The sequence below is a fragment of the Neolamprologus brichardi genome, chromosome 4, assembly GCF_056152115.1.
Source record: "Neolamprologus brichardi isolate AB-2024 chromosome 4, ASM5615211v1, whole genome shotgun sequence".
Lineage (NCBI taxonomy): Eukaryota > Metazoa > Chordata > Actinopteri > Cichliformes > Cichlidae > Neolamprologus > Neolamprologus brichardi.
The window spans coordinates 5,222,604-5,284,897 of NC_142107.1; the positions used below are offsets into that span (position 1 = coordinate 5,222,604).

Here is a 62,294-nt window from a genome sequence, read left to right on the forward strand (position 1 = left end):
ACACGTCACCCTTCTTTTTGAAAATGAGTACCAGTACACCTTCATTCCTCAGACATCCTCTAAATGCCCAGGATTGTCTTAGAAATTCCATTCTGGTGAAAAAGTCCATTGCCCTGTCCTTCCCCTCCTTTCCCCGTGTTTGCATGGTCCTGGGTTCGCCAGGATTCCCTGTATTAGCTCTGTGATATACCGGTGAGCAGGGTGTTTCCTGCCTCTGGGCCTGTGACAGCTTTTCCTGAATTGGAAAAGCTGTTAAGAAAATGTGTGGATGTACAGGCTCACTGGCTGGTGACTGCAGTTTCATGTTTAGGGTTCAGCTAATCTTTAAAAAAAAAAAATTGAAACTAGTTCTGCAGCACTAACAGCAATGATGTAAATAGGAAGGAGGTGAGGAACCAAGAACTGAGGAAACAAGTATGGCTTAGGAAGCAGGGCCTGTGACATCATCGCCACAGGTTGGTGGCAGGGGACAGCCGTGCACCGACACACAGTGCTGGACTGCAAGCTGATTGGTTGGACTCAGATAAATGAAGGCAGAGAAAGGAGAGATGAGAGAGGAGTGCTTCTGCACTCGGTCCTCTTTCTTCCTTCAGCCTCTCGCTCTGTTCCTTTCTCTCCAGCCTGCTCTGCTCAGAGGAGGGATTTGCCCTATCTTCCCTGGCTTAGCATACCATTGTGAAAGCAGTGGGAGGATGGAGAGATGCAGAAAGAAAAAAGAGGGGGAGAGGATGAAAGGGAAACAGCTGCTGCCTTTAAACTGATGTTCTTCTTATCGTGATATAATACAGGATATGTTCAGTGACTCAGCCATCAAAGAGCTGCTTGGAAACAATTATATCCTCTGCTTTATGTGCGTGTGTGATTATGCATATTTAAATTGTAGGCATATGTTTTATTTAAATTTGAATTTGTTTATAGTGTCTGTGTACGGAAATCTATTTCAACTAGAAGAAAAGGAAGCATTAGATGCAATCATCTGCACCACGACACAAAATTATAGTTAGATACAGTGAATCATCAAAGTATCACAATCAGTACTTTTATTGTTGCTGGAACGTCAGCAGGTCCTAATTTTTCTGTCTGACATACATTATATAGGTTCTTGTCACATGTATAATTATGCGTCTGGTCTATAGTAACCATATGGCCGGTCTGTTTATAGGCTGAGATGAAAAGCTGATTGGTGGTTAAGTGAGCACTAATGAGACTGAGTGTGCCACCAGCCCTTGTTGACAGTTTAAACACCACTTCTGCGAATTTGAAAAGTACCATGGGGTTTTCATCTCATTGTATTATTTCAGATTATTCCTTTCTGGCCTGGTTGTTTAAGTTAAAGCCTTAGAGCAGTGGTGTCAAACATAAGGTCAGAGTCGGCCTTGCAAAGACCCACCAGACAGCTTTGGAAAATGTGAATGAGTGCTTATAGATTTTAAGCTTTCATAAGTTTTACAGCTTTTCCTATCAATAATGATTCCCCCCCCCCATACTACACTAAAGTAATGAAGTTTCACTGGTCCATCCAACGTAAGATCAATGTGAGCTCTGTGTGGCCCCTGATGTAAAATGAGTTTGACATCCCTGCCTTAGAAGATCCCGCTGGTTTAAGCCAGGAAAGCTGTTTGTTGTTGCTTCCAGCCTTTCCTTTATGGAAAACTGTGGTAGATTTCCAAAAGAGATATCTGGCTGAAACCCCTTAAACAATAAATACAGGAGATACTTCAGGTAGGGGTATCCAATGCCTTGATGATACTAATCAAAGCCAAGCGAAGGCTAGATTTTCTTTGGTTCAAATGTATTAAAATGAATAACACTGGTTTTTGTGATGCCCAACTTGCCTCTTTTGTCTACAGTCCAAATAAATGTAATTACATGTAAACTGTCCTTTTGTGTCATTTTGCTGCAAAAGTACAATGTAAAATGTTACATTTAATAAAATGTGGTCAAATGAAATTCATATATTTATAGTACATATTCAGTTTATACCAAGCATATTTTCCTCATTGGTTAATTATTTGAATAAATAAACCTTTTATCTTATATATTGCAGTTGGATTGTATTCAAACTAATGCTCCATGTTTATCGGTGTAGAGGGTTTGATGAGTTTAATAAAATAAAAGGGTCTGAGGATGAAGAATCCTTTTTTGATAGTATAAGTTGTCTTGAAACTGGAAATGCCTTAACCTCAACCCAACAACAACTGTTGCATGGAGTTGGCCACTCACCTGGGCTTATAAACGCAACGCGCAAGTCTAAACTAAGCTCAGGTTTCATGACAAAAACACTGCATTGTTAAAAATAATGGATGTGATGAAAAACTGCAAATTACTTGTTTACATAGGAAGGTATGAGTCTTTCTAAGCTATCTGTAATTTTTAATTGCGGGGGATAAGCCCAATGAGGAGTCTCTAAATTGTTCAGCTTTAGCTGGTAAACAGTCCAGAACCTGAAGATTTAATTCTCTTTACTAAATCAGGAAAAAAGCAGCAATTATTTGCATTGGTGAATTTCTGATTTTTTCCATGGTGTGAATCCCTCGTTACTCATCTGTTTTCTATATCCTCACTATAAAAGAGGCCCATGCTATGTGCCTTATTGCAGATGGAGAGAAAACATACTCTTTGGACCAAAGTGCAAAAAAAGCACCAGTTTCTTCTTTTTTTGCCATCCTCTTTCGTTCCTTGGTATCATTGATTCTCCTAATCGTCCCTCCACCGATATCTTCAACCGTTGATGCTTTCCTCCCCTCCTCCCCTCCTCCTCTCGCCCTCTTGTCTTTCTGCTTGAGCAGAACTCACAGCTCTGAGCCTTTTTTCACGCTTCAGATGGCCATGGTGTTACTACACTCAAGCAGCACACACACACACACACACACACACACACGTGAACATATGAGGCTGCACTCTTTGTCAGTGACAATGACTCTGAGTGCTCCTCACTCACAGCTTGACCTTCTCTGAAAGCTGAATCGTCTCTCTCTCGAACTCAACATTTACCCACTCAGTCTGCAGCTGAGCGCGAGTTAAAGCTGGATGCCAGTCTACGAACACTGGACTGACATTACATGACTGAGAAAAGCATTTCAGTGGATTGGTAGCCATTATAGCCACATGGCTCTTGGGATTCTAGTGTCAGAACTCTGATGCTTTACACCAAACTGAACTATCTCAGCATTTACTGGAGGAGTTACAACAACCCCTGTTGCAGGCATGCATCTTTGTGATGATCCCCTGACATATTTCCTCGAGCCACCAGGCTGAAATTTGTGGTTTCATTTGGGAAATACTGTAAAACAACCTTTCAAGATAATCGTTTGACTTAATCACTGTCAAAATGTCAATTTAATCAATATTTTTATTTCAAATCAAGTGTTTGCAAAGCTAATCTTTAAATACAAAGATAATGTCATAGGTAAATCCTCTACAAAGCTGCTTGCAGACTCTTATTATGGGCATATAATTGATATTTCTGAGTTCCAGAGTAGCATTTGGAACATGGAACACATTACTATACCTACACCTGTCCAACTGCTTGTTAGCACAAATATCTAATCAGCCAATTACATGGCAGAAACTCAGTGTATCTAGGCATGTAGCCACAGCCAGGGCGACCTGCTGACGTTTAAAGCAACCATCAGAATGGGGAAGAAAGGTGATTTAAGTGACTTTGAATGTGACATGGTTGTTTCTTTGTTTCTTCTTCACAGTTTGGGCCCTTAGTACCAACTGAGCATTGTTTAAATGCCACCGTCTATGTGAGTATTGTTGCTCACCACGTCCATCCCTTTATAACCAGTGTACCCAATTTATGATGTTGGTTGTCAATAGGATAACAAACCATGTCACAAAACTCAAATCATCTCAAATTGGCTTCTTGAACATGACAATGAGTTCACTGTACTCAAGTGACCCGGTGTTGCTCCTGGTGTGCCGTATAAAACACAGGATAGAAAATATGAGCTCAAATAACAAGTTTAACAGTGCGGGTTAGGTTAGTTAAATACTCGTCCATGAGTGAATTGACACTCACTCAGTCACTGGATGCATGTATCGAGACAGACAAACAGGCAACCAGACAGACAGAGAGATAAATAATTAGGACATCAAAGCTGGCAGCTATTCTCCCTCAGAGCCTCATTCAGTCACAAACAGCTGTTATAGGGGTGCCCAAGTGGGACACAAACATTCACTCACAAACACTTGTACTTGTGTGTGATGTTCGGCACTTGCCTGGAACATTACTAAACAAAAACTTGGTACAGAAACCTTCAGTGTTCAGACAAAAAATATATTTGTCACAAATTTCTGTTTTATTTTTAGGAGGAAAGACACTACTGACTGCCACTGCGCTATGAAATAATCTGATGTGGGGCTCCTGCTGGCAAATGCTCAGTGTCTTTATGGGCTATTAGCATAACGGGGGCATTTTCTGTTATTGGGCTACTGGAGCTGAAGAAAGCAATTACGATAGTAGCATTGTGCTCAGTGGGAGGGTGGGGTTTTAAAATGGAACAATGTGGCAGTGGGGTAAAATAGCTGCGAGGATCACGAAGGAGGAAAAAAACACTGTGCCAAGATGAAAACAGGAAAAAAGAAAATGCAATAATGAAACATAGGTGACGGTCATAAAATCTCTTTGAAACAGAGGAGATGAGCAGCGTGACAGGCTGACAAAAAGGCTCATATGGAGGCAGTTTGGAGGAACAAAAGCAGAGTGGCATTCAATCGTAGTGTGGCACGGAGACTCTCGTAATCCCGTCATCCATTTGAATCGATAAAACCAAGACGTGGAGCGCCATCTCTTGACGTCAGAGTCATGAATATTTATGTGGTGAATCCAAACTCTTTGCTAAAGCCTTTCTCCACGTATTACATACATACTTACTGCCCTCCTTTCAAGTTATATTTAGATGCTATATAATATGCCATCTATCAGAAACTAGGGTAAATACACAGCATGCGCTGTAAGTAAAGCAAGTAAATCGTTTCACAGTTGTCAGTCACATTGAAGACACAAGGAAGAAACAAGCATAAGCCACGTAAACTTAAAAGGGAGCTTTTAAGTTTCCAGCTCCATAATTGAATTCTTTTACAGTAGAATCCATTTTCCAGAATTCATATATGATCTTTATGTAATCTTTGTTTTAGCTCTTCTTTGTTTAAGCTAGCTAACTTCTGATTGGCTGCTCTTCACAAACAGAAGGTCTAAACAGAAGATGGGTGGGACTTCTGTGTTCTCAGCAAATGTGCCTGAGACAACTATTTTAGGTATATTCAGGGTTAAAGAGGGATGGAAATATCTGGAACTGTGCTCTTGTGTGTGCTCAGTTGATGAGTTATTAATCTGATAGGGAGGGTAATGAATGTCATTACTGAATGAGGTTATTTTTTTGTGTGGTGCAAAAAGGAAGCACTTGCTTACTAAAAATAAGAAGATAATGAGATCCCACCTTCAGCATTCCCCTCTTTCCTTCTCTTCCGTGTAATACGTTCATGGCGCAGAGGTAAAGTTGTGGTTGTGGTAGTTCGCAATCTAGCTGGTGCCACAGAGGAGGAGAGGGTGTAAACAGAGTAGCATTTTTTTTAAGTTTCAGATAATTTCAAATGGAACAAGTATCACCAAACACAAGCTGTTTCTGTGCAGTTTCACAAGAGTTGCTGTATTTCCCAGGGAGAGAAATGTTAATGTGCCACGCGGAGACAAATGGAGAAAGATCTAAAGGACACAGGTAATTTTAAAAGGTAAGCACTGCTCAGCAAATGAAATTTTATATACAGGAATTTTAATATATAATAAAATAAGTCATTTTAGTGTTTTTACATCAGATATTAGATCTATAGATGATGTTTTTATGAAACATCTTGTACTTTGTATACAAATTTTGTTTTATTTGAGGGTTGCATAAACATTAAGTAAGTTTAGTGCAGCTGCACTGGTTAGTTTGCATTGTGATAAATGTTACAGTTATGCTGGACTGGTTGTTTGTAGGGTATTGTTACTAGGTTACATCAAAGATAGGAGATGTCAATTTCTATTTAAGATGATGATGCTGATTAGATTCACTCACTGAATTCTTAATATTCTTAATAGTGTCTACAGGCTTGGAAGTCAGCTCTTCATGGTTAGATCCACAAAGAGCAGTGGATATCAGAGTAGCACCTCAGGTCAACCAATCACTGCCTGTATACAACGGAAAATCTAAAAAAAAAAAAAAAGCTCATGAAACAAATTATTTGACCTGATTTTAGTGTTCCTCCATCTGCCAACTCCCACTCCTGGGTACATCTAGTCTTATTGACTGAAACAGTTTTTAGAACACTCTTAACACATCAGCTTCACTTTTACTTGCACAAACACGGAACTTATTAATCTGAGAGTTTGACCAGAAAAAATATGACAGACAAATTACCAAAAACCTGGCCCCCTGCAACGTGCAGTGCTATAAAAGCGAGCTCTACTTAATTTTAAAAGAAATACACTTTGTATAACTCTACTTCAAAATAACTCGCAAATACCAGCCTATCAATGTAAATAAGAACTTCTTAATGTTAATTCTTAATGTCAAGGGTAGGCAACTCCAGGCTCAAGTGCCGGTGTCTTGCAGGTTTTAGATATCTCCCTGGGTCAACACACCTGAATCAAATGATTAGTTCATTACCAGCCTCTAGAGGACTTCAATGCTGTGTCCCAATTCGGGGTATGCACGCTTGAAGTACGCACACTACGCGTACTACGTACGGTGCGTACTATAAGTACGAGAAGTGCGGAAGTGAGAGGCTTGTGAAATGGGACGGTATATGCTTCGTCGCGCTGTTCAGGTTGCCTAACAACCATGATACTAACCGCGAGACACGCTACATACAGCTTTGTTTGACGGAAATGAAGGAGAAAATTGTTTTGTTGGTCAATCATTTTTGTCATGACATCACTTTGATTAGTTGAGTATCTGAGGCTGAGACCACAGGACTGTAAAACATGATTCAAGGGCTTCATTTCTTTTCACTGACTGTCAGCTTGTTGTGTTTGTGGATATATGACTGACTTTAATTATCCATAAAATCATCAGATTCTCTGTAAGATTAAGGTCGACTATATGTATATTTAGAAGTAGAGGCTTTAAAACCAAGTTAATGCTGAAAGTACAAACATCACTAGTGTCACATAACTTTGCCGACATGTGGCCAACAGCAATGTTTTAATGTTCTTCATTATTAAACATTCGCACATGAATAAGTGACGTCATATTCAGTACTTACTTTTGACAGTTCACTTTTCGGCCGCTCCCTTCTGCCGTATTTTGCGGCAAAATTATCCACACCCACCGCCGTGCTATGAATTGTGGGATATATGGGACCACGAAGCGTGCACCGGACCACGCTTGATATTTGGGGAAATCGACGGCGCATTTGGAGTATGCATTTGAAGTACACTTCGAATTGGGACAGCCGTCGTCGCGTGGCGGTGACGTAACCGCACTTAAAATGCGTACTTCAAGCGTGCATACCCCGAATTGGGACACAGCACAAGACATGTTGAGGAAGTCATTTAGCCATTTGAATCAACTGTGTTGGATCAAGGATGCATCTAAAACCTGCAGGACACCCGACCCTTGAGGCCTGGAGTTTCCTACCCCTGATGTAGGTCATTGAATAGTGTTAAATAAATAATAATAATAATAATTTTTGGGTAATGAAAAAGCATACTTCTAACATGCACAATAAACAAATGTCTTAGCCTTTTTGTGTTGACTGTCACGTCTGTTTTTTTATAGCCTATAGCACAGTTAAACAACACAAGATAACCCAAAGTGCTTTAAACATGGGCACATTCATGTCCCGAGTACCCATACAACCCAGTTTCAAAATACATGAAAAGCCCAAAGATGAGTTTTTACCATAGAGTAGAAATAAAATGTGTTGAGAGTTTGGCAAATTACCCTACATAGGTTTTTTATAGGTTAAAGTATCAGTATTGGTATCAGCAATATTGGCCCAATATTTCAAGCAATCAATCAATTTATTTATAAGCACATTTAAAAACAACACAAAGTGCTGTACAAAGTAAAAAATAAAACAAACACTGTCCCGGTTCTGGGTCATTTTGACCCAGCTTTTTCAGTTTTTTATATTTTGGTATATTTCTATAGTATTGATTATTATTCTAGATTAAGTTCAGTGTCTGTCTGCGTCCTTGTAAATTGTTTCCTGTTTTACTTTGGAGGTTCGTGTCTGGTGTCAGTGTGTTCGGTTTACGTTTCCCCTGTCTCGTCAGCTGTGATTTCTCCCAGGTGTGTCTCTCATCCCTTGATTACTGCTGTGTGTATATTAGCCCTGTGTTTCCTTTGTTCTCTGTCGCGTCGTTAATGTCTACTCACCCTCAGTTTCGGCCCCTGTTTAGCTGCCTGTTAGTTTATATTTTCCCAGTGTAGTTAGTCCGCTGTTCATCTGCAACCTGCAAATAAAGCTGTTTACTTTGAGTTCACGTTCGCCTTACTGAATCCTGCATTTTGGGTCCTTCCTCCTTGCCTGCCGGTACACAGCCATGACAAACACACACAAAGAGAACAAAACAAACACTCAGTCGCAATTAAAAGCTAGGGAGTAAAGATGTGTTTTCAGATGAGATTTAAAAATGTCGAGTGTTGGAGAGATCCTAATTTGAAGAGGCAGACTGTATTAAAGTTTAGTTTAGTTTAAGATCTGGTCTCCTCTGTGTTTTAGTCCGCCTCTAGGAACAATCAGAAGAAACTTATCAGCTGACTGAAGAGTTCTACTTGGAGTACTTTTTGTTAAAAGATCAGAGAGGTACGAAGGAGCTAATCCATTCAGAGACTTAAAAACAAGCAATAAAATCTTAAAATCAATTCTAGAGCGTACTGGTAGCCAGTGTAAACGAGCCAAGAATGGGGAAATATGGTGATGGTTACCTGTCAAGAGTCGGGCTGCAGCATTCTGAACAAGCTGAAGACGACAAAGCGGAGCCTGGCTGATACCAAAATAAAGACTATTACAGTAATCAAGCCCGGATGAAATAAATTGATGAATCACTTTCTCGAAGTCAACAGATGATTAAATGTTCTTAATTTTTGCAAGGGCCCTGAGCTGGAAGAAGCTGGCTTTGACAACAGAATTTATTTGTTTCTCAAATGAAAAACTGCCATCAAAGAACACCCCCAGATTTTTGGCAAAGGGAGTTCTGGACTTTTCCAGATTCCAGATCACCCTTAAGAGAAAAACGAGGGTCAGAAGGTCTATACAGTACAATCTCTGTTTAGCATTAAAGTACAAGAAATGTAATGCTAACCACGATTTAATAATGTCATAGAGGCGGTCTAGCAAAACTTTTGCAATTATTTTTAAGAGGAAAGTAGATTTGAGAATCATCGACATAACAGTGAATGAGATTCCATATTTTCTGAAAATAGAACCTAATGGGAGCATTTAAAGGGGAAAAAAAGTACTGGGCCAAGGATAGATCCTTGAGGGACATGCAAGCGGGGTGGATGTGGATGAAGAGCCACCAAACCTGGCAGAAAAACTTCTGTCAGTTAAATAAGATCTAAACCATTCAAGTGCAGTGCATATTTACTAGGTATTGGATCTATACCAAAATTTGCAGTATCACACAGGACTAACAGACAAACCTTTCTCTTGAAACTTTAGCCATTTAAAAAATAAGTGAAATTAGAAGACTACAATCAGTTAACTAAATCACTGACTGCATTTCCAGTGCTCAGTGTGAGGAGATGATCTCCTCACACTGAGCACTCCTCAACTTGGAGGTAGAAAATGATTTGCCAAGATGTTCAGGTTCCAGGATCTCAGCCAGTTGCCTCACTGGACTGTCAGCAAGGACCTTCAGGTCTTGTTTGGGTATTATCCACCCATAGATATACACACACATGTATTCATGCAGTCCTAGAGGAATTTCTCTCTTTTTCACCTTCAATCACCCCAAACTCTAAAAATCCTCCAGTCACCTAATTAACTTTTTCTTTCTCTCTCCCATTTCCCCTCTCAACTCTCATCTTCCTCCCACCCTTCCTCTTTTTCACCATCATTCAGGCATCTGTGGGGTGGCTGTGGAGATAAGCAGAGACTTTATCTGTCAGAAAGCCAATTCAGAATGGTTGACACAGCACATCTGATACACATCTCATGTGTCCTGTGTGTGTATGTGTGCACGTTTAGAGGGGAGTGTGTTACAGAACTGATCAAACTGGCTTTCATTAACAATTAAGGCAGTTTGAAATATAAAAAGAGACAACAATTAAAAAATACCAGCCCGTTTGTAGACATGTGACCACTAACCACGTGGCATTAACTAGTCAGTCATTTTGGACACGTGACAAACACGGGGACAGTGTAGAATAAGTGAATAAGGCCCCCAGTCCAATACCTGTTGTTAGGGAAAAATCTGTATTCCCCAACTGATAGGCAAAAACCTTCTTATGATTACTAGCATATTACTGCGGTCATAGTTTGAATGGAACTGACAGACTTGTCTACAACAGTGTCCAGTTACTCTCTGAGCTTTAGTGAAACAGTGTAAAGTGTGAGACTGTTTTCCTTCAAAACCTTTGTAGGTGAATCTCCTCCAGTTTCAGTTTGTGTAACACTTTATCAAGTTGTACTACGGCTAGTATGTAGAGGATATTTGCAGACTAACATGAAAAATTACTGGCAACCATGGCAGTATGCTAGCAATCAAAGCAATTACAGCTCTTTCTTCATCCAGTGAGAGCCAGCAATCTACACAAACTACTGCCAGCCACCTGGGCAGTACTTGTTTCTCAAGCAACCAGTGACTGTAGCACATGAGAAAATTGAATTGCCAGTTTACATCCATTCAGTAAATTACGGCTGACTGCAATTAGCTTCTGTCAGTAGAAGCTAGCTTAACTTGGAGCCACTGGAACACATAGCTTCTGTCATTTTAGTGGGTGTGACCCATGGACACAGGTTGGATCTTGCCAAGCTGAGTGGCTCGGTTCAAGCATTGTGGATAAGCCTTGGACATAAGACTAGTTTGATATCACGTGCCTTGGGCAACATGTGTTAGCCAAGACGAGTCAGAGCTTATTATTCATAAAAACTTGACTAATTTGACTAAAAAGAGATTCAGGTGATGGACTGAGGACATAACTGCTATGATTCTGTGTTTGATAAAATGGGCAGTTTGCAGACTCTACCAGTATCTTCACATTAGCGTGTATCAGAAACAAGCTAACCAAATGGTGTAGCTGGGTTGTTCTGAGCTCATAGAAAAGCTATTTGTTTGGGTGTGTGTGTGTGTGTGTGTGTGTGTGTGTGGGGGGGGGGGGGGGGGGGGGGGTTATGTCACAGGACAGCCAGCCTATAAACATCTGACTTTTAAAATCACTGTGGATTAAACAGAGTATAGCCTTAAACATCTGCAAGTTTCTAAAAGTAATAACGTTTCACAATTCCTTATCCAGGGTGTAGTGGAGAGACGTAAAGACGTCTATGCTGACTGCGAGATGCAGGACGCTGTCAGCATATATAACACAATAAAAGACAAGCAGCATGAAACAGTGTTTTTGAAGCTGATCTAATTTGTTTTGTTGGTGTTTTAAAAATGATCAGCTTCCTTTCTGTAAAAACCACATTATTGTCCGTGTGGGGGAGAAAGAACAGGATGTAACAGCAAATCACAGTCACATGGTACACACAGTCGAAAACAAAATGAACTCACCACAGGCACTTTGAAAAGGTGACTCTTTATTTTCTAATATTATGATGTATATAATATCCTTCATATAGGTAATCATATTTATACCACGTAAGTAAAAGTGTGCTTTTAATCACAGCATGTGTCCGTGTCAGACTGCTGTTAGTTGGAGGTTTACATTATAAAGTATACAGTGAAAATGGCTGGCATCTGTGTGTATGTGTGTGTGTTTGTTGGTATGTGTGTGTGTGTGTGTGTGTGTGTGTGTGTGTGTGAGAGAGAGAGAATGATGCAGTCAGTGTTCCTGTGTATAGAAAGACAAATGTGAGTGCCAGCATGTTTCTGCATGCATGTGTGTGTGTATATTTGTTTGTAGAGGACTAATTATCTCATGATAGGGCTCAGAGGTTTGGAGCAAGATAAAAAGCTGCCCGCTGACACTGATTTACACAATCTTTAACACTTAAACCTATTACCATCATGCTTTTAGTGTTACTTTTTATGCTACTTGAAGTTTCAGCTGTACATTTGACTTTATGCTTTCATGACTGCTGCAAGAAAACACCCAGAATCTCCAGTGTTAACCCTAAAGACACACAGAGTAACAGCTGATTGTTGCTAGTCCTCCTTATAGTTATCAACTGCTTCATCTTGAAGCAAAATGCTACAATGCCTCTAAGATACACTCCCTGAAAACAACTGTATGCTGGCCACCGCCGTACTCACAACATACATATGAACAGACAATATTTCTGGATTGTTTGCTCTGTCTTTGTGGCAAATTTTGTTGCTCTGTTCAGAAATTAATAAACTAACTGACAAATCCATAAGAAATAAAATATCAGACTCTAATCCTGAGTTTGTGCTCTGGCATTTTTTTCTAACAGTCCTCGGGTCAGTTTGAAATGGATAAAGTCAGGTTACATTTATTTACCACCAAAAACTGTCGGTATATCTCAGTTCAGACACTTCCATCTGCTTACCAGCGTAATGTGAGGATGCTAGTGTTGCTAGTGGTTTAATCCCTGGTTTGATCCCGGGAGGAGACACGTCCCTTATGGGAGCTGGCATAAAAAATAAAAATCTACCCACTGTGGGCAACCCCTGTGAATAAAAGAGCAGCTGAAAGTAACTTCTTCTTTTTAGAGTTGTATCAAAAATACTGGATCGCTAGCTGCTGCTTTTTTAAGTCTCTGTCTTTCTGCAATAATAAATTCTTCAGATTCTTCTACAGAATTCAAGAAGTTAACAAAACATTAAAACATGCCACAACAAGTGCAATATCTGTTAATTAATACTGGCGTGTGTGCTAAGTACGCAGGACATAGCTTTCTCACATTAGCTTAAAAGAATTATGGGTCTTTGTGCGAAGCAGGCTAACCAGCATCACGGCCGCTACTGGACAGACGTTCCCACTCAAATGTTTTGCTTAATTTAAACTGTAGGTGCACAGAAATATGTAATATGAGGCACAGCGCAACAGTTTACGGCCATGCTAGCCACTTTCTGCGGGGGTTTTGTTGTCTGCTTGAGTATTTCTTTACATTCTTGTAAGACTTTCACGTGACACTGAAGTGGTCTGATCTCTGGGTAATGACGGTCATATCAGGGACAGAGAGGTGGTGGCTGTAACAACCTGACGCATTAAGTCCAGGGTGCAGCAAAGGAGGCAGATTTTAGATGTACAAATGGCTTTTTAAAAGGTTACGGTTATACTAGTCTGTGGACAAGGAGAAGACGTGTGCATTGAAATACTATTTTTACTTCACCTCTATTTTACGTCCTGTATACGGTTTGCTGGGTATTTAAGTAAAATACCCAGCAAACAAATAACTTACTTAATCTTGAAGGATGAAGCAAATCTAATAGCAACTGTTGATTTAATGTTTTTTACAGTCTGAAATGAAGTAGTGCTAACTGGCTTTGCCAATCACAGAGTTATGCAGCAAACGTGGCAAAAAGCCCACAGCCAGTGCACTGTCACACTGGTTTCATACACTGAGTAGCCTGACTCTACCCATTACAACATGGCTCAGTAAAAACTCAAGGGCAATTTAGACTCTATGGTGCGTGGCTTTCTCATAGAGAAACCTGTGTAGTAATCCAATACAAGTATGTCACATTAAGTGTTGTAGATTTTTCCCTGCGAGTCTTCTGTAAATCTCAGTAAAAACAGTCACAATCTTTTCGTTTAAGGGCACAGTCTGATTTCACTTGTTCAGGAAGAGAAAAAACATGTTTTGTTGCCACTTTCAAAAGAAATTTCAGCAAGAAGGAGCCTGAATATTCCTGATGCAGAGCGAAACTCTCCAAGCTTGGTAAAACACGGTACCGTTTTGGGCCTTTCATCCTTGGTCAGTCAACCGTGCCAGCCACAGATATATTCTGTAAACTACGTAAACAGCACTGTCTGAATGCAGGGCTTGAGGCAAAACCGTTAAAAGCACATTTTAATCGCTCCGTATTCCCTGTCAAAATAATTCATGTGAAATATAGGACACGTACAAAATCTCTCTTTCTAAAAGGCTAAAGGTTGGCACAACCCCCCCCCCCCCCAAAATAAAACAGGGAAACAGGCCCAATAGTCACCAAGACTGGAATAATTCTTGTAATAATGGTTGCTATTCTTTATCTATCAATAGATTATGTTTAGAAAACTTAAAACAACAACTACCATGTCCGCAATCCATAAACTGCCACCGCCGTCAACAATGCTTGAAGTTAAAGTGAAATCATTTGGGGGAGGGAATCTGGTGAGTGAAACTTCCTAAAGGACACATTTTAAAAAGCCTAACAATTTTACAAGTAAGTCTTTCAGAGCAAACACAGTGTGTTTCCCCAAATTTATGGGACATTTGGGAACACGAGGAACAGCAGGCAAAATCAGCTTGTGCTGATTCAGGACCAGGTGTCACTAGAGACTCAATAGATCATAGTCTATCCCCAAGTCCCCTCTGCTGATCCTAAACCAGCTGCACAGACAGAGACGGCAATGTAAGAAAAACAAGATCCAAATTAAAAAGTATAATAAAAATGTTTCCGCCAGAGCCGACTGAATCCAGAACAGTCCTATTAGCTTGTATGGCTGCGTCTGCTGAGGAATGATCGGGGCAGTTAGCTCTAAAACTGATCCCGGTCCAACCATTAAAGGTCGCGAGGATGCAGAGGAGGTTATACTGGACGCCCCATGGCTGATCTTGGAGCTGTCTGAAGGCAGGACAGGCAGGCACTGGGTGCATGGGTGAGGAGAGGCTAACTGCACACACGCACACAAACACGCACAATGTAAATATTAACACACACAAACATGCAGGCACATAACTCCACCTGTAAGCCCTCCTCACACAGTGACCTTAAATGCGTTAGTGTGTGTTGGTGTGTGTGTTGCGAGTGCAAAGTGTAGAGTGCTTATAGCAAGTGTTTGTCTCTGAACTACTCCTTCAAAACAGTTTTTTTCTGGTCCTCCGTGGTTGATTAGCTGGCTCAGTGTACTGAAGTCCCATCGAGGAGCGACACAACAGCGACGCAGTGGTAACAGTTTGTCATTTTCTTCCAAAGAAACACCAAACATGACACAGTGATAGTTGTTTTTGTTTTTTTTTTTTTTAACCCAGAACAGAACATTTCTCTCTGCGCCACACCGGGCAAAGCTGAAGCTGTGAGCATGTATGTGTGTGTGTGTGTGTGTGTGTGTGTGTGATCATTAACGAGGCTACATCGTTGTGTGCTGTGTTCTTGTGCTCCTATACTCATGAGGACCAATAATCCCAAAGCTTCGATTTCTATTTCAAGTTCAAGTTTAAGTGTGCAAAAGTTTGATTACGCTGTTTGGTCACAACTGATATCAGCTGATTACCTTTGATGATGATGGCATTATTTTGATGAGCTTACATGATGCGGATGTTTATTTCTGTCCAGTTTTGTTTTTGATTCTGCAGCACATCCTAAAGATTGTCAATCATCTTGGATCATCATGCCTGTGCCGTGAGGAAAGAAAGGAATCATTGTTGGTCATTCATTTTAATCACGTCATCAACTGACCCCCCATTTCTTGGGGGGCCACATAAGGTTGCTGAACCTAGATCAGACCGACTGAATCAACCCCAGATGTAAAGTAAAGGCTGGATCTATCTTACCCTGATGCATAAATCACTCTGTAACACGGTAAATCTGGTCTCATCAGACCACATGACCTTTTTCCATTCCTCCAGAGTCTGATCTATATGCTTCTGAGCAAACTGAAACCTTTTATTCACTAACTAGCCTCACTAATACATGCTTTTCACAGCTGTTTAGTTCTCTTGTGCGTGTTTAAATACCCTTACTTTTGCTATTAACATAGCCGTGAGTTCTACGATTGGATAACAATCATTCTGGGGGGGTTTCCGACCATATTTTTCCTGGAAGTCGATGCATCATTGTTTCAGGTTTTAAATAATGCATCGGACAGTTTTTAACCCTGTTTTTATTCTTTAATTAACAGTCATTACGTCTTCCAAACTCGTGAAACTGGAGGGTTTACTGATGCTTGTAGCCTGCTATCTGAGGCAGTCTTCTCCTGTGCAAGTGCAAACAACAAAAACTAGCATTGAAGCTTTGGGTAAAAGTCCTCAAAAGTAGAGGAATTTGTATGTATAGGTAACTGGAATGCATGTATCCGCGTGGTGTGTGTGCGTGTGTGTGCGTGTGTGTGCGCTGCAGTGCTGAGTGTCCTGCTGGCAAATTGTAAAGTGACCTCTGGCACCGGTGAGGTGAGGTTTATGTCCATGAGCGATCGTCCGACTGCTCCACTCCTCCTAATGTCCCTCCTGTCAGAAACTTCAGATGTGATTAAAACAACACAACCTCACAATCACATCAAAGTAGAAAATGAAACTAGAATAATAGAATATTAGAAAGACTACAACCCCTGCTTCCCAACTCCGCCCCCCTGCGATCAACCCTCCCCAGCCCCCGCCCCAATGAATAGATTACTATAATATGTGACAGAGTTTATCATCCTCTGCACAGTGGCACCTTTAGAATAGAATAGAATATTTTTTTTTACTAATAATATATCAGAGTATCAAAGCTTTATGAAGAAGAGATAGACAGCGGCCTAGTCTCAAAAAGCACCCTGTGCTCTACTGAAGTAAACATCATTACAGCGCGGGCTAACGGGCCCGCGCGCCCTTGTAAGGCGTCTTTTGTGTAGCAGTCGAGTATCCCTACAGAGTATAGAGATTAGGGTGCCATTTGAGACTACAGCAAATGTAAGCACTGGAAGCAAATGGATATGGCATGCATGGTTTGAATGGTCAACGCTGACATGGCTCATGGATGGCAGTTCTGAACTTCGACCCTAAGCAGACCCCTCGAGGTCTGAGCCGATGAGAGCTACGAAGCTACCGCTACTGTTGAGTCAGTAAATCCTACGCGGATTAGAGTACTTACAACTGCAAACCTAAAGCTAACCTGGAGGTCGTGATACATAGAAAACATCTGGAGTAATATTTGGCACCAGGCATATTTTGCTAATTTATGTTTGAATCTTAAGCAACTGAAATAACTCTTAAATATGCTACCTTTGCTTAAGGCAATAGTCTTCATCTCTAATTACGTCACAAAATTACTCATCTAACCTAAAGTAGCAGAGTAGAAGAGCGTAGTCTGATTTTCCTCTACTTCAGCTTCTCTTTTACACAAAGCGTGCTGTATTAGCAGTTAGCTTGTTCAACAACGATTGTTTCTGTGCAAATGTACTTTGCTTTTTCTCCCCCTCCCTCCCACGTTACACCCTTAAAATGAAATTGCTGCAGTGCTGAGCATAAAAAGCCCTTGTGTGCTCCTGTCCTTTAAAAATTAAAAGCCCTTGCTTGGAGAAAAGTAGGGTTTTTTTCCCCTTTCACAGCCCATGACAAAAGCTGATGCCCCTAGTTGCAGTTGCAAAATTAATATTTACATGTAGAGGACAGTAGCAATGCACGTTTGTCCCTTTAAGCTCCCTTTATGGCGTCGGAGACAGGAGATAAAACAGCAGCATCATAAATTAAACAGTGTGTGCGAGGTTTAAAACATATTTTATTATCAGAGTAATGACTGTCAGAGTAGTAGCTTGACAGTGTCGGGTTGGTGTTGTTTCATGTCGACTTTATACAAAACAGTGCAATGGCTGTTTATGGGAAGGTAAAAGAACAATAACTGAAAAAAATAAAAAAAAAAGCATTTTTTTTTTTTCCTCTTTTTGAGTTTCACACTTACTTGTTACTCACAGTCCCAGAAACAGGTTGAGAAAAATGGTGTGACTAGATACTCATGCTCAGGTTTCACAACCCTCCCTGTCTCCCCTCTGTAGATTTTATGGCTGCGTTGCCTTTTTTCTCACAGTGTCAAATTCTGTCGCCTCGTGTCGTGAGATAGAAGATTACTGAGTAAAGTGAATAATTCAGCTTGTTTTCTTAATGTTTTAGAATATGCCTCCTTTTACTAAAAGGCTGGAATACTTCAGAATTACAATAGTTGCCACTGCTTACAAATGCACAGATGCAGCATTAGATTGTTGGGAAACCAAGTGGACTGACTGTGTAAATATTAGGCATATAGTAGTAAATCAGGGGCTTTATCCCAGTAGTTTTTTGTGCTGCTTTTCCTGCAGAAAAGTAAGGCCATTACACACCGAGCATGCTGCAAAAAACCAAAATGAAATACTAGATCTTTCAGTTGCAAATTTGTCGTGTTAGGTGTATGCCGCATTTTTGCAAAAGCCGCATTTTTGCAAAAGCCGCATTTTTGCAAAAAACGTCCTCAAAAAAGACGCATCAAGCCACTATGAACTGGTCCTGATGTTTCTAAACAACAAAAGGAAAGAAGCAGAGATTCTGGGTTCATTCAATTCTCACGAGAAGGCAGCAGCAGGGAGAATTTCATGGTTTGATCCAGGAGTCGAATCTTTATCATGACTGCTGTCGTACATATTTCAGGATGTCAGCAGGGCAGTCTGAGCTCTTCCCACATCTGAGGAGGCAGGGAAATTATTTCAGAGTCGACTGACCTGGAGCACCATCTAGCTGTATGTCTGAAAAGAAACAGTACTGTTTTACTATTTCTGTTTATTTTTATCATTGTATGTTCAGTACTTGCGTTTCAGTGTGTTCAGTAAGTGCGTTTTGAGCTACAAGCGCACTTGTTGCCACATGCAGTGGTCTGATTGGTCAGATCTGCTAATTTGAATGCAAAAAATCTGAAAAAATTGTGCTTGATTCCATAAATTAGATCCAAATTCGTCTTGCAAAATTATGCGGTAGCTGTGAACGCCTGCATTGAGAATAGGCGAGTATTTTTAACAAACAAAATATTGGTGCAAATTTTACATGTCCGGTGTGTAAAGGCCATTAGTCTGAAAGGCGTCCAAACACTGCTGCTCAGTCAGATGCACACAAAGTGTTCTCCGGTGCCTCGATGCGTGGATCGCAGCAGTATTTGACACTGGTCCTCTTAAGGCTGGAGAGGTGGCAGTGGAGTAAGTAACTAGTTTGTCAGCCAGTATGTGTGTGAGCAGTGGAGATGAAGAGCAATGAGGAGGCTGTGAGTGACTTAAATAAATAATACAATTGGATATCCTCCAATTCCATCTCCCGCTGCTTAATTTGTGTGCTACGTACGAACAGTTTCCTCCTATTGGAGACGTCTACTTTAGCTTGTGTTTACTCCTGCGGCTGTAAATCTGACAGGTTTTAATATTAAATCAGAAATGTGTTCACCAAGAGGTAGTGGGCAAACAAACGGTGCTGCCTTAAAGCCTATTCACAGCTCAGTGGTCTCCCCTCCACAGTACCCTGAACCAACAACCTCCAGAAAACCTAACTAGTCTCCAAAAACGCCACCAATGGAAGACAGGAGCTAAATCTAGTGGAGAGGATGGGCAGGGTGAGAGGATGTGTGGAGGTGTGGCTACACAGAAAAAGGTGAGAGGTGACACATGGACGCAGACAGACAGCTTGGCAGACAGACCACCTCTTTTTAGGTTTTAGGTGAAAAAATAAATAAATCAAGAGGTGGCAGAAAAAACAGAAGGAAGCACCAATGGATCTTACGTTACCATCTATAAGAGATTCTTTAGGTTGTTGAGTCAGACCTTTTCTACCCAGCCTGCAACAGCTAATCCACGGTTTCTTCTTTACTCATTGAAACCGCCAGGCAGGTTTAACCACTGACCTGGAATCAGAGCAATGAGGGGAAATGTGACCAGGGAAGAGCTCAATTCATTTTCAGTTCAGTCGTGAAGCGAGCTTTCCGATCGATCAGTATGAAAGTTTATATACAAAATGTATAGAAAATGATAACTGCTTCCACAAATGCACTGGTTTCAATGGGCAAACCGATCTTCAGTTTATAATTTGAATCTAGCTGAACTGAAAAGGAATCAGAACCCACGACAAGGCGCTGACGTCTTCACGTTTACTGTAATCAGAGGGTCAGCTGGGAGCTCTAAGGCCGGTCCCCTTCCCTGAACCGACTCTGCTGCTATCCAAAAGGTCAGGAGGACAGAGGTTCACACAAAGTCTGTCACCCCTTCTCCTCAAATTCACATTGAAGTTTTTTTTGTGGCGCTTTTGTTTTTTTGTTGTCGTTTTTTTTTTTTAAAGAGAAGTTGCCCCAAACAGAAAAAACACTTAATATATTTTACATTTCCACTAATTCCCATTTCTCCTGTGAGGAAAAAGCCTGAAAATCAATTTATGAACATAAAACTCATGAACATAAACCGAATGTGCCTTGATATATAAGGAGTTACAAGTATTACTACAGTGATATGTGCTGGGGCTGGGAACAACTTCTCTATTAAAACCAACCCTGCTGCACGCACTCTCACAGGGCTCAGGATTCACAGTTCGAAGGCTAAAAGTTCACAGTTCACAGTCGAAGTTTAGCAACCCCCCCTTCCCACCCCAAAACCCTGTGTGTCCCCTGCTTTTGCTTTCACTCCCTCCCCCCCGCATTTCTCATCCTCCTCCTCTTTGATACTCTGATTGGGGCGATATCTGTAGCCAGCACCTCTCAGACAGGTGTGGTTCTGCGGTTGGGGTCCTTGCTGTAGTCTTTAGTGAGCGTGCTGCTCTGGAGGAAATCCCTCTCCGAGTTAAGCAGCCCGCCTAAGCCGCCAACAGGTTTGCTGCCGGCATTGCCGGCCTCTCGTGGGTTCAGCGTGTACATGGGCATCTCGGAGGCGGCGGGCCCTGTGTAGCCACCTTTCCCCAGTGGCGAGGCATCGCGGCTGGGAGCCTCTGAAGAGCGAACGCTGGAGCGGCGCCGGAAACGGTAGCGATAGGAGGGGATGCGGCTAAAGGCGGACTTCTTGATGAGCTCAGTGCGGGACTTGGCCCGGAGCTTGCGGTGTTTCTCAATGAACATGTGCACAGCCAGCACACCCACCATTTCCGCCATAATGAAGGAGAGGGCGCCGAAGTAAAAAGACCAGCCATAGGAGTAGGACTTCTTGCTGTCACTCTGGCCTGGGTCGCCAGAGTTGGCTGAGATATAGACAATAATTCCAATGATGTTACTGAGGCCTGGACAGACATAAAGAAAGAGAAACTGTGAGAGCCACAAACTAACAAAAATAACACAACTACAGTATACTAAGAGACGGTCATAGTACCTGTGTATTGGACCCAAGGTTTAGAGCGTTCATGATTTATTTCTGGGTTTGTGACCTGATTTATGTTAAGTTATTTAGTCATTTGAATATATTATTAGATTTTGTCTTTCTAGTTCTTGCTTTCTTGGTTGATGAGGTTAGTTCTCTTTCCTGTCCAGCCTGTCCTCGTCTCGTCTCGGTGTTTCCTGTATGAAGTCTGTCCTTTCTCCATGTTTGTTCACTTTTCTCTCGTTGTGTAAATTCTGCATTTCTGTTCCTATGGTCTTTTACTTCCTGTTTTATTTCGACAGACTCTTGTCCTTTGTGTGTTAAATTCAGTTTTCCTTCCACTTGTCTAATTGGTTAGATTCAGTTCAGCTGTGTGTTTTTCCCCAATCTGCCCTCGTCTCCTCTTAAACCCTCAGTTTGCTTGCTTCTTTATTGTGTCCTCCCTTGTGTTGTGTGTCCTGTGTTTCTTCTGTAGTTCCTAGTTTGTAAGTCCCTGGCTTTTGCCTTTCCTGAGTTTTGTGTTTTGGTATTTTGATCCTATGAGTTCTAGAAATATTGGGTTCAAAACCTACCTGCCGCCTGATATATCATCTAATGTATTTTTCTTTCAGGCACACAACATAATCAGATTTCACAATTTGATATGTATAGTTATTTATTTACTTGTTTACCCTCTGCTCAGATAAGCTTTTTTGTGTTGGTGGCGTTCCAACACATGTGGTCAACAGGGAAGTTGCCCTCTGGTGGACAAACTGTGCCACATCAGCCATTGTAAATAACAGATACCGCTAGAATAACAAATAGCTGATCAGCCGATAGTTTCAGCCCATCGATAAATTGGTTAGGCTCTAGTGAGCAGTGTGCAGTAATTGAATACTTTAATGTCAAAACCTCAGTAACTGAGGCTCTTCTAACACAGGGTTTGTTGGCTTAAAAAACCCCAACTCTAAAATGTCCCTTCCCTTTATCCTTTACAGCACCGTCAGAGGAAACGAATCAGATCATGTAGACACTCAAACAAGTCCAGTTCCATTTATCTGTTAGTGCATGAACGTTGTAAACAACATGAACAATTTTGTATCTTAAATTACAACACCACAACCTTTTTTTTTTATAGTGATTTTTGTCTGTTATCTTCATTTATTAAAGCAAGGTGTGTGGTGAAGCTACTGTGGGATATCTCTTATTTGAAATGTTTTTGTTGGCTATTGTGTTGTCATTTTGTGCCACTGCATGAGCCTGTACTGTGTTATTGCTGACCAGTTTGTTCAGCGATTTCATTTGTAATGTTTCCAGCTGCATCTTTAGTCCTGTCTGGTGGACATGGTGCATTTTTCTGCAAAAGACAGTCGCATTTGTTAAAAACTAATGAAAATACAATTTTTCTGTGACTAATAACCTTTTCAATGCAATTAAAGTGAACTTACTAAACCTTAACATGTGAGTCAGATATAAAAAAAATGCTTAGTTAAAACTAATAATGTTGCACAGATTTAGCGTTTTTTTTTTTTTTCCCGCGCATCTCAGGTCTTTAATTACAATTCTGGCCACCGACGAGACAATCGAGATAAGACGATTATCTGCGTTCTGTTTCGCAACAATGCCCCCGTTTTATATTGTGCTACATAATAAATTCAACCAATGTAGTTTACAGCAGTGCCTTTACTTTAATTTGCTTTAAATTGATTTTTTTTTTAAACTCCTATTCAACGTTTAAGGAAATCCATTGTTAAAAAAGACAAGGGTCCAATAAATGCACCAGTAAAGGTTAATGAGTGTTTTTAATAATTCCGATTACAAAACCGACCAATAATAATCACCTTGCAAGACCCCAGGAGACCCCGGGAACGTCATCAGGATCATTACAGTACAGATACGTAAGTACAAGGCTGTGTGCAAAGATGCTTTGCTGCGTCCCAATGAAATACTCTATAGGTGTGTGTGTGTTTGCACTCTCACACCCTCACAGTGCATCACAGTGGCATCATGGCATTCTTGTTGATTGATTAATCAGCTACTGTGTCCCATATCCACACTTTGGTGCCTCTCATGGGCTCTTCTGTGTGCTTTAGATGCTCAATGGGCTCCTCAACAAATATCTGAATGCTGTGCCTCCTCCGTTTAGAGTCGGCCCACAGTGACACAGCTGCACACACTCAGACACATGTGGCTGACACAGACAGCCGCCTTGTTGTTATCTCAAGCTCCTTTCACCAGGTCAGAGAATGCAAGACATTTGGCTGGTACTGTATTTAAATTAAAAAAATGTGGTATGAGGTGCTGAATTTGTGAATTAGTAAGTGTGGTTTCATTTATGCTGTTCTGATGACTGACGATCACTGTAGCTAAATTCCTAAGAGGAAAGAGGACACACATGGACGCGCAGAGACACTCGCAGTGATGACTAACCTGCTGAGACGAAGAAGATTCCTGCGCTGAGGATGACGTTGTGTCGGCTTCGGTAAAACTCACTGGCAGCCACGCAGAGCCCACCCAGAAACAGTAGACCCACACTCATGATGGGGAAAAGACTGGAGGCACGCACAGCACCTGCACATACACACAAAGAGTGGAAACGCGTTCATGACAGGTGCAAACTTTTTATTTTTCCGTGTAAAGACGTCGCCTTTCAGATCCATCAGAAACTGATGAAGGATCGTTTGTGCTGGAAGAACAGTAGCTCCACCATTACGTCATCAGAATCACTGGTGCGCATCACTTCTGTGCTGGAGGATGGAGGATGGAGATGCAAGGGGAAGAAAAAAAGAAAGGAAAAAAAGGTTCCACTTTACACGAGCGAGGCAGCGGGCTGCTAAATGCTCGACTGAACCTGAATTCTGAACATGTTAAAGCATTCAGAGGATTTGCTAGAGAGAGCAAGGGAGAGAGACCGAGAGACGGACGGAGAAGGGGAAAAAAAATGGACAAGACCCAAGACAGATGGAGAGTCACGCTGACATATGCGAGGCAAAATAATGAATGTGAAAGTGAGGCTTCAGTGGGAGTGAAATATTTGTCATATGTGTGCAGGATGTGATAACATATTGAGGAATATTTGCAAACAGCTTGTTGCGCAGAACTGAGATTCAGGCTATTTTGAGACACCGAATATATGAGGAGAGCCCATGCATCAGAGTTTTATCATATACGGTTGTGTCTTCACAAAAAGACTAAAAGTAAACGAAGCAGATCATTGTCGTTTTTTTCTCCATCTGTTTTCTTTATGTTTGTTGTTTCTTGCGTGGCAAAACATTCCCGCCGTGACCGAGAGCTGCAGATATTGCACGTACAGACTCCGCCCCTATGGCCCACAACCCTGGGCTGCATGAAATGCTGGTCACTAGGTCTCTGCTCCTTATTGGCTTATCAGCTCTGAGGACTGTGATCTAATTGGCTCCCTCTGGGGATGTTGCTCTGTGTTCAGTGGAGCAATGAAAAAGAGGCACAGGCTGAATCCATTCCCCTTCTTTTCTGTTGTTGTTTTCCACCTTTGCTCCTAGAATAAACTGAGAGCTCACTTCTCTGTGTTTTCTACTAAATACTCTCTCTTTATCTTTTTATCCTCTTTTTTTCTTATAATCCTTTTTAACCTCATGAAGGCCTTTTTTTAGGTTCAGTTTCTTAACTACTTGCCATTAGTTTGTGTTTCTTCATTATGTAGTGTTATGGAACGCCATTAAGGTCATAATTTGTTTTGTTGTTCCTGCTATTAGACATTTTAATATTGCCAGCTGCTGTTTATAAACACTGTTCTGGGTACATAATTATACCAGCTGGCATAGAAATGCCAGTCACAACAATTATTGAGTTTTTTTTTTTTTTTTAAAGAAACTTTATTTCCCATTATCCTTTGGATGAGAAGAGTGATAAAGAGTACTGAGTGAAAGTCTTTTTCTTTATATTTCCTTATGTTTTGCTTCAGAGGTGCCAGACTTCTTGTTGTTCTTTTTGTTTGTTAAGCTACTTAACAGTGACCTATGAAACATTCAAACATAAAAAAGCCAAATTACATTTTTTTATAGGCATACAATACTATTTTTGCACCAACAAGGTGATCCCCAAAGCGTTATTAGCTGACACATTTCAGCATGGTGTGAAGCTTGGCCTGAAATCTGAGGTAAATGGACAAGTGGATGACAAATGAAGAAGTGGGAGGCCCCCCCAAAATATCTACACCAGAAATAATCACCCTATTAGAGCACTTTGCTCTCGCTCTGCAGAACTACTTGTTGTTCCTAGAGTATTTAAAAGTAGAATGGGAGGCAGAGCCTTCAGTTTTCAGGCCCCTCTTCTGTGGAACCAGCTTTTGGATTCGGGAGACAGACACTATCTCTACTTTTAAGATTAGGCTAAAAACTTTCCTTTTTGCTAAAGCATATAGTTAGGGCTGGACCAGGTGACCCTGAATCCTCCCTTAGTTATGCTGCAATAGACGCAGGCTGCTGGGGGATTCCCATGATGCATTGAGTTTTTCCTTTCCAGTCACCTTTCTCACTCAGTATGTGTTAATAGACTTCTCTGCATTGAATCATATCTGTTATAAATCTCTGGCTCTCTTCCACAGCATGTCTTTTATCCTGTCTTCCTTCTCTCACCCCAACCGGTCGCAGCAGATGGCCGCCCCTCCCTGAGCCTGGTTCTGCCGGAGGTTTCTTCCTGTTAAAAGGGAGTTTTTCCTTCCCACTGTCGCCAAAGTGCTTGCTCATAGGGGGTCATATGATTGTTGGGTTTTTCTCTGTATCTATGAAGCGCCTTGAGGCGACTTTTGTTGTGATTTGGCGCTATATAAATAAAATTGAATTGAATTGAATAAACAGTATCTGAAAGCCATATTCTTAAGAAATGGAAAATATCCACACTTGACACAGGACCTAAGACAGAGATGTGGCCTTTCAGTGGATCCTCTTATTGTTTGTCAAAGCGAAAGAATTGTCAACTTTTGAACCACAATGCAATACCATCTGTAAATTGCTAGACTGGCAACAGATTCAATTTTCAGCACAATCACAATCACAGTGCCAAGGCAGTACAAGCATACCAGGATAGATAAAACACAATAAAACATATCAATCATGGAATGGCCTCCCCAGAGCCCAGGCCTCAACAATTCTGAAACAGTGTGGGATTACCTTGATGCTAGCATGGTGGCTTAGCTGTTAGCTAACTTTTGCCTCACAGCAAGAGAGTACTGGTTTCAAACTAGTAAAGGGACATGCTCCATGGAGTTTGATTGTTTTCTCCATGCTCACACTCAGGTTTCTCCTGCAGTCAAAAAAGCATGCAAGGTGAATGCTGCTCTTGGCCTTGGCCTTGTCTTGCCAAGCAGATTTGTAATCTCAAGAGACCTATTTAATGGTTAAGGGAGGATTAGAGGTTTATTGCCTAACAATAATGTGATAGCTGGAATATTTCAGTGCAAGTTTGTGCGGCGAGGCAAAGTAGCAGGCCACCATCAAAGGAAAACCTTCAGGGGTTCAATCACATGCCTTTTAACTGTAATCAAAACAGTATGCACAAGTACTGTGCACACAAGGTGAGCTGTTAAACGCCTAAACAGTGCTCCATACAAGAAATGACAAAATAACTAACTGGTGTTATTGTGACTGTATTTGTAACACCTCCAGTGTTCAGCTGCTTACTGACTACTGCTTTCTCTTCCCCAGAGAAAAAAGGTTAGTGGGAATATCCCACTCCTAGAAGAAAGATTAACTGTCAGTGTTTTGTGATTTTCAATTGGTTACATTTAATTGAAAAAATCCATTGTTCTGTTCTCTTTCCTCTACATTAGTTTTAAGTTGCTACTACAAAATAGTGGATGGAACTAACTTTGTGATCCTTAACCATACTACCCCTGTAGTTTGTCCTGCAGATGGGGCTAGAGAGGGGGGCACAGTAATGTTCATGATTGCCTCACACCCACATCATGCTTGTGTGCTGTTTCTAAAGCAGACTTTACAAAATGATTCTCATTTCAAGCCGATATGAAACATTGTTGTCACACACCTAACAATGGAATTGGCTTTACAACATACGATGTGTTGAGATAACAAAAAAACAAGTTTAGTTAATAGTCAGACAGTTCTACTCTAAATATGGTAACACTGGCCAGTAAAAGCCTAGTTGTGAATGCACAGTGCAGTGTGTGCTCATATCAGACTCACGTAGGAGGTATTCAGCTGCGTCTGCTTCATAGTCAGCATCTTCTGGGAAGTGATCAATTTTCTTACACACACCTCTGAATGTTCCTGGAGAAGAAACACACATCAGTTTAGATAGTATAGTAGTAGTTTATTTTGAACAACACAGACATGAAAAGTTGTTTTGTTTGATAAATACTCATTTTCGGATGTATCTCATATACACGGGCAACTCTGTGGTACTGTCCGATCAGTTCAGCAGCATATTTCTGAATATAAGCAGAGAGTATAGCCCTGCACACTATACAATTCATCCTGCCGCGTGTATCATTCGCCACAGACGCCCACCACGTTTGACAGATGATGAGATATTGTTCAGATCATGCTGTTTCTCCCTTTTTCTTCTTCTCCACACTTTTCTAATCTTACTAGTACAAGTTAAAGACATTTTCTGTGAAAGTCCAAGTGTGACTAGTAGCTTGCATCTTATTGTAAACCCTCTGTATTTTTGATTCATTAAGGCATTATAGAGTTTTGATTGATTGTACACACCTCCTCAAGTGTTCTTGACTTGGTCAGATGTTGTTTTTTTAACCATGGAAATAATTCTGTCAACATGGTTTTTAGTTGTATTTTTTTAGTCTTTTGGTGTTGCTGAGCTGCTCAGTGCTCCTTTTAAAGAATGTACCAGATTGTTTATTTGACCACTTCTAAATGTTTGCTGTTTCTCTGAAAGGTTGGTAGGATCTTTTCTTTTAAGATCAGATCTTTTATAAGCCTCATATGTCATGGCATAATGAGAGAACAGGCCTCACCTGGACACGATTCTAGTCAGTCAGTTGTTCAATTATTTTTGAGCCTCTTAAAAATGTGGGACTGTGTTTAAAAATGGCTCAGTTAATGTGATGCTCATGTTAAAAACTCCTTGAACTACATCTAAATCAGGTTACCTCTTGATTATTTGACTGTGGTGGTGCAAAGAGGCAAAACTAAATTGTATGTACGCACACACATGTTGTCAGAGGTATATTTAGAAGAGAAAAGAGTGATGTCACTGTTTAGTAGTGTTCCAGCAAATGTATTTCACAAACTACTTAGCAGCTTACCCTGAAGATGCTGCTTAGCTCTGCACCACCATCTGCTCAGCCCATACACATCCTACTACTGAGAGTCTTACAGGCTTACAAGGAGTCAGACCTAAATGATCCCAAGCATCTTTTGCTGTATATTCTCACACACATTAATAGGACCCTTTATTCCATCCACACACTCACTATTTGATGCACATTCCCATCAGTCACAGGTGTACATGTGCTGACCAGGTATCAACAGCATAGCAGGAGCATACAGTGAGGGTCAGCACAAGGTTAGGACAACCTTTTCAACAACTGCTTTCTATCATTTTGAACCACTTCTTCTTGAAAGCGTAAATGTCATTGCCAATGGTCACATTATTTGACTGACTTGACATCCAATATAAATTTTGGGAGATGGAGCATGTGCACTTCCTGTAAGCAGATGTGAAAGTATATCGACAGGCAGAGAGAGAGAGATGATAGATGATGCAGGGCAGAGCTGTAGCCTTCAGGCTGTGTATGGGAAACACTAATGAAAAGCCTTATCACACCCAGCACGCACAAACGCACACCGTTTCAATGTAAAAGACAAAAATGCATAACGGCTAAAGTAAAGACATCAAATGAACACACACGCGCACCGAGCTCATTAAAATGATACATGAACACTATCAATCATGCATGCAAATAAAAGCCCCGTGTATTTGGATTGCTTATATGAGTGCATGCTGGTTCGTCCATGTGTGACTGAGAGTGTGTGCGCGTTTCATGCAGAGAGTGACTCATCCTCCTCAACACACCGACTCACAGAGACACACAAACACACCCACCAGTAAACTCTGTGTGCGCGCGCTCGTGTAGGGCCGTGTTTCTATGTGCATGCACGTGCACGCCCGCGTGAAACTACACTGCATGCAGCCTCCTTCCCACCCATCATTCAGTCCCATTCACACATGGTCAACACCACGGGGGCTATGAAAGAGAGCGGCACTGAGGAGGGATGAAGGGGAGCAGCAGAGAAAGAGAGATGAAGAAGGATGAAGAGAGAGGAAGTGCGGGCTGAAAGAGGTTTGGTGGTAAAACGGCACGGGAGAATTAGAGAGAAATAGGAGGATAGAGGCTGGCAATGAACAAAATAAACGACTTGAGCTAATTGCTTCTTTGCACATGAAGAGGCTTTTTCCAGCACCCACACTCAGAAAGTCATTCATAAATTGATTCATCCAACTCATGCAGTAGGGGATGGAAACTAACATCTGACTGTGAAACTGATTGACTTTTATAGTCTTTTATATCTCCATTTATTAAGATAATCATCTGCAAAAAACACGTGAATCAAACTTTGTTATGCATCATTCTTAAGGCAATATACCACCACAAATGTATGCATAATATCACCTCAGCACACCCTCTTAATCCAAAGTGCAACACGTCCACAAATACATACTTCAACAGAAACTATTTGGTGGTTTGAATTTTCTCCTATACACCGAGCCCTTTTTCTGCTCCCCTCACCAGCCTCCATCCTGTTTGACAGTGTTGAGTATGAGCAAAATAAGCTTTTGTATTTCCAGATCACACAACCCATTGCTGGGAAAATACTACAGCTGGCAATTTGAAGATTATAATTTAGGCTCCACTCACAGAATTCCGGAGACTCTTTAGTGAATCTCCAGCAACCATTGCTCGCTGGACAAAAATGTGCGTTCCATGACTAGTTGGAGAGTTTCTGGCAGTTGCTAGTTATAATTGGTTGAAAAGAGGTACCATGCTACACCAAATTGCTTTGGTTGATAGCAGGTTACCCTGCTTGCCTAAAGCATATTTTTCCAGGTGCCCAGCTTCTAGTTAATGAATCTTTGAAGGCAACAACAGCAATCTGCTAGCAAACAAAGCAGTAACAAGAAGGTAAATGATGGAGCACTTTCTTTGCAACCAGGAATTTGGAGCACCAACTTTCCAACCTGTTGGAGAACACACATTTTTCCTTAGCAACTAGAGGTTGCCAGGGGTCACCAGCTGGCCTCTAGGCCTGTGTTACTGAGGCCTTGTTTATCAAAAACTATTTTTATAGCCACCTACGCATTAAACAGCTAAGATAAAATGCTTATATTTTTAATCAACGAGCCGCAGTACACCGAGTTGCAGTATACAGTATATAGTCTTTGATAACCAAAACAAGCATCGCTTACATTTTATAATTCAAATCATGTATTAATTAACCAAGCAAAAAGATATTCAGAATTATGTGCATAACCAACAGGCTTACTGGCACCCAGGTAATCACTGAGATATTCAAATGCTCGAATTGAAACCGAAGGGAGAATTCCAAAACTCCACACATGGCGACTGTCCCAACTATAAAGAGTCAATCAGCTGCCCTGAACCATCTTTTTTGGAACCAGGAAACACGTGAACCGGCACTGTTTTTCTGTAATAAAGGATTCACAGAGCTGTCAATGATTTATTGTGACATTTTCAAGGTGCCCTCAATCCACCAAGAAAGTACACACTGTATTCTGTTTAACTTTTTGATTTGTAAGATTATTAAATTGCATTTTTCTGCCTAACCAATGAAGCCGTGTCCATTATTAAGTCAAGTCAAGTCATCTTTATTTATATAGCACATTTAAAAGACATCAAGTGTCGGCCAAAGTGCTGAACAGAGGGATAATATAATAAAAGAATTAAAATGTGTCCATTATTAATGTAGTAATGATGCAGGCGAGTATATATGAGTTTTCTTGGTTTACTGTATCCATAAAGTGATGGATGCAGTATATTACTCAGTGGTGTGGTGGGAGTAGCCGCTGATCATGTCAGCAGCATTTTTTTGAGCTTGGACCGGTGACTCTTTGTGTCCTAGTGAGCACTGGGATTAAAGCTTTCTCCCAATTCACTTAGATAATGACTGAACTATCTGCCTGTGTATTGCAAAGATAGCTGCCAAATGGTGAGACTTGCTTCAGGAAGGACTTTGATAATATCACCAAATGCCACTTAAAAAACAAATTTCCTAACAATACAGTTACTCATGTAGAAGTACATGGCCATCTATCTTTAGTACTTTAGATCAGTGGTGTAATTGGGAAAGACCGTGTCCTCCAGTGGTGTGACTCAGCAATTTGTTCTATGCCATATGTTTTTATGGCAGTAATAAAATATTTTCCTTTTTGGGATTTAGGCACACTGGATGAGTTTGTTGACAGTGAGAAATAAAAATGATTAATGTGGATGGTTTACATGGATGTTACAGGTGGAGTGGAAGGTAACCGGAAAATCGGCTGCTGATGCTGTAAAGCGTCATCAGTCAGAGCTGCTTTGTGTCAGGCGGCTGGGAAATTCATTATAGCTCCAGCCTTTTTAAGTGAACAGATTTGCATCAAACCATTATGATGAATAGGGCACTGAACGGCACAATAAAATTGGGGATGTACCAATATATTGGCTGATATCGGCTTTATTCACTGCTACCAGATGACACAGGCTGATAACATGTTGTCTGCAATCAATTTTGTGCTGGGTAGATTTTCAAATATACCCCTATGAAGAGCTGGAAGACATTTAGGTTAATTCTCTTATAATAAAGATTTCTTTCTTTCTCTGAAGCAAAGCGGAAATAAATAACAACAAAAACAAAAATAGCCCGGCTCACGGACATGTGGGAGGAGGAAACATAGATAGATGACCGCTTTTATCTCTCTCTGGGACAAAGAATCGAAATCACAACTGAGAAAACACAGTTAAAAAGCAGATGTGCACACATACACACACACACACACACTTTGTTTTTGTACATGATGTCACACTATCCATTTTAAAAAACAAAGACATCTGCTAAAAATAACTTCAAGACTCGTGTGCTGGACCTTCAGGTTAGTTGAAGTTGCCATCACATCACTAAATATCTAATATATCTTCAAAACGTGACACCATGCACAAAATGTCAACATGCTGCGATTAATAAAGAATGTTTGCTAAGCTGTGATCGATATGAAACTTCACCACAGAGGACAGGACGAGGTGTAGTGCTATTTGTATAAGTGCACCATTTATAATGTTATGGTACTGCTGTGGTGGCTACCTTAAATGGATTAGTCAATTATAACTTCAGTTGAAAATAATCCCTATTCTTGATGTAACGCAAGCCAAAAATGTACTAGTGATCTGATCTGTGCTCGGATTTATGGAAAAGTTTGTCAGGAATCCAGCAGCAGCAAAAAAGCACAACACCATATATTTTAAAAATCACAGGTTACTGCCTAAATTCATATTACAAATATGACCTTGTGCACAATTTGGATGAAGACCCATTGGATGATCACTGTGAATAAGTTTGATTACATACTGTGCAATACTGTGGAAGGAGGAGCAATCCTTCTGAATTGTAGACTCTATGGAACAAGCTGATCGATCAGTCAGCCGAAGCGGGTAAAATAAATAAATAAACAAACTACAGATCATATTTCTCAAAGCATGCTGTTAAAATTCAGTATTGGAGTGCGAGATCTATTTTTAGAGGTATCATCCAGCAGCTATTACACAAACTGCTTCTTAAGGGATATCGCTTGGTGGTTTCCGCTTGGGTCAAAATGTGCTAACGGTTTGCTGTCTGGTTGCACTGCTGTTTTTAAAGATTTATGCCTTCAGGAGAAACAAATGGACTGTGAGCTTCTGACTGAAAATATGCAAGCGAGCGGGATTAACACACACTCAGAATGTTGTGAATTTCTCTGTGAGATTTGTAGCATCTATCAAAAATATATAACACTGTCATCCTTGTAGTAAGAGGTATGCTTCATCTTCACCAAAGATCTGTCTCGTTGAGATTTTTATTCGACTGAATGAATTCACAGCTGAGGACACAGATTTATTGCTTTTGGAGCTGATCCAGGACTTCTCAGGTTGCAATTTCCAAACATGCTCAAAATAAGGGATGAACACTTTATTCCACAACTTTAGAATAACAGGAAGAATTAAGTACTGCGTGTACTGTGAATGAGTAGTGCTGGTGTGTTTCTAAATGTGTACTTCACTACCTGCTTTTTTAATGATGCAGTAATAATGAAGGGGGAGGACGTTGAGCCAGTCTCCAACAGGAAAGTAAATAATCAAAACACATGGTGATTCCAGAGTGATTCCAAAATTTTGCCACATGAGGACTCGGACGCTCAAATACTGAAGCTGTCATGTCTAATATTTCACGCTTTCCACGTCACCCTGTCAAGCACTAAGCAAACAAGTATGTGTTGTACACATTTTATTGCAGTGGAGAGTACTGAAACAAGGATCCAAACTGGGGAGCAGGTAGCTGTCAGACAATCTCGATGTGGATCTCTGTCAGTCAAACGCGCTGTCTGGCCCTGTTACTGTAACTAAAACGTGTGTGTGTGTGTATGTGTGCATGGGGCTATATGAGTCACATATTTTTAGCCTACAGTGATGTTTCAGTGATGTACCTCCAAATGCTGTATCAGTAAGTGAGTCAGTTGTCACAAACACTTATGTCAAGTGTCAAAACCAGCCTATGATCCCACACTCGCTTCTCTCCCTCTCTCTCTCTCACACACACACACACACACACACACACACACACACACACACACACACACACACACACACGGCAGCACTCGGTGCGTTTAGGCATGCAGAAATAGTGAAGACCACCTTTGAACTTTGACATTCAAAGCAAGACTATGAATGGGGAGGAAAGTTGATTAAAGTAACTGAATGTGGCAGACAGCACCAACAATCCAAATTCAGAGATTTTACTGCACAGTCATCACTATGGTTACGGTCCAAAAAGAGGGGGGGGGATCACTTCTTCCACAGAGGAAGAAGGACAATGGCCAGATTGCTTTAACTGATAGAAAGGCAACAATAACTCAAATAACCACTCATTGCAACCAAGGATGGAAGGAGAGCATCTCTCAATGCACAACACATTAAACTGCAAAGCAGATGAGTACAGCAGCAGAAGACCCTACTGCGCGCTACTTCTGTCTAAGCTAAGAACAGAAAACTGAGGCTACACATGCTCATGGCTACATGAGCCATTTATAATTTTACTGTCTGCCTGTGTAGACACCAGGACACTGGAAAAATGTTGCTCAGTCTGAAGAGTCGATTTATGCTGAAATATTTAGACGGTGGGGATTAACATCATGTGTGTGCAGCAGCAAATCCGCAGCAACTGTGTGACGCCATCATGTTATGGACCAAAATCCCTGAGGAATGTTTCCAGCACCTTGTTCATTTGAGTCAGTTCTCAAGACAAAAGGGTATCCCTGGTATTGGAAGGTGTGCCTAATGACATGGGGAGCTAGTATGCATGTCTCTTTCCTTGTCTGCACATTATTTGAATGACTACAAATGGTAATTTAGACTCACGACTGCTGTAGTCCTAAAGTTTAACCTGCACGGTTAATACTGTTGAAGTGGTCGGTTTGAATTTTGCCAAGCAGAAACAAAAAATTTAATAAGCTAATAAGCTATTCACTGTGGCCAAAAAACAAAACATTCAAATCTGCACCATGACACATTTGTAAAACATTTAAAAAAATCATAAAACAAACACTGGAAATGAACAAAGGTGTGTGGCATTTAAAGAAAAATCCAATGTGAGGCTCTCAGGTGGCTGCTTAAATTAAAGCCCCTCAGTTCAGGCTTAACAAATTGGCTTAGAAGAAAGAAAATCTTTCCGTCTCAGTTACAGAAGATTAATAAGATCATTAAAATAGAGCCACACATTTGTCTCACTATGTAAGGAGAGTGCGCTACTATTTTTTATTTTTTTTAATGTGACGTACATCTCATTTCTTTAAGTGTTTTCCTATTCATGAGATTTTACTCAAGCCGGCACACATCCATATCTTTCCACGAAGGCGTTTGGATGACAGCCTTTTAATAAATATCTCTTTTCAGGATGAAACCACAGCCGAGGCCACCTTTCTGGGACTCCAGCAGGCAACCATTTCCCTCATTCCTAAAGAGCACTTTCATTTATCCTTTCCCTGCATACCACAAGTGAAATTATATCCTTTGCCAGCTGGATATTACTTCTCTTTATTAGATGGGGCTCCTAAAATAATGGGACTACTTAGTATGCTTGAAAAGTTCGTACGTGCACTGACGATGGTACACTGGATCAATTATTGCTCGTGCAAGTGTTATATTGTATCTCCAGCAGTTATATTAATGTGGGGAAGCAGAAAAGAGTGCCAGGTCTTCTCAGTGTTATTTGCTACTGCGTACAAGGTGTTATGTTCCTACATTAGTTGCCTTCCAAAAGCTTAATTTCATTATAGTAAAGAAGGAGAGTTGGGTTGTTTTGAGGTCTGAGGACAGTGGGATAAAATTCAGTAGACTGGCCCCAGCCCAGTTGGCTATTTTATCAATTTCACACACAGATAATCATTTCCCGTATGCATTTTTTTAATCATAAGCAGCTACAGACATCAATCTGAACATGGGGACACTGGCACGCCAGCTAATCTGTGAAGTCGTGCACGTGTGTGCTTGGGCAGTCAAGTGTAAGTGCATGGAGGAGACTGCATGTTTTCAAATTTGCTGTTGCTTATTGTTTTTTCAGTCTAATAAACAGCACGGTAATGATCACAGACACACACAAACAAAAAAAGAATAGAACATAGAGACACACACATGCACACACACACATGCGTAGTGGGAGCATCTATCAGGAGGCATTTCCCTCACAAAGGTCACAGTTGCTCGAGGGCAGCTGCAGGCACAGCCACAGCAAAGCATTATGGGACACAAACAGGAATGAGAGTTCAGAGTATGCATGATTGTCTGCCTGCGTGTGCGTCTTTGTGTGTTTTATCTGAGTCATGTGGTTGAGTTTCTCCTACAGGGCCCAGCATGCAACTGTTGTCACTTATGCATAAAACATATGAACATAAGCGCAAACCTGCACACCCCCTATTGTATACCACGCATTCTTTAATACACACTGTAAAAATAATTACTACCTTTAAAAAACTCTGGAGAATATCAGCATGTTACAGATGGAGCTGTTAAGATGGACACACACACACACACACACACACACACCTGAGAATTATTTATAATAGCTACTGAGTTAAATTGTCAAATTATCTAATTTGCAAATCAAAGCATCGGACATTTTAATGCTTTAATTAAAACACAGCTATTCAATGCCGTATCAGTCTAGTTCTTGTGAACTAAAATATAGTGAACATTGAACATAATCCACTCCTAAATAAATAAATAAAAATTTTGTGCCTCAAAACAAGGTTGAAAAAGGGGACGCATACAAACAACAAGTCTGCGTAACCCCATGACTGTGACAAATGAGCCACGAGGTGGATGTTTGTCCTTGATCCAACTCTCACCCACGCACAAACCCTGTATTCACAGAAGAGTCCAACACTGAAGTTGGCCACCCACTAAAAGACTAAAACTCAGTGTACGAGATCCCCACAATAAAGCACAGATAACTTAAATAACACAATCCATACAAGTGTTGAGTAGAAAAGCACATTTATACACAATTTTTTTACAGGCAGAAAAAAGCCGATGCTGGTGATAAACTGTCCTACAAACTCCCTGAAAAGCCTTTAGTTGATCAAAAATGCTGCAGCAACAGTGTTGACATCTTATCTTAAAGACCCAATAGCACCGTACCACAAGGCGCCTTGAGGTGACTGTAGTTGTGATTTGCACTATACAAATAAAACTAATTGAATTTAATGCGAATGATAAATTCAGGGGTACTGCAATGTGTCAGCAACAAGCTTGGCCTGCCTTAAAATACAATCTAAAATATGTCATTTTTGACTCTAATGGGGACCATTAACATGTGATTGACATAATCAGGAAAGTGCTTACAGAGGCCTAAAAGTGTCATTTTCCTAACCTGCATGCATTGCAATTCACAGAAAGGTCACTTAAGGCACACCTGCACTGCCCTTACCCTTTCGAACTGCAGATACATTACTGTTCCATACACAGTCTATTGTAAGAACTGTTAAGAAAAGCAAGGCAAGGAAAATATATATCCTGTAGATAAAACTGAAGTCAACGTTTCCTAAACATTGGCACTACCTGTTCTAGTTTCCTTTTTGTAGTCAGGTTCAGGGGATATGTCTGCATTTCAGTTCAAACTAAAGCAGAACTTGTGAAATGGGTGATTAAAAACAAGAAGTGAGCTTTACTTGGAAGCATCCGGTGAATCTAAACCACAGGCAAGGTTATTATTATTTTTTAAACACAATACAATGTAAAAAAAACCCCAAACGGGAAGCCAGGATGCTACAAGGCACAGATTAACAAACAGGCAAGTGAGACATGGTGAGCTGAGGTAGTATGAATACTGCAGGGCCTCATTAATGAGGCGAATGCAGGTGAGTGGAAAGGAAGGGCATTTGTGGTGACTCTTCAGACAGCAAATGGCAGGTGGAGAAAGTCATAATGTCTGGAATAATACTGGACTTCAGGCTTGTTTCAAAAGCAGAAGAAAATTAGAAAAGACTTTATAAAGGATGTACGCTGGCATTAAAAGTAGCTATTGCATCCATGACGAGCAAATTACATACACTTACAGTCTAGCACATTTTATTTCCTAGAGGTGTCATCCTTGTGTTAATTTGCAAGTTGCTGATTTAGATTAGATGTTCACTATTTGAACAAACTTCAGAGCCTCTGAAATTCAGCCTCAAGATAATGAATTCTAGATTTTGCCATTTTGACGCTATGACTTAAAACTTGAAGCAATATCAATGGCTTGATTAATGGCTACAGTTATATATTGTTAGCAACGATTGCTGTGGGAATGGGGCATCAGTCAAGACCCCTGTCATCCACGTTTTGAACCTTGAAAACCACCACTCACTAGGGAAAAATATATATTCCTGGTGTGTCTGACTGGTTGGAAAGTGCTTCTGGAGGTTGGTGGCAGTCTCTAAGTGAAACTGGTAACAAAGAGGTATAGGCAACCGTGAAAGTGTGAAGGAAACCAGACTGTTTGCCCTCAAACAAAAAGCAGTGCCTGGTTGCAGCAGAAATGCAAGACAGGACACAGCCAGGAACCTTCAGCAACCACCAACCAACCAGGAAAGGAATACATTGTTTTCACCTAGCAACCAGTGGTTGCCAGGAGGTTGATGATTGGTCTCTAGGCCTGTGTGATTGAAGCACGAGTGATTAATTAAAACAAAAACAGGGTGCCATTCGTTTTTCCAGTATCTAAATGTGAACAAGACAAAAAAAAAGCTTAAGACCCAACACAGTAACATGACTTTGATTATGGTGCAAATGTGGCTAACTGGAACTCCTGAAATCCAACCTAAACTGGTCAAATAACTGAAACAATTTAGCTTTTTTAGATTGTAGATCATAAAACTATTTGGGATACAAAAAATGTAATTCATATGATCCTTTTTGGATAGCATCTACAGCCACGTTACTACTCATTATGCTTACTGTCTGAATTTAGTGAGCTAGCATGCTACTTTTGGACAAAATCTGTGACCTGATTTTGGCACTACAGGGGACCATCAAAGCGATTATTGTCCATCCCAAGAGTAGCATGGCAATCCAACCGACAAAATGAGTAAATTCTCTGCCAAACATGTCAGCTCCACGGCTCAGCATGAAGGAAAGTCAAAGTAATTTGAACAGAATACATGAATGACTACTGGCTAACCTCATACCTAGATTTGTATTTCACAATAGGAAAGCTCTCATCCCTTTGAGTCTCTACGATCATAAAACATTTTAAAATGCAAACATAGGTCTTTTTTTTGTTAGACATCTGACAGATAACCATTTTTGTAGTTTCTATGGGGAGGACAGCCTTTGTCCCAAGCAAGCTGACCCCAATGAGTTGGCATGTGATCCAAAATCTGCATGTAAGTGGTCTGTGTAAACCTGGCCACACGTGTCCACGAACGCACGCACTCACAATTTAAATGGTTTTGTCAACTAGATAACAGAGGAGGAGGGAGTGAGCAACGGACAGGAAAGAAAGTTGAAAAGCAGAGCAAATTGGACTGCTTGTTTCCTCGGAGCGCCTCTGACAGCTCAGTCTGGGTGACTGTGCCGCTTTCTTTCTCTCTCTCTTCCTCCTTCTCTCTGTGACTCTGCCTCTCTCGCTCTCTCTGATTACCTTTTTGCAGGCGAAGGAAAGAGAAGCTGGGAGGGAAAGAGGAGGAGGAGGAGGCTAGTTTCCACGGTGATGGCTGATGAAAGAGAACGAGGCAGGTTCTGCTCGGTTGCACACCTCTTCTCTATCTCTCTCTTCTTCCCCCCTTCTCTCAGTCTGTCCCTACTCAAACAGCAAAGCCGCCCCCCCCCGAAAACATCTCTCTGTTCATGTTTCAAATCTTCTCATCGCTCCTCCTTCAATCTGCCTAGTTTTCTCTCACATTCACAAAACATTAATTCATCCCATTCCAGTTTTCCCTCTTATCTGTTATCGCTTTCATACATGGCTGTTTCAGGATTCCCTCCACGCAGCTAGCAAACATTACACTCACATGTTATTGTTATGTCTCATTTTAAATCCAGGACCATTAATGTGCTGCCACAACAGCCTCTGCTCTTCTGGGAAGACTTTCCTCGAGATTTCGGAGCCTGGCTCGAGTCCTTTCAGATGTTGTTGTTCAGCTGCCCTGAAACAAACTGCTGCCATGAAGCTGGAGACACCATGTGGTCTAAAACTGCTCCCCGGGCGCCCAATGGCTGCCAACTGCTTCACAGAGTGAATGGGTTAAATGCAGAGAGGAATTTCCCCACGGGGGAATCAATAAAGGATCAATAAAGTATACATTATTATTATTATTAAAACAGTGTCATGCAATTTCACACATCAGTTCTGATATGAAAATAAGAAGGCTTGATTAAGTCTAAATATTAAAAAGAAGATTTTTCTATACGTATGACATGTTATGAAAGAAAAATATATGCATGCTAGACTTAGAGTCATGGTTAAAGAACAAAAAAGACCCATCCTCTGTCAATTCTAAGGATTTACATATCGTGACTCAATGAAAAACACTCAGCTTCCAAGTCGACACACCTATAGTATTTTACAATTTACAAATCCCATGTCGCCTTGTTCTCAAGTTATTGCATTTGCAAGATTTTCAGAAAACTTGAACTTTGACCTTAAGGTTTAGGTCACTGAGATTCGAAATAGTCGATACACCAAATGTATCAATTTGAAGCTCCTACTCCTAAAAATGGGGCAAAAAACAAAAGCAGTGGGTGTAAAAACTAAGACTCTATAATTCAATAGCTTTTAGCAGAAGTAAGTTATTTAGCGTAAGGATTTTCTTTATGACTTCATCATTCTCTCACATCTCTGTGGAAGACTTTTGCTCTGCTCTGTTTTACCGCGTTGCTTCAGTTCACTGAGATTTGCAGGCATTCGTTTATGCACAGTTCTCTTAAAGTCTCACGATTGCATTTCAAATAGGTTGAGGTCTGGACTTTGACTGGCCTCCTGCAACACCTTGATTCTTCTTCACCCATTCTGTTGCAGATTTGTTGCCATGCTTTGGATCACTGTCTTGTTGCATGACCCAGTTTTGCCCGAGCTTTAGCTGTCAGACAGGTCGCCTCACTTCTGACTCTTATATACTTTGGTATACAGAAGAGTTCATGGTCCAATCGATGACTTCGAAGTGCCCTGGTCCTGTGGCTGCAAAAAAAGCTTGAATCACCATGCCTTCACCACCATGCTTACATTTAGTGGTAGGTGTTCGTGCTGATATGCTGTGTTTGGTTTGAAATGTAACATTTAACATACTAACTGAGGTCTGTAGAATCTCAGATTTTGCTTTTCTTAAGCATTGCAAGGTCTGACCTTGGGAATTTGGCAAAAATCTGTTTTGTTTTTTTTCCCTTCTAACTGCATCTCTATTACACCTCCTTCCCTGTAGCTACTGGCACAATTGCTATCTTCCTTCAGTCCATCTCTCCCGACATTCTCTGATTTATCATTTTTACTTTCCAGATGCAGTAAAACTTTTCATCTTCTACTAGATCTCCTCCCTTCATCCTTTAGCCTACCTTCCCTTATTATCCCCCTCCCTTGATACCTTCTTTAGAAACACAGAAAAATGTCCTGCGGGGCTGTCTGAAGCCCTCCTTCCTTTTAAGCCCTGGAGCCTTTATTTTACATTCTCTTCCAAGCTTTTCAGCTGTGTACAAACTCTCCTTTTGTGCTATTAATTCCATCACAGCTGTGATTAAATATCTGTTTCCTGATGATGTCTGTCTCTCCAAGATGTTGCTTTTATCCTGCACATCGCCACATCTGGCTTTCTTCTCTTTCCAGCTCTTTCTTCTACCATCTTTTAAAATTCCCACATACAGGAGGTAATTTACAGTTTCCTCCCGCATGTGGGTCTCTTTATGGATCAAGGACTGCAGTATTAACAGCAACATTGTGAATAAAGGGAGAAAATTTTGACCACACGCTACAGTTTTCCTATACACAGGGGTGTGTCTAAAAGGGGGAACATGGTGACATCAGCCCCTGAGATATTGAGCAACTTCTCTTCTACATTTAGTTACTAACAGTCAGCATAAGGTAATTATTATTTTGTCAATTTAAATGTATTAGTTAGGATTTTTTCAGATTGCACGGGAGCACATTTGCAGTGGGTGAAAACCCCTCTCCAAACTGAAATGTGTAGGCAGACAGAAACATTTGCGAGACCATGAATTAAACTTTAAAGGAGAGCCCGAGAGTTGCATTTCTAAGACCAATACCATACAGATATTTGTACAACAGCTGGTTGTTGTGTTTGTGACGTTCCAAACACGTATGTTGCAAACAGGGAAGTTGCACAGTGCCCTCTAGTGGACAAAGTATGCAATGTCAACATTCATAACATGGCTTAAGTGTCGTTCCCCCCTTTCTTCTATACTTTTTAAATTTTCATTTATTGGAGGATAAATGAAAGTTATTTTCTTGATACGCATTTTTTGGGCAAAGAGTTATATTTCTCGCAATAATATCGTCCTGTTGATCAATCAGTTGGGCAATTCTTTGTATTTAGTATTTTGACGCTAATACTGCTGTTTAGTATTAGTATATATTACTATTCCTAATGAACAAAAGTACTTTCTCCACAACTATGCAAACCAGTTATTCAATCCAAAATACATTTCAAGTTCTTGTGCAGCACCAATTTACATGTAAAACCACCTGCATTAAGCTGCAGAGCACTGCACAAGAGCCTGATGATCTTGCATACCCACTCCCCTCCCCCTGTAAATGGAGCTTCCAGGACGTAAGCAAATAATGGGAACATGCAAAAGTAGTTGACTTTTCTTTTAAAGGACACATATGAAGGTTTTTTTGGTTTAAAAATACAAACTCTAAAAATGTCTGGATAGATATTAAAATATAAATCATAAAATATACACCTCCCCTTTTCTTTTGTCTTTTTTGGTCATGTTACCTCTCTCTTTGTTTTTTTCCTTGAACATCTTGCTTCTTTCTCTTTTATATACCTGTCCCCTTCTCTCAGTATTACCCTCCTTAACGATTCCTCTTACCTCCTCTGTCTTTACCGCTGTCCCTCTCAGTCAGGTGATTGCTTTTATCCCAGACATGGTCAAACACCCCACATATTTAATTAATGCTTATCTCCCTATGCTGTGACCTCATTTTCACTCTGTCCTTCAATCCTCAACCCCCACCTGAATCTTTAAACCTTCTCGCCTCCTTCCTGCAGCCACCTGAGCGATCACTGCTACCTCCGTCTCTGTTTGAAACCCTATTCCTTCATTCTGTTACTGATGTGATCATCTAAATCCACGTTGTGGTCACACACTCCCGAGAGATTCACCTGAAACTGAGGGCACGCGCAGCTCATCCATCACTTTTCACTTGCTGCTCTTCTCCACCCCTCTCCCCCGCTTCATTCATGTGCACTGTGGTTTCTCTTCATTCATGTTTTGTCTGTTCTCTAAAGGCGTTTTTCTTGTGCTCATTTATTCTATCGCAGCACCTCTTTAGAGAAATCCCAACGTCACCACACACTGCTGGTCCCTGTTAACATCTGGTATTAGCAAGTGCATGTAAATATTCATCCTATTACAGGCCTTTGTATTTATGCCAGAATCTAGAAAACATCCCTGTTATTTCAATTCTATAAGAACTCTACATTCCTGTGTGCTAAATTACAAGCAGCCCATTAAAAATTCCTCTAGAACTCACTTTATGAACGCTGTTGTTGTTACATGTTAATGCTTATTATGCTATTTCCCTGCTCTTTTCTTTTGGGCTTTCCTTTTAGCTGTTTGCTTATCTAAAATTGCAGTTTGCTGATGCCTTGCATTGAGGCCGCATTACCGAAACACTGTCCTGAATCTTAATTTATAATTTAGCAATGAAGAGCTGGCATATTATTTTTTAACAAATACAGTGCATCCGAAATCAAGGCAAACAAAACTATACCATTCACGAATTCTTGCTATATGCAGAAAAAGGCCTAGTCTTTTAACTTTTTTTCAGGCAGCTTAAGATGGGGATTAATTATACACATGCTGACCTCATTATTTGAACCACTGGACAGGTTTAAAATGAGCATCCATCACTGTAATAATGTATGTGACACAAAATAAAAGCAAAACAGGTTCCATTTAGAAGCGGAGAATACGTGCATGTGCAGGCGCATTTACACCTAGTTAGTTGCATTTAAAAATCAGTGAAAACTTTAGAATAAGACTACCTGCTCGCTACTACTTATATGCTAATTATTGCCTTAAAGTAAATATTTCTTTTAATTAATGTCTCTTTTTGCCTCGTGCCCATTTTCACTGCTAAATAAAACTGTAAATGCTGCACGTCATGCATGTGTAACTGCTCTGTGTGTTCGCCTCCACTGTAAGAACACTGCATATATGAGGCTTCACTACTTTACTGTCCAAGTCACTCACACGCTCCCTGTTGTCGGACACAGTACAGGTTGCTAGTACACACATCCGCTTCCTGTCAGCTTATGGGGCAGCTATGAATTATAAAAGCATGGCTACCAGTGTGTTGCCACTGTGCTAAGTGGATATAAGATGGACAGAATGACAAAAGAGATAAGAAAGCTTCTTCACTTAAGTAAAGCAGTTGTTAAAGGCGTGCATGAAGGAGTATATGTGCAAATGATGTTTCGTTGTCTGAGCCTGTGTGTGTGTGTGTGTGTGTGTGTGTGTGTGTGTGTGTGTGTGTGTGTGTGTGTGTGTGTGTGTGTGTGTGTGTGTGTGTGTGTGTGTGTGTGTGTGTGAGAATGCACTGACATTGTGCTGACATTGTGTTAACTTGGCATCCTGCTCCCACAGCTGTGCCTATGTGGAGGATTGGGAATATCCTGGAATTTGTCTGTTTATTCATTCAATCAAATGTGCGTGTTGCTGTGTGCATGAACGTACAGCAGCATACCTGCACCATCTGGCACTGTAACCCCCCCCCCACACACACACTTTGACGTGTTGACAGTGTCAAAGTCCTTGTTCAAGTTTCAGATTTTTCCTTTTTAAGTTCACTTCAGTTGTCTATTAATTGGAACACTGGTGGGTCAATCCCAGGCTGCTCCAACCAGCATGTCAGAAGTATCGTTGGGCAAGATACTGAACCCCAAGTTGCCTCTGATGCATCCATCAGACTGTTGGCATATGTGAACGTTAGGTTAAAACTGCTTAGGCATAGAAAAAGCACTTGCATGAATGGGTGAATGGGGCTTTATTAAAAAAGGCTTTGAGTGCTCAAATTCAGTAGAAAATAACTATGTAAGAGCCAATCCATACAGCCAAAAGGCTTTAGAGAGCCAATCAAACCCTGTGATCAAGGCACACTCTTCTGTGTGGTGCTAAATACGATGGATGTGCAGCCAAATGCCTTGAGAGTTTCTAGAAAAAGTCCAAATTAACAAGAAAATCACTCAGAGTTTTTAAAGGGAGAAATGCTGCAAATAAGGATTGAAAAAGTAAGAAGCAGTGGGGTGATTTATATGAATTTTAATTTGAATATTTACTACATCTGGCTTTTTACATTTTTTGGGCAATTAATTTCCTTAAATGTATTGTACAATTTATTATGTTTTTTCAGTGAGAAAAAACAGTCACACTGATGTAGAAGTCTCAAAAACCCATACATCAAATATGATCGACTAGATGTTAAGGCCTAGCTGACTTCATCTGATTTTGGGCAATAACAAGGTCTAAGTCACATTCTTGGAACCAAAACTTTTTCAAGACATTGTCAATTTTTCCAGCTGATAACGAAGTTAGATTAGATGTTTGATTAGATGTTAGATTAGATTAGCCATTGTTGTCTCTGGGGAAATTTTCCTTGGACAAGTGAGGGAAACATGTAAGATAACACACACAAACAAACACTCATTTACAGTTTCACTTATTACCATTACCATGTTGGCACTCATGTAAACCAGCTACAGTGAACATAACAGCTGTTAGCCTAGCTTGCCGTCCCGTATTCTGTGCACTTTACTCGCACAAGGAAAAAAAAACAGCCTATTTAAACTGCTGATATCTAAATGTTCAATATGAATTTGTGTGATACTGTTACATCAGTCAAATGTTGGTCAGTGTCACACAAAGAAGAGTCATCTGACTTCTTTTTCAGTGATGTAGTAGCTGATTGTCACTGACATTATTCCTCCTGTGTTTTGTCGAATGGGAAATATGTTTATCTGGCTTTTGGAGTATTGGGAGTTCCCCATTATCTAAATGTAGATTGCTTGTGAATTGTAAAGTTCACTTCACTGCCATGAAGTTGAAGTCTAACGTGTCACTAATGCAAAGGGGAAATCCAACAGCTGCCCCATTTCATCAAGGTCAATGCTACAGCCTATGACAGGGGTGGGCAATTCCAGGCCCCGAGGGCCGGTGTCCTGCAGGTTTTAGATCTCACCTTGGGTCAACACACCTGGATCACATGATTAGTTCATTACCAGGCCTCTGGAAAACTTCAGGACATGTTGAGGAGCTAATTTAGCCATTTAAATCAGCTGTGTTGGTTCAAGGACACATCTAAAACCTGCAGGGACACCGGCCCTCGAGGCCTGGAGTTGCCCACCCCTGGCCTATGAAATACACACTAGATCAGGCGTGTCCAACTCCAGTCCTCGAGAGCTACTGTCCTGCAGCTTTTTGATGCATCCCTACTCCAACACAGCTAAATCAAATGGTTGGATCACCTCTTCAGCATGCCATCAAATTTGGCAAAGGCCTGATAACAAGCCATTCATTTGATTCAGGTGTGTCGGAACAAGGATGTGTCTAAAAGCTGCAGGACGGTAGCTCTCGAGGACTGGAGTTGGACCCCCCTGCTCTACATATAAGAGTCAAGAAGTCTGGATTCAGTGGAAAGACCAACTTCTCTTCAATGCCTGGTGTGGCCCTCTGTTCAAGGATGGTTGTTCACAGTGGACATAGATGGCCTCTCTCACTCCTCTTTTAAACAATCTGTCTTCTCTGTCCATAATGTGAACATTGGCATCCTCAAAAGAGTGACCTTTGTCCTTTAGATGCAGATGTACTGCTGAGTCTTGTCCTGTCAGGGTGGCTCTTCTATGTTTTGTGGTGAGTTTATGGAGTGGCTCTTTGGTTTCTCCAGTGTAGAGGTCTGAGCATCCTCGCTGCACTGCACAGCATATTTTATGTTACTTAACTTGTGTTTAAGAGTTTTGTACTTGGAACGATCCAGAGCCATTGAATGGAAGAGTACAGATCATGGGGCCTCGCAGTATTTCTGAAAGTTAGCAACATACGCTAGCTTCGTTACAGAGTTACAGAAGCACAGTTTGAGGAGTTAAAAACAATGCTGTATGTTATTAGCACACAGTCCAACTGCCAGCTAAGCACTTGCAGGAACTATTTCAATGCTACAACACCTGGCTGATAGGACTCTGACTTACTCAAGGGCTCTGGGCTGAATCAGAACTGAAAGGTGAAACATTTTCATGAAATTTAGAAATTTAATCACTTTCTTTCAAAACTCCCGAATGACCTGGATGACTGAGAGCCTATGCAAAAACTCTCTGGCAAGAATTCAGTGAACCACCATTGCCTTTGGTTCCATAATCAACAGGTGCTCGCCAAATTCACACCCAGTTCCAGCGCCATTCAGGCCAAAACAAGCTTCTTCTATTTTTCCTCTAACCTGGCGCAACAGTGCAATCCACCTTCAAAGGAAAAACCTTTCCCATCATTACTGTGGTGGTGCCAGGGTGCACATGCCTGGTTCATGGTAGTGGTGCAGATGCCTGGCTAATAACGCTCTGTTTGCCCCTGTTAGTGCTTTATTTCTACCCAGAGCTATGCAGCGTGATGACAGCCACATCTACTCAGTTGCGATCTATTCTGCGGTGGAGGGTGAAGTCGAGAAGAGCAGCTTAAGAAGTGAGTTACAGGGATTATAGGCTGCTGTCACACTCTCATAGGCAAACACACAAACCTCCTCTGGTATTAAAAGGCAGACAGTAGGGGAGACAGGGCGTGTGCGTGTGGAAACAGCTACACGCACGAGCACTCACACACACAAACACACACGCGCCGGCCAGAAGCAGAGAGAGGAGAGACAGACAGGCAGCCAGTCAGACTGATCACGTACCTTCCAGACAGCAGGTTCGCCAGAGGCCGGAGTGCGTCATCACCTCCTCGTTCTTGCGGCTCGTGTCGTTGTCGCCGCTGCTCTTCACGCGGCACACCCCGCGCGAGTACAGCCAGTAGTCGGTACCGACGGCGATGGTCATGAGGCTGAAGGCGGCGAACGCGCCCACCGTCGTCACGAGCATCTGGACGCCGCGGTCACACATCAGCATCTTCATATATGCGGCTCCTGTTCGTCTTAATCTGTTTTCGTGTGTGTGTGTGTGTTTCCTTTCCTTTTCCCCTCCGCTCTTTTAGATTCACCCCTTTTATTTCCTTTATATCCCGCGAGACTTGGAGAGTCAGAGTGAGGGACACGCGCTCAAATAAATAATAAGAGCAATAACAACAACAACACGGGGAAGGTGGGTAAAGGTGGCGAGTTTGTGAGGAGGCTATGGAGAGAGAAATGAAGCTGGACCCGGCTGCCTGGTTCGCTGAGTTGACTTGAGGCTCGTGGCAAAGGGCGGGAAGGTAGGAGAGCGGCACGTCACTTTCTCGCGCATCAAAAACCGGTTCTCACCATCACCGTCCACATACAGAGGCGCGTGCACGCACCCACACAGCGTAGGATTAACGGCCAACGGTCGTCCCCAACTGCTGGCACTGCCCACACTCACTCAGAGTGGAAGTTAACGGCGGTAACGCATCCTGCCGTGTTATTCGTCCCGGGGTTAGGGGAGAGCTTCTTGTATTCGCCTCTCCTTCTGCTTTCCTTCTTAACTTATTAATCTGTGAAGCATTAACAGCCAGGGTCTGTGTAGGGGGACTCCATCTTTAAAACAGCAAAACAGGGGATCATTTTGTCTGTAGCGATGTCATCCCCGCAGCGTGAATCTGTACTAAAGCATCACTCACCGCTTCTGTGACCGGTTCTCTTCCCACAGTGTCTCTGACAGCAGGCCAGCTTCTGTTCACCTCCCCGTCCAGTGAATGAATGAATGAATACAAGAACGGTGAATAAAGACCATGTGTTATCTACGAAGCGGAGACTGACCGACATCCATCGCGTGTTTTCCGCTCCAGCTGTTGACACAGTGACATGTTTTATCTCCCTGGATGACCAATGTCCGGGCTTTAGACACTAGTCCAAACCGTATCCGGTGAAATACTCTATACAAGTTAAATTGGTCCAAAAAGCACAACAAGAAAGGATTAATCAGATTTATCCTCCATAGAAGTCAGTGTAGAACCGCAACCGGGACACACCGGCCGACGACAGTTACACCCGCTTGCGTTTGCTCCCAAGAAACGTGCCTGCTGGTAGGCGACAAATAATAAAAAATAAAAAATAAAAACAACAACAACAAGAAGAAGACAGCCGTCGCCTCCTCCACTTCGTCCTCCTCTTCTTCTCCTTCCTCCTCCTCCTCCTCTCCGTCCAACCAACACAAACTAAAATTAACCGCGGGTCTCCTCAAACTCCGCCCGAGGCAGAGGCAGTCGGCTGGGATTGGGTTCCCCGGTGAAAGAGCCCTTCGGGAGCTAATAGTATGCCTTCACTGCTGCAAGTCCCGCCCACCACCTTCTCTATAAAGCCAAGCCAGTTTCATTTGAAACACAAACACACACTGGTTCAAAAGTATTCCCACGTCTGCGCGACCCGGCTGGGTAGCAGAATAGACCCCGCAGTAGAGAGTTAACAGAGGGTATGTATGGCAGGTCATTAGTGCCACACATACAGCGGTGATCAGGACAGATCAAAGCACGCTGGGCTTTGATTTGACCACGTTTCACTGTGAGTAGATATTGAGCTGTCTACACACACACACACACACAGGAAGAATAAAAGGGAATAAGTTGTGATAGCACAATAAAACGAACTGCATGAGTTCAAAGGCAGGGTTGCGTGTAGTTTTGTGGCTTGCTGTCCCTGGTGCTGAGTGCGGCGCTGTCCTTGGTGCTCATTTGAAACGCAGCGTCATCCCCCTCCTCCTCCTCCCCTCTCTGTTTTTCTGTTTTCTCCTCTCTCCTCCGCTAGCCGCGGCGCCAGCAGCTCCTGCGCCGCACTGATTAGTTAGAAAAGAGAGAGAGGGAGAGAGATTGGCAAGCGATGCATGGAGAATCGCGCTCGGGAGAGAAGCACAGACGCCACTTAAAGAGCCACGGACCGTTTTTAATGACTCCACTTCAGCGAGGATTCCACACGAGGCGGTCTGCTCTTCATACTTCACTTAACACACCGGAGTGCGTGTGCGCGTGACCGTGGGTGCAAGTATCATAGGTGTATACCTGAGTAACATGTGTACATATGGAAATCAGAGGGGGTTTTAAAGCTTGCTGTAGCCTGCCTAAACCGCAAGGAATGGAAACGTGGCTTCTTTTCTGGAGCCCATCCATCCATACACTTAAGTGTTTAGGTGCCACAGCTCACTGACTGATTCCCTGACTCTATTAAAGGCTGAGGAATTAAAACAATCAAAAACAGAGAGACAGAAAAGAGAGCACAGAGAGCAGGGGGAGAAGGATTACAGATAAATAAATCCATGAACTGATCACCAGAGAGTGCAGTGACAGGTCCTATCATTCTTCTCACTTGCTCTTCCTCTGTGTATCTGTGTGTGTGTGTGTGTGTGTGTGTGTGTGTGTGTGTGTGTCCGAGGCCCTTGCTCGGCTGCGTTATCTCACAAGAAGACTCATTAACATAGAAATGACTTTAGGAAGAGAAGTACAGCGTTTCACCTCTGGTGAGAGACGGAAAGCAGGGAAGCCGAAGAGAGGAAGGAGGGCGGGAAAGGAGATGTCGAAGTGAGTTTGGACGGTGGCTGAGAAGAAAAGTGGAGAGATAAGGAAGAAAAAGAATGAAGGGTGGGCAAAAGGCAACGGAGGAGGCAACAAGTGAGGAAAGGACAGGTGGAAGAAGATGAAGAAAGGATATAGAAAAAGAAATGGTTGAATGGTGACATGTTGATGCAATCAGTTTACAGAATACAAGCAGCATTTTTCAGTCGATGAAATGTTCTTGTTTTTTGAGTAGAGCATAAAAGTTATAGAGCCAAAGTCTGACCAGTGGCACAGCGAGGGAACATTTTGTGCAGCCTGCAAGCGTGTCAAGAAAAGACGAAACACCGACAGTTCGTGTCATTCTATAAAGCAGCACAGAGAAAGACTGAGGGAGCATTTCTCTTCAGTTTCAGATCTTCTTTCTATCCATCATACATGGCTAACCCTTCCTAACATTAACGCATGGAGCTGGTGTCAACAAACACTGCCTCCCTAATGGTTAAAAACGGTAAAATCAAGGCAGCACAAGATTCTCTTGGCAGGTTACGAACGCTACCTACAATTTTTTGGATGTTTGCATTTTTCTTGTTCACATGAGCCCAAACTTTGAGACCCCCCATTGCAGAGAGTTGACTTTTAGATACCCATTCGTTCATTTTCTTCTGCTTATGGAGTTCAACAGGGGTTAGCTGTCAAACGGCGAGGGGCAGGGTACACCCAGGAGAGGTCGCCTGTGGATCAACCAGCTCCACACAGAGACAGACAATCACGAACATGCCCAGGACCTTCTTGTGACAAGGTTAACCACTGCACCCCTGAGCCACTCTCTTGGGTATATGTTTTATTTAAAAAGGTTACTGAAAGAATGCAGCATTGGCAACATGTATAGAAAATATACTTTCAGGTTTCCTACTCTGTGGTCATGAGGTATAAGTAAGGTAAGGTAAGTATATTTTATATAGAGAGGTACTACTACTAAGAATTAAACGCTGCAGTTGGTTTCTTTCAGGATGTTGGCAGAAACACTAAAAAACTGCAGTCAGATTTCTTACCATGAGTAACGCAGATTGTTGTAAGATCAGCATCACCTTGTGGCTTAATTTCCTCTCTTAAAACCCTTTTGCTCTCTTAGATACGGCATAAAGAGCAGACTACTGACAGGAACTTTTTATAACGACAAACTATTAACTTCTAACCAAAGTGTGATTACAGTGATGGTGTTGGTAGGCAGCAGAGAGACACAGGACTCGAGGAGGCCCTTGTGGAGAAAGGCATTTGGGACATGACGTTAGCAATCACCAAAATGTCCTATGTTTGCCCTTTCTCTGTCATTGGGAGAGCTGTTTCTGCTCTCTTTTTCTCTCCTCTCCTCAGTTATTGGAAATACAACAGAAGGATGAGGATAGAGAGATGGGGAGGTTCTTGAAGCGGGGAGGAGGAGGAAGACTGCAGGGCTTCTGCTCGGTGAGCTGGAACCTTCTCACACCTCTGGCCAGTGTTCAGAGATTAGGAGGAGGAGGAGGAGGAAGAAGTTAGAGGAAACTGAAAACCACAGAGAAATTAGAGAGCAAAAGATAAGCTGTTTGGAGGAAGAGAAACGTGCCGTAAGGAGGGTGAGCTGGATAGATTTACAGATGGGGAGTGTGGGGCAGCTAGTGGTGATGTGGCATTTTTATGTGACTATGCTCGTATATTTAATGATGTATAAAAGTGAGTGCGTTGGAGAGAAATCAGAGTTTTTCAGATGTGTGTGTTGCCTCTGGCATGGCTAGAGTTCAGTCTTTTGTACGTGGTAGGTCTTCAAATGGGAAGTAATCATTCATTTCTGGGTGATTGTAACGTGCACGACAAACACTTTTTTTCATTGTCACATGAAAAGTGTTTCTAATGAGTCCTAATGTTTCCTTTATGTAATTCATGGTGCAGGGACATGGATGTTAGCTTGAAGAGTTTAGTTTATGCTATAGTCACACTGGCGAAAACAGTGGCTAGAGACCATGGCATCACCAAAATTACGGCAATCGTTTGCAGTCTCCACTCGCTGTCACCTGGTGTCTTCAAGATGTGTCGAGATGGTGATACAGCAGCAATAAGATGAAACCAGTCTGCTACCAATTTGGGTCAAGCTGGCAATTACATGCAATCTGTTCGTGCTAATAATTGTAACTGTGACAGAGGAGCGAAATTTGCAAACCTGTTGCCGTCTACTTGTTTAAATATTTATTGCAGTGCAGTCAGGATCTTGATGCTAGTTGCCTTGGAGCTCTGGAGGGGTCCCCATCACGTCATTCGTCTCTACATTACCCCATGCAGGGTGCAAATTACTTAAAAAAAAATCAGTGGAAGTGATATAAATAATTAAGCAGAGGTGTTATCCATTAATTTGGGACCGCTCGCAGGCTGACTCCAGTTGATTGCAATGAGTTGGTCTGTCTGCATTTGTAAAGTATTTGCAATTATTTTAAATTCTTCTGTCTGAATGAAATCAGTCCAAGTCGGATGGCAACTTTTTCCTAGACGTGTTGCTTCTCAATTGCCTGTGTAATTGAGTAGTTGCCCAGAGGTTGACGGTCTTTCACGATGAACCTCTGCGCAACCAGGAACTACTTAATGTCAGTCTCCCAACACCAAAATACTTAAAAGCAAACACTGTTTTTTCCTAGCTGTCTTATTTTTCCTATAAGTGTGACTGAGGCTTTAAAGACTTGGTTTAAAGTTATGATCAAACAGGAAAACAGGTCAGTGAATGTCTCATAAAGATATGGGAACATGACTGTGTGTGTGTGTCAGATTAGGTAAAAACATAACAGACTGTGACATTGATTGATTAAGAATGAGGTGTGGTGTGAATGAAATAGAGAAACAGAGAAAGAGAGGGACACTTTAGCTGGGAAGACACATGTCTGATGGTGTGAAGGTGTGCCTAATATGGTTGCCTAATGAAAACGTCTGTGCAGCTGTATGAGAGAGTGAGAGATGGTAGAAGAGAGGGCAAGAAAGGAGATAGGGTGAAATAAATCCAATAAGCTCCTCTGTCATGCTACCCTCTTGAGCGTTTTAAAGAGCCACTGAATGAAAAAATAAGAGAATCTTCTGCTTTTGTCAGTTTTCCTTTTTCATCTCTCGTCAGTCTGCTGCAGAGAGCGTCGTTTTTACCTCGAACCTCCACCATCATCTTTTTTTCTTTTTCATTCAGCAATAGCATGTAGCTTCCTCGCTTCAGCATGCTCTGAAAGGCACAGAGCTAAAATGCATATACCAAAATCAGTGCTTCCTCTGTCAGTGCCTTGGGGCAGGCTCCAATCAACACCCCGCTCTCTCACCATTGCAAGCCTAAGGGAAACAAACAAACAAACAAATAAATAAACAGTTATTGAGTCTAATTTTATGTTCCCTTGTTTGAAAGTGTGAAAGCCTCTGCTGCACTTTACACTTATTTATGGTCGCTCTAGTTTCTGTCATAGTTCATGCTGCCAGTGTGTTTGCATATGTATGCCTATATGCATTTAGCATACAGAGATTTTAATGATTTTTTAAAACATGTCTTCAGGGAAGGTTCATGTTTGGCATGACATAATTTACTTTTGCAGTTCTCTCTGTGTGCTCTCATATAGAACAAATGCTTATTTCGCTTTCAATTTATTCACAAAATACAGTCACAATCATGATTATGCATAAAGTATTCACTTGTTAAATGGGAGCCTCTTCTGTATAGGGGCCCAGAGATCAAAGAACAAATGACTTGCAATTAAAATTTCTAACCTGAATCCTTCACCCTATTAACCATCCATCCATCCATCCATTCACCTTCTTCTTATTATCCAGTTCAGCATCATCCAGAGGGTGGAGCCTATTCCAGCTGTCACTAGCCAGCATGGAGGGTACACAGGTGGCCAGTCTGTTGCAGGATTAATGCATAGAGACAGACAACCATTCACAACCCCACGCACATCTTTTGACTGAAGGAGGAAGCTGGAGTACTCCGAGGGGACCCATACAGACATGTGGCCAACATGCAAACTCCCATGCAAAGCATGAATCCCCAGTCCGGATTCAGACATGCAAACTCAGCACCATTGTGCAAAAGTAGCCTAAAATTACTCTAAAGACCCTCAAAGTATATCATAGTACATCTAGACAGTGGCACATAGAGAATAACTGTCACGGGCTGTGGAGGCAGAGCATGTGTGGGTTTGTGTTGAGGACCCAGGAGCAGACAGAGGCGAGGAGATGGAACTTGAGAACCAAAAACGAGCCTTTATTTGGCTGGTAGCAGGAACTGAATATGAAAACTAAGGAAACTAAGAGCAACCATAAAAAACTGACTACTAAGAACTGAACTATGACAACTGACAGGGGATTTCTTTAAATCACCCCGTAGTTCTTCAGCTAAGACACCTGAGTTAGAAAACACAAACACTCACTGCAGTTGTCTTTACTCGCGAGGGCAGTCATGGACGCACAACCTGCGACCTGCGTCTCATCACTGTCTGCGTTCTTTATTTATACTTGTCTGTGTGTGTGTGTGTGTGTGTGTGCAAATAGCTTCTTATTCTAAGAACTCTGAGCTGAGGTTCCCCTTTTTCTAATTCTGTATGTTCTTACAGAAAGAGGAAGCTATTAGTTGTTTATCACACAAAAGTACATGTCAAAAGTCACGTAGACATTTGCTTAGTGATCAATAAAAGAATACATTTCATGAAGCTGATCACATTATATAAAAACAATATTCCTTTGAAAACAACACACTGTGGCAATAAACTATGACCAAAAATAGGGTGGGTAACACAGACAACGTGAGGCTGAGGACTTAAATACACACATGGGGTGATCAGGAGAAGTGGAGACACAGCTGACTCGAATGAAACATAATGACAACGTAGGGGAGAGTAACACTGGACACACTAACATGAGACACGGACCTTCAAAGTAAAACCAGAAACATGACAGGCAATGATCTAAACCTAAGAACAAAACTCTTAACCAGAATAACACTGAAATTTAGGATTATAATTTTCAAAACAGGACAACTAAAGAATCAGAAAGTAAACCATAATACAGAATAAACAGCAAAATACAAGAAACTGAAAATGCTGGGTCAAAATGACCCAGAACCGTGACAATAACAGTATATATTAAGAGCATGAATTTCAAATAGAAATCTACATTATTTTTAAAACATTTGTTTGGACTGTTTGGAAATGTGCTATATAAATAAACTTGACCATGAACTAGTATTGAACATACTGTAGTTGCAACTTCTGTCCTGTGGCTAATCCTAAATCTGTGGAGCTGCACAGGTCAAACTAAAACTTGGATATTTAAGTTCCTGTTTTTTGCCTTTTGTTGTACTTGAGAGGGAAACTACACTGAGATAAGGTCACACAGTCTATCACTGATTCTATATGTACAGCAGTATATGTTGCACAGACATTTAGAAAAGGTCCAGTATTCAGTTTATCCTCATATGTAATTTTAAATCCATGTCCTACTTGTTCTTCTTCTGGGCTTTTTTTTTTACCCTTTATCTTCATATTTGTTCATCAGTTTTCCTTCAAATAAAATATTAATCACTGTTATATTAATATTGACATTATGAGAAAGGGCCATATACGTGGTGCCTTCAGAGGTGTTTGTGTATACATGTTTGCTGAAAACCATTAAAAAGTATGCTTAATGATAAAGACATTTTGCATTTGCTGTACAAAATATTATGAAGAGATACCTCGTTAATTTCTGCACATTCTTACAGATTTACTACGGTAATAAAAAGGTTTTCTAAACTCCTGTGGCATTTTGCATCTTTTCAGATTAATTAATGGTTGTTATCAGTTCTTAAAAAATAAAAGATTTTGAAATCAAATTTCATCATTAAAACAACAGCCTATAAACTGTAGATATATTGATGGCAAAGTTTAACGAGTGATTTGACCTGTATGCAACAGCTTGTGATGCTATAACTGCTCCACCTCCTTTTTTGTTCCTTTAACATCTAGTGTAACTCAGTTCAGTGAGAATATAACAGATGATCTAGAAAAAAGAAAGACATTCAAAACAAAACAGACCAAAAACAAGGAAACAAGCCAACATGTGATTTTGCAACATAATTTATTACTTTACAACCGCAAACATCACAAAACATTATTATTTTTATTATTAGTATCATTATTATTGTTGTTATTATTATTAAATCAGTGAACTATCTTATCTCATAAAACACATCCTTACTCTTTTCTTGCAGTTTTCTGCATTTAAACACTGAAAACTATCTTCAGGTTATTGTTAAATCACTTGTTTAGAATGTAAGCCCAGCCTAAATCAAAGCAGAAGTAAGGTCAAAATGCAGCCATCAAATGTTAATTAAACCTTAGCAGCAGCTCCTCGGTTGTTATGTTTAGTGTCATGTAGCCTTTGAAAGGCTACAAACCGTAAGAGAGAAGGGTAAAGGGGAAGAGAACGGGACCAATCAGGGATAATGAGAGGCAAATGAAACCGAAATGCCTCGAAGAAGACGAGGGAAGAAGCAAGGGAAAAAGCTGCAGGAAGGGATAAAGGTCAAGAGGAAAGGAACGAAGAAAGAGAAAGACAACGAGGAAGCTGAGTGGGAGAGGAAGAGAGGAAGAAGGGGAGAGAAAGGTCAGAGCAGAAAATAAAATGACAGATGGAAAGGCGTGATCAAAGGAAAGGTCGGGAGGAGAGACAGGAGGGAAGGACACTTACAGGCCAATACAGTCCACATACGAGTGGCAGATCACTAAACATCTAGATCTTGCTGGATTTCAGTCAGCACAGATGTATATTTATATCTAGTTTTCGCTCCATGTTTTCTATTGCAACTTACATACATCATTTTTACCCCTAAACACATTGATTTCTGAGTATAAATACAACTATGGAAATGGAAGACTCTTACCCCTATGTACTTCAAAAATATTTATATCTGTACAAATAAAAGCAAAACACAGTCTTTCAATAATATTCAGTAAATGTGCAGCAATGACATGAGACACATCATAAATTAAGCGACGTAAAAACCCTTTTACTGTCTAATAAAGAAACTATCACACACATACCCACACACACCAGTCCAACACTTAATATAGAATAAGTCCATATCATATGGAACAAGATATGAAAAAGAGAGATCGTCACATGCATGCATAGTATATTTCCTCATAGTCCTGTAATTGTTTTTTTTTTAAATGTGAAACATATCTGCTAGCTTCTTAAACCAGCTTGTGCGTGTGTTACGGTCATTTTTTCATGTTGGCGCTGTTTAGTCAAACGATGCTGAAGCTGAAGAGAACATTTCTTATCAGATTTAAAGACAGACCTATATTAAAACTGAGCAGCGCTTAAGATATCTGAGTCACACGCATGTAATGTGCCGTGCTCACTCATTAACTCGGCCATACAAATTCATAAGACAGCTGGCTGAGTGCTATCGAGCGCTTTGGGGTGTGGGGTTGTCAACAGCAGATGCTGAGACTGGGCGTGATTAATATTAGGAGATATTTACACCCTTGACCAGAGAAATATATGGCTGACACACAAAGGGCAGTTGTTGTTGTTTTTTTTAAATTTTACATTATACAGCAAAGAAGCAAAACATAAGGACGGCAGAGTAAAGTTTCACCAAAGCTCAAAGATGCTGTGTGCACGTTATTGAAGATGTACACTACAGGCGTGTGTCCTTTCATGAAGACGCTGTTTGCGCTGATTAAAGCAGCAGCAGGAGAAGGAGGATGGGAATCTAGGCCTGTGCAATGGACCTACAGTATATGTCTTGTGTGCCTCCAGGTGCAAACATTTCTTAGTCATTGTCCGCCTTGTTACGCTTCACCTAGTAATTCCAACCCTCGGTCGAGGATCTGACTGTATGGCTAAGTGGGTGTATACAGGTATGGGTGCTTGTGTGTGTGTGTGTGACCCAAAATACATACATGTAATTCTGTCTGTCACACACACACTCACGTACATATATTCTAATATATGGATGACTGTCAAGAAATGTACACGTACACAAAAAAATTAAAGGCAGGTGGTTTAAATGAAAAAAAAAATATATGAAAAAGCAGCATTGCTTTTTTATTATTGCTGTTTGTGAAATGACTCCCTTGGAGGCTGTCAAAGCAGCTCATTGTTCACCGTCTGCGCACATGTGGATGCCCCACTGGTGACTGCTGCATTGCCAACTCCTGCGACGACTCATCGCACCAGGCTCCCACTGAAGCCCTGTCAGACGTACGGGCTACAGCCAAAATAATTCTGATAATAATAAGAGAGGCATCAGAGGGGCGGATGGAGGGTGAAAAGGAGGAAATAGAGGAAAAAGAAAAAGAGGGGGTAAAAAAAAAACCCTAAAAAGGCTGTGAAGCTCGCTCAGTGTGAGACGCTAAGCCTCATGGGATGGGAACAATGGCCCAGTGGAAGTGGTTGGCGGTACTGCTCGCGGTGTGTGTCAGGATGAATGCAGAGGATACGGTTGATATTACTAAATGCAGATGTGCATACAGTTCAAGAAGTTAGAAAGTTTTACTCCTATACAATTTTTACAAAGACACAAGAGTAACAACATTAGAATATATATAAAACTTTACATTGCTAACACCGTGACACGCCAGTTATGTTGTAAAAACATTCATAAACACCAAATCTACATTCCAGTGTGCTTCGTAGGTCTTGGTCCCATTTTACTGTGCATGACAGGGATCCAGAGTTAAACCTGGAACTATCAGCGCTCATCGATGGCGGCCAATTTAGCAATGCCAGGAAAATATGAGCCTGGATTTGCGCGATGGTGCTTTGTAGATGTCACAATAATGCTGTGAAACTTGTGGGATAACACAAGGGAACATAACACAATACTTCACTTTAAGAATACTAAGAGCGGTGAAAGGCTTGTTGCAGATACAATGCCATAAACACATCAGGGATTCTATCGTTGAATAAAGAAAGAGTGAGCTGACACGAGTGAAGCGGTAAGCTTGTGCTTCTCTACACTGAATAAAACTGGTTGGATTAATGCGGTTGATATTTTCTCTTGTTCCTGCCCTGCACAAAAAGCAGATGTTGACACCTCGGACATTTTTGATTCAATACTTCAACGTCTTTGGTATCCAGTGTTTGGTGCTGTGATTCCTGTTTTGGGCTGCAATCTTGGAGATACCCCAGTATGGCCTAAAAGAACTACAGACATTTACTGAACATACACATTTACTGCTTTGAAACCTCCTCTATCGGTCCATCGGTGTTAATTAGCAGGGGCCACGTATTCCGGGTTGATGTAGGAAAAGCCGAGGAAATCGTCCTGGTCCAGGTTCATGATGACGAGCTTGTCTGTTGGCGTCAAGTCCACAGCCATCTTGGTGAACTCCTTGTCAAAGTTGCAGGTGTCCCGACGGTTCCTCTGCAGGTGGGGTTCAGAGATTATGAAGGGGAGAGGATGTGATGAGAGGGAGGAACGACAGAAAAAATATTGTTGGAGGAGAGTGGGACGGATTGGGATGGAAAAGAGAATCCACTGCTGTTAAACACCCTATAGTGGACAATCAACTTAAAGCACAAGCTCTTTTGAACTAAAGAAACTACAATATTGTTCAGTTTCAGTACTGTGATGGTGCAATGAACAAATGATTAGGAAGCGCTTCCCTTTCGTACCCGAGGTCAAATTAATCCTGTTCACTCTCATGTCTGTCTGTCTTCCTCTGTTTCAAGTCTTTATGCTTATTGCTCAGTCAAAATACAGTAAAAATAGGACATCGGCCTCCTTGCAACTAGGAAAAAATCAGTGTTTCCCCGGTGAAAGCTTTGGTGTTGGAGACTGATTATAAGATGTTACATAGTGTAAAACACTGCCAAGCTCTGCATAGTTACTTTCAATTGCAAGGTGATTGGACAGCTCGCACGCGTGGGCTAACTCAAACTGACTGCAGTCACTCTCGTACAGCTATTCAAATTGTTATGAGCACCAATCAATGGCCAAGAGTAAGCATATGTATGCAAATGTGCTGTTTATAGGGTTGGGAAACCTGCAGTCAGCTGAGAATGAAGACTTTATCACAGTTGATTGCGATATCATGACGAACTTTTGCAGGTAATTGTCAGCTTGACCCAATTCAATCGCCAACGGAAAGCAGAGGATCTGTCTTTTTGCACTTTTATTGTCAAGGTGCTTTGAAGATGAAGATGGCAACTGACTTTGAATGGACACAAACCTGGTCCTCAAAGTCTTCAAAGCAATTATTTCAAAGGCAAGTTCAGTGCACAAAGAAGCAGTAATTTTGGTTATGCCACTAGCATGAGCCTGTAGCATGAGCCAGGTTACTTTGCTGTTTGCAGAAAGTTCATCTTTACTGCACACAGGCGAATTGTATCAATTCTCATTTACGCTTAAAAATGTTTATTTCCAAAACCTGTACTTGCTTTTTTCCTTTTTTGGCTTACAAATGAGAAACAACACAGAACACAAGAAACAGCATCAAATGTGCTTGAACTGATATCCAGAGACTGTTCATTCAAAACCCACAAAACTCTGGTATTTTCTTTACATTTGCAAAAAGCAGATCAAAGTGGATACCCTAGAAAATTTGCTGTCTGCCTCTCAAAACAGTGGTAATGTTGATGCTAGTGTTCCCTGAAACGAAACCACCTGCTGCGGCACAAAATCCTGTGTGCAGTCACGTGGTATGTTAGGAAAACTTCACCTGAACATCTAATCTTTCCAGTTAAGTTTCACTATCTAAAGTATTTAAACTTTATTATTAAATGTTAAGAAGAATGTGAATGTTGCCCCACAAGAATACAGAAGACCTTCTTGACCTTCATCTAAGAAAAGGCGTTGTAGCTGGTTGGACTTGCTAAGCCTTGAAAATAAGAAAATCTATCTTTTTTGGAGTTTCAGCACTGAACAAAACAGAACAGTGGTGTATTCAGTCCATTTGTATTGCACAGAAAGTTCTTGGATGAAGCACAACACCCCCACTTGCCTTCCTTTAGGGCTTTTCCAATCTTCATGTAATAATATTTTGCTAGTAAAAACACAAGTGCAAGTAGAAAGAAAAGTTGAGTCTGGACTTAAACATGTGGAAAATAATCAGTTAGAACAAACGTGAGTCAGGCTGTTCATAAGGAAATAGGATATTAGGAGATCAAGCCATTTTCAGTGTATTTATGGATATGCTGGGAAACTGCATACAGTAAAGGAGAGCTGCAGAGAGGAGTGAGTGCTGAGAGGTGCTAAGCAAAGAGAGGAAAGAGACAAACTTGAGGAAGTCGAGTACACGAACTGTGACTTTCTGCAGGAGGTGAGGGATCCTGGGTGGATGCACTCGTAGTAAAGCAGGAGGGGCTTTCTCTGGGGCAGAGGCTCGTTAACACAC

General features: G+C 41.3%; 1 protein-coding gene across 2 annotated transcripts; it reads right to left on the reverse strand.

Annotated features, from left to right (window-relative positions):
• Nucleotides 1-18,437: 18,437 nt before the first annotated feature.
• On the reverse strand, nucleotides 18,438-49,124 carry cacng3b (calcium voltage-gated channel auxiliary subunit gamma 3b). Of its 2 annotated transcripts, XM_006798041.2 has the most exons (5): nucleotides 49,048-49,105; nucleotides 48,152-48,964; nucleotides 27,476-27,559; nucleotides 23,724-23,864; nucleotides 18,438-21,237 (listed from the first exon to the last, which is right to left on the reverse strand). In XM_006798041.2, the coding sequence occupies exons 2-5, from the start codon at nucleotides 48,366-48,368 to the stop codon at nucleotides 20,726-20,728; spliced, it is 954 nt and encodes a 317-aa protein (XP_006798104.1). In that variant the 5' UTR covers nucleotides 48,369-48,964; nucleotides 49,048-49,105; the 3' UTR covers nucleotides 18,438-20,725. The 2 variants fall into 2 exon arrangements, with proteins under 2 accessions (XP_006798104.1, XP_087695793.1); XM_087839667.1 differs by having other exon boundaries at nucleotides 48,152-49,124.
• Nucleotides 49,125-62,294: the final 13,170 nt, after the last annotated feature.

Excerpts from the sequence above, each read along its gene's own strand:
- cacng3b (XM_087839667.1), bottom strand. The coding sequence starts at position 48,368 with ATGAAGATGCTGATGTGTGACCGCGGCGTCCAGATGCTCGTGACGACG. Across the intron at positions 23,865-27,475 it reads CGCAGCTGAATACCTCCTAC|GTGCTGTGCGTGCCTCCAGT; the intron begins GTGAGTCTGATA and ends GTGTATGTGCAG. Across the intron at positions 21,238-23,723 it reads AATCTTCTTCGTCTCAGCAG|GCCTCAGTAACATCATTGGA; the intron begins GTTAGTCATCAC and ends ATGTCTGTCCAG.